Source organism: Solanum pennellii, chromosome 2, assembly GCF_001406875.1.
Source record: "Solanum pennellii chromosome 2, SPENNV200".
Taxonomy (NCBI): domain Eukaryota; kingdom Viridiplantae; phylum Streptophyta; class Magnoliopsida; order Solanales; family Solanaceae; genus Solanum; species Solanum pennellii.
In genome coordinates, this window is record NC_028638.1 from 54468607 (window position 1) to 54540695 (window position 72089).

At 30.3% G+C, this 72089-nt stretch overlaps 7 protein-coding genes, 1 long non-coding RNA gene and 1 pseudogene across 11 annotated transcripts in view; 5 read left to right on the forward strand and 4 right to left on the reverse strand.

Annotated features, from left to right (window-relative positions):
• Window positions 1-4433: 4433 nt before the first annotated feature.
• Window positions 4434-12890, reverse strand: LOC107011739 (polypyrimidine tract-binding protein homolog 1). 2 transcript variants are annotated; one of them, XM_027914720.1, is made up of 10 exons: window positions 12591-12890; window positions 11789-11998; window positions 11025-11087; window positions 10855-10928; window positions 9492-9587; window positions 8059-8116; window positions 7884-7988; window positions 7710-7791; window positions 5391-5456; window positions 4434-5163 (listed from the first exon to the last, which is right to left on the reverse strand). In XM_027914720.1, the coding sequence occupies exons 1-10, from the start codon at window positions 12771-12773 to the stop codon at window positions 5153-5155; spliced, it is 948 nt and encodes a 315-aa protein (XP_027770521.1). In that variant the 5' UTR covers window positions 12774-12890; the 3' UTR covers window positions 4434-5152. The 2 variants fall into 2 exon arrangements, with proteins under 2 accessions (XP_027770521.1, XP_015066837.1); XM_015211351.2 differs by having other exon boundaries at window positions 5344-5456.
• A 3474-nt stretch (window positions 12891-16364) lies between these two features.
• LOC107011737 lies at window positions 16365-21062 on the forward strand (annotated as a pseudogene).
• Window positions 21063-24229: 3167 nt separating this feature from the next.
• LOC107010473 lies at window positions 24230-24627 on the reverse strand. Its single transcript, XM_015209760.2, has one exon. The coding sequence runs from the start codon at window positions 24610-24612 to the stop codon at window positions 24373-24375; it is 240 nt and encodes a 79-aa protein (XP_015065246.1). The 5' UTR covers window positions 24613-24627; the 3' UTR covers window positions 24230-24372.
• Window positions 24628-26850: 2223 nt separating this feature from the next.
• LOC114076128 (pentatricopeptide repeat-containing protein At5g01110-like) lies at window positions 26851-28909 on the forward strand. Its single transcript, XM_027914787.1, has one exon. It carries the CDS (start codon window positions 26933-26935, stop codon window positions 27521-27523), a length of 591 nt encoding a protein of 196 aa, XP_027770588.1. The 5' UTR covers window positions 26851-26932; the 3' UTR covers window positions 27524-28909.
• Window positions 28910-29312: 403 nt separating this feature from the next.
• Window positions 29313-32391, forward strand: LOC107010169 (casparian strip membrane protein 3-like). Of its 2 annotated transcripts, none has more exons than XR_003576926.1 (2): window positions 29313-29449; window positions 31887-32022. XR_003576926.1 is itself a non-coding variant. In XM_027914788.1 (2 exons), exons 1-2 carry the CDS (start codon window positions 31463-31465, stop codon window positions 32215-32217), a joined length of 540 nt encoding a protein of 179 aa, XP_027770589.1. In that variant the 5' UTR covers window positions 31130-31462; the 3' UTR covers window positions 32218-32391. The 2 variants fall into 2 exon arrangements, 1 of the variants encoding a protein (XP_027770589.1); XM_027914788.1 differs by lacking the exon at window positions 29313-29449 and adding an exon at window positions 31130-31671 and having other exon boundaries at window positions 31887-32391.
• LOC107011981 (pentatricopeptide repeat-containing protein At5g15300) lies at window positions 32112-34406 on the reverse strand. 2 transcript variants are annotated; one of them, XM_027914785.1, is made up of 2 exons: window positions 32706-34406; window positions 32112-32240 (listed from the first exon to the last, which is right to left on the reverse strand). In XM_027914785.1, the coding sequence occupies exon 1, from the start codon at window positions 34352-34354 to the stop codon at window positions 32735-32737; it is 1620 nt and encodes a 539-aa protein (XP_027770586.1). In that variant the 5' UTR covers window positions 34355-34406; the 3' UTR covers window positions 32112-32240; window positions 32706-32734. The 2 variants fall into 2 exon arrangements, with proteins under 2 accessions (XP_027770586.1, XP_027770587.1); XM_027914786.1 differs by lacking the exon at window positions 32112-32240 and adding an exon at window positions 32439-32705 and having other exon boundaries at window positions 32751-34406.
• A 7679-nt stretch (window positions 34407-42085) lies between these two features.
• Window positions 42086-43659, forward strand: LOC107009369 (NAC domain-containing protein 92). Its single transcript, XM_015208692.2, has 3 exons — window positions 42086-42508; window positions 42605-42882; window positions 42983-43659. Exons 1-3 carry the CDS (start codon window positions 42322-42324, stop codon window positions 43475-43477), a joined length of 960 nt encoding a protein of 319 aa, XP_015064178.1. The 5' UTR covers window positions 42086-42321; the 3' UTR covers window positions 43478-43659.
• Window positions 43660-59427: 15768 nt separating this feature from the next.
• Window positions 59428-61731, forward strand: LOC107008652 (transcription factor MYB16). Its single transcript, XM_015207774.2, has 3 exons — window positions 59428-59710; window positions 59793-59922; window positions 60488-61731. The coding sequence occupies exons 1-3, from the start codon at window positions 59578-59580 to the stop codon at window positions 61476-61478; spliced, it is 1254 nt and encodes a 417-aa protein (XP_015063260.1). The 5' UTR covers window positions 59428-59577; the 3' UTR covers window positions 61479-61731.
• Window positions 61732-70317: 8586 nt separating this feature from the next.
• The window catches only part of LOC114076177, a 2642-nt gene continuing 870 nt past the window's right edge, over window positions 70318-72089 (reverse strand). The window contains exon 2 of the long non-coding RNA XR_003577053.1: window positions 70318-70450. This is a non-coding gene — a long non-coding RNA (uncharacterized LOC114076177). The remainder of the gene's footprint in view (window positions 70451-72089) is intronic.

Consider the following 72089-nt stretch of genomic DNA (forward strand, 5'->3'; position numbering starts at 1 on the left):
TCTCTTTTGATTGAATTTTACATAATATATATCTATATTTGTTTGGTATAATTAATATCAAGATACACACGTAACTGCAATCCTTCCACTAATGCCAGAATCGGATACTATCAATATCTCCTCAAGGTTGAAGTCCGAAGGCAATTAAAATTTTCACAAAATAGATCCATAGATATATAATTTATCATTTATATCTATATTAACTTGTTTTATTATTAATTTCCGATAAATTTTCAAATGGAGATAGAGTACAAGATTGTACGTTACAAAAATACTCGTAATTCAAATTCATGTACACGAATTACTATTATGTCTGTGAGGTGGTTGCGTTAAGTGAATATTGTTGACCAAAAAAAATATTACTATATTTTTTGAAAAAATAAAATTAAAAATTCAAACATGAGAAACCAGGCATTACTAACTCAGAGATTAGAGGTCTTATCCATCATTTTCCCAGAAAGAGTTGCACTGATTACGGATTTTTCAGTAAATAAATAAAATAAAAAGATTTTATCCAGACAATCAAATATCATAAAGTTTCAAGACAAATGAGAAACCTAAGACAATATAGGCTTCATCTGTTTATATTTTTCAATTTTGATGTAATAAAAGTGACTCCACGCATCTTATCAAAGTCTATAACAGCCCAAAAAGCATTTTGACGTTGAGGTTTCTTATTATAATTTAATTTCCATGTACACATTGGTAACCAGCTCAGACCATGTGTTGACTAAATAACATCACTGCTTTAAATATTGTTAGTGAAATTAAACTACTCCATGCATGTTTATCTAGTCATTTAGTCTTTGCAAATTTAGTGTGATTGTACAAAATTATGCCACATTATCCGCAACAAATTGCACCAAGACCTAGTCCACAATGCACCATATAATATACACTTCCATGCTGGAGCAGACAGCCAGAGACGGATTGAAAATTTGAAATTTATGTGTTTGATATTTTTAATTTTTCATACAAATATTTTTAAAAATATTTTCTTTAAGAATAAGAAAATAGTGAAAACAAGTTGAATAAGTGACATTCCAAGTTAACTGTCTCTTCTCCATCCATCCAACACCTCGGACCCGACCCCTGGCCATCCCACCATGCCACCCTTGAACCCCAACTCCCCACACCATCTCATCCTCATATTCATGTTTTGCTAGATTACATATAAATTATTTTGAAATAATATTTTTTTTGTTTACATTTCAAACACTAGAAATAAATAAGAACATCACTTGTTTTCCAAGAAAATATTTTCCGAAGAACATTTTCTTCCTACTTAACACACATCTTAAATATTTTAGGTAGATTTCTAAATACATATACAACATATCATGGATTCATGTAAACATCCAACTTACACTTTACCTCTGACTAGGAGTAGAGACATATTTGAAGTGAATTTTGTAGGTTCAACTGAACAAGTTATTATATACATATCCAAAAGGTTCAAAAATTATATAAGAAACCTAATTAGATCACATGAATGAATTTACCGACACTAAATCTTGAATTAGCTTAGAAAGCAAAGTGGCGCAATTTTCACCATATCGAACTAGACAAACGTACCCTGTCACACGTTTTGTTGTTTTGTTAGGTATTATCTTTTTATTTGTTCTGTTGTGGAACTCTTCGATGTTAACAGTTCTATGAAGCTGTTACTACTTACTACTACTAGGAAACACTAATTTGTTATTTTAAGAGTCTACAAAGTCCAAAATCTGGCATTTCGTAAAAGATTAGTATAACTTTCTATTTTGACACACGAGAGCCCAATTAGTTATTTGTTGATGAACCAATTTTACTTTAAACATGCATGTTAATCAAAATAAGTAGTAGATAAACAAAAGATAATGCTTAAATCCTAATCATAATTAAGAGTATTAGTGGATTAGTTCAAACAAAAATTAATGGCACATGATTGTGCCCTTTTGATGTGCACACCTGGGGTTTCAAAAGAAAGTGACATAAAGTCATTCATCACATGATCATTCACCGCTAATCCTTAATTTCTATAATAACAATAATGACAATAGAAGTTGCAATAGTCAAGAATTTAGGGATAATTTCATCCGTCATAACTAGAGGGGACTAATGTATAAGGGTGGTTTTATTTGAAACCCAACACTTTTGACGTGGAGTACGTATAAATTTACATGAAAATTTATTAAAATTACAATAAATAGATATGAACATGTAACTTTAAAAATAGACATAATATGTAAATATGTCTTTTAGCTTAATCTTGGTTGGTATCTATGTCTTCCAACTGTGGATGTACACAAGTAAACACTTAAATTTGTATAAAGTTGAATAAATATACATACACCGCCTACGTGACATAATATGAATTGGTTATACAGTAAGACGAGTATATCTCAGTGGAATAGTCATGTAGGATGCATGTATCGACTTATTCAATATCATATAAGTATACGTGTCTACTTGTGCACACCAGAACTGGTTGGTATCTATGTCTTCCCTGTATCTGTTTGGCGATAGTTTTTAAGGCTCCACAATTTAGAGTTGTAATCCATTATGTGTTACAACTATTTAATGTTGCCATTTAATATCACGCTGAATTCCAACCCCTTTTTACCATTTATGCTCAATTCTCTAACGCTACGCTTGAACCATGTTTAAAATATACCAATACCGTATAGTAATTATATCAACTTATCACCGGGTAAGAATATATAAGTATTAATTAATCATGATTGAGTGATAATAATCCTATATCAAACACATATCATGCATTTATTAGTGCAATATAAATACCGAATTTAGGTAAGATTTTGATCCTTTAATCAATTAAGTTCATGGTTAGATACCTCAACACTAAAAAAGAACAAACAAGAGGTCGTAACTCGTAAGTTCAAATTTCAATGCACCCTAAAGAACATTCAAGTTAAATACTACCATAGCTAATCTATTGCTTAATCTCTCATAGCTAATCTATTGCTTAATCTCTCATAGCTAACAATATAATATGATGGCTAATTAGAATTAGGAATGAATTTTGATATTTGGCATGTGTTTTTATATTTGAAGATGAAAAGAAAGAGAAAAATGTCGGCTGATAAAGCGATAGTGTAAGAATGAAAAAATGGGGAGAGGGGCCATAAATACTGAATGTGGTTAAGGTACCAACCAGCACGTAGATGAAGCAACGACATGTATAAGTAGTTGCAGAGTTATATCAACAAGTTGTACTAACAAAAAATAAAATTAATTTCATTGTTGAAACAAGAGTGTGGTCCATATTCACTGCTATTAAAATTGATAGACAGCTGCCTAAAGAGACACTCCCCCACATAGTTTACATACGCACATGACGAGTTAATGAGCCTTATATGACAACTGATCCAATGGTTGAAAAAATCTAAATATAGATTCACTTGTCCTAACACTAACTAAAGATGTTATCAGATATGACTACGATAGTAACATAAACACATCATTTCTATTATACACCATGGGTCAATTTCATGTATATGTAAGCCATTTGATGACAAAGGTTCCTTTTCTTTTTGTGTGTGTGTGTTTCTAAAATAAAATAAATAAAATCTGAATGAGTTGGTTGTGAGTCGTATATTTCTTTTTTGTGTGATTCTGGGTAGATTTTCCAAATGGAGATTATAAAATAGTAAACAAAATGGAGAAGCAAAATAAGACGTGAAAATTTAGAATTTGTTCTTTTTTGGATAGCACAAGAATCAAGATCATCTCTCATGTGCCACTAGGGGGAGATGTCCACTTCAGATGTAATATGTCCTGTTTGACATGATGTATCACGGGATATCATTCATTTTGAATTTTTCTTTCACTTATAAATATAGATAATAAATAAAATAAAATATTTGGTATTTTGGAGTAATATTTATTTACTTTTTCGAGTGTTGGCTCAATCACATAAATGATGCGGACAATGCTGCATGATGTACGATCATATGAAGAAAACAAACGACTCACTTTTCCATTTTCTTTCCGTCATCAGCTTTAAGAATTTCATAGATTCTTCTATAATATGAATCGACATGCCTACTTGTCCTTATTATATGTTAAGTAGACATCAAACGATCAAATAACACATTAAAACAAATAATGGTAATAACGGATCGGAGAGGTAATCTAATTAATAATAGACTGCAAAACATAGCGAATCAAATGAAGCATTACTGTCAATTCTGGAGAGTGTTGTGATGATCTGATTGTAGCAGCTAATATCCGCATATTCATCACTTTTGTTTCATGTAACTCGGCATAACTTGGCCATCTTAATACTGAAAACCAAAACCATGCACATATTACAGAACATGATGTATTCCACAAACACCTCCATTTGGCATTTATACACAATAAAAACCAAAAAGTCGCACCATTCTGAACCAATGCTCGTCCACTCTTTCAGACTCTATTGCGGCTTATGAACATCTCTATCCAATTTATAAAGACAGCAAAATACTTACAGAAGGAAGCATAATGAGAATAACAATACTAATGTCAATAAGAAAGACCGTTGTTACTAAGCAGCTCATTATACAGATGATTTTAATCCACACTCGGATTAAACATTAGCTCAGTTCATCAAGAAGGCCAAAAACTAAAATTCAAGAGTAAAGTTCAAGAAAGAAGAGAATGTGAAGGTATACAGATGACATCACAAGCCCACGACGACACTGAACAAGAACCTAAGCCAGCGTAAATTAATAACAGCTTCGATGTTCCCAAGGGAGCCTATTAACCATGATAAGGTGCATGCCCAGGAGGAGGAACACCTCCAGGCGGCATGGTTGATGGATGAAAAGGCTGACTTACAGTAAAAGGTTGACTACCAGTAGCAATGTGATTGGTCTGCTGTGACGATCCAATAGGATGTACTCCAGTTGCATAAGCTGGTGGAGCATATGAATGGCCTGGATATCCGGTAGGAGCCGATGGAAAGGTTGATCCTCCACCCTGCAAATTTGGATTCCATGCAGGTGGTGGTGCTTGGCCAGGAACAGCACCAGTAGCGGCATAGCCAGCTGATGACTGCACTGGACCAGACTGAGGATTATGCCAAACAGCTGGTGCGGCATGGACTGCAGATGCTTGTTGCATCGCAAGCAAACTTGATTCTGGAACTGTGTAGTCTCTACTTTTGTCACTGTATGCCTGATTAGACACAATTGAATAATTAATTCAAGCTAAGAGGTCAAATGAAAAAGATGCAGGAAGCAACAAGTGTCAAGAAGCATACTTTCAGTAATAGAATCTTAAAATATGGTGTCGACTCTTTATTTATTGGGACATCTTTTTTCCCTTCGAAACCAACTCAAAAGCACATATCTATACCTGTACATTCAGATCAGTATGACGAGAGTATGATAGATGAAGCTTACAATAGCCACCATCATATATGCAGTGCCCCTCTAAAGCGTCCTTTGCAGCAGCTGCAATTGTTACATCTGCAGTAAAACTGATCCATCAACACCTTATGTTCCAATAGGTTCAACTTCATTGAAAAGGATGACATGGAAAAAAAAGGAAAAACGATAGTGGAATGTGCACTTAAAGATATGTTTACAGACGCATCTGTTAATGCCTAATGTAAGATAGCAGAATGTGCACTACTCTTTTTTCTAACTATATAACTGATAACAGTAGTATTTGGGTCAGATTTCGCAGCTCGACTATTTCTAGAGGCGATCCAAGATTTACACTTACTAGGTTCAACCTTGCATTGAACTCATTGTACTATTAATAAAGTCATGGATTCAGGTTTAATATATGTTAATATTTTAGTAGATTTTTACATATATATATACTGTGTCAAAAATCATGGGTTCTGATTATATAAGATGCACCAATTACCTCCCAAATATACAATTATTGAGTAATATTGTCCACCAAGGCTTAGGCAGAACTCAGAAGAGAATAAATTATCTAGTGAAGCATTTTCTTTTTGTCTATATCATAATTTGAACTTTGGCCCCGATAGTTTTCACCCAGATTGACTGTTGTGCCACACCCTTGGGTGCATGGATAAAATTATCCATTAGAAGACTGTAACGACGACGCACAAATTTCCTTGGAAAATACTTGAACACATTTATAGAGACCATTTACTGGCAGTTCTGGCTGATTTTTAAGGCTTTAGAGTATCCTGACATCCAAAATCATATTCAGTATAAGTTGGCTGTTGTGCATTCTGCAGGAAACCTGATCTACTTAAACATGAGGTGATTGAAAATACGGTTACTCACATAAATGATTCTAATGCAAAATAGATCATGTACATCCATGCAGGACGATGAAGGTTTGCAGTGTATTTGTATATGGGAATGTTAATAGAATCATTCTCTGAAGCTAGCCAGTTGTTCAAGTATAACTCCTTACTGCCTCACGTATATTTCTCAAGACCAAGCCAATGGCCACAACCATCAAAGAGGATTTGATAGCATCCATGGTGGCATACTTCCATTAAAGATTGATGAACCTCAATGAAAATCAAGATGTTTATTATGGAAGAAGAGCACAAGAATGAGTCCAAGAATTGCGAAGAAGAATGGGCCAAGTGCTACACATATTCCATGATCTAGATCCAAGTCCAAGCCCAAGACGAGGAAGAATAGGGTCCATATGAGCCCAAAAAATTAAAACCAAGCCCACATAGGGCTGAAAATTCTGCCCAAAAGTGAGCTTAAATCCTTGTCAAAAATGGATGGAGAAGTCATGTCCATATGTTTAAAAGTTCGGCAACTTTTTCCTTATTTCGTTAGGAAAGAAGTTCGGCATCATTTTGCGTGCTTTCCGAGATCAAAGTTTTCTAGTTAGGTTTTAGTATTTATTATTTTTCATAAAAGTAGAATTTAGATCTCATATTATTTTGAATAGTATTCCCCTATATAAAAGAGTGGATTTGATACTTTTTGAGAATATTATTTGAGAGATGTTTCTTCTTTTTACACATTTGTGTGTTGTGAGGTAACTATGAATTAATCTTGCAACCTTATGGGAAACATCTTCTTGGATGTAAGATTAATTCTTAACTTGATACCTTCGGATTTTTATTAAAGTAAAGTAGAAAGGTAATTAGTTTTATACTAATTATTTATCTCTAATTCTTCGAAATTGAGATCTACTCTGTTATTTAAGTTCTTGAATTGACTATATTGGTATAAGAATTAACTTTAGTCAGCTATTTTTTGAATATTAAGATCAACTAGGGGTGATTCGGAATTTTGTATTAGAGAATTCAACACATGTATAGTGTATTTAATCATGATATTATTTAATCCTATGTTTGGTAGGATTTTTACCATATTCAATATTATAAGGTATATGACTAATACATAGCAAACCATAGTATTAGCAATACATGGCCTATAAACACATTGATAGGCATACCTCATAAAAAAACAAAAAAAGACATCGATAGGCATGGGTTAAGACAGCCTCGGGGTCCTTACTTCTTAGCACTTCATTTTGAAGTTTAGGAATTTTATTCTCAAATTTTGCAAATCTCTATCCTTCATATTTTTATTTCCACATTATTTTCTTGTTTTCTTTCAAGTAACTCAATTCTTATTGGGATGAGGAAAGAGTAAAAGAAGAGATGAAGAAATTAAAAAAGCCACAATAAACTTTAAAGGCTAGACCAAGTATGCACGGGTAGTTGATTAAACTACCAAAGAACAACATTCATAATCCATACATACCAGGATACTGAACTAATGCCTGGGTTTGACCATTCTTCTCAAATATAGCGATCTTCTGAACAGTACCAAATGCAGAAAAAACCTGTTTCCGGGCAGAATATAACAGAAGAGTAAAAATGAATAACTACACAACTATCATAATGGGCATCAATGAAATAACAAGAGAGAAAATACCGTGTTAAGGACATCAACGGTAACAGCATACTGCATATTTTCTAACGAGGCAAAAAGCACATTACTCTCGGGTTCCTTTTTCTTTCCATCTGGACCTACAACAGGCTGAATACAGACCTTGTGAGGACTCTCCTATACAAGGATGACAACAAATAAAATGAGGAAAGGAACATACCTGAAGAACCCCCTCCATTGCAGTAGGATTTACTGGGAGATAAGGGTTTGTGTAGTCCCTATACAATAAAAGAAGGAACTAAATGTGAATCAAACTGATGTAAGTTTCTAGAATATCAGATCGACTAAATTATATAATCCTGAAATTTGACAAACTCTGAAATACATATTTCCCCAAAAGGTTGAATTAGACACATTATATATCTTGAAGGCAATGATAAGTGCAAAAACACTGCTATTAAACAAAGATCACCATTATGGAATTACCACAGCAACTATACCACAAAATAACTACAAAAACAAAATGCTACCCCATAGCACACTCTAAAAGCTCAGTTCATATGACTATTCAGATGAAAAACTCGAAATCAATCGATCAATCAAGTATGCATCAACTCCAAATTAGTAGGTGCATCATCTATATTCAATCAGCTCTATTGGACTGGTTTCATTCCAGCACTAAATAACTCGTCCATGCCTTGTTATATGATGATGCTTGACTTGTAAAGAAAATTAAGATGTTAATTTGAATTCTATATAATATTGATGATAGTGAACTAAACTATTTTAGTGGTTGAAAAGTTAAGCCTTACAGACATAATATCACATCGAAGTTTAAAATTTGAATAGTTTATGATACTAGTTCTTGAAAGGTGGGAGAGTTATATAAAAAGGAATATCATCAAACCTTTAAGCCATCAAAGAATGGAATGAATGTCATGTAAAATGGACAAATAGATTACATTTTACAGAAATCAGGAATTCACTAAAAATATATTCTATAAACTCTCACTCTTGTCCCTATATCAACCTAATAGTTTTCCACGTCAGTTTTCATGCATACCTTCCAATGCACCGGTAAGTAGATGTGACACTGGAAGAGACACCGGGAACACAATTAACGTCACAGAGGTTCTTAACCAAAGGCAAATATACTCATCTAACTTATATCCCGTGTTTTTGTCTGCTAACTAGATCCCCACGATAAGTGATGCCAGATACAAATAAAAGTGAACATTCATCGATTCATATTTCTTTACCAAAGGCAATATACTCAACTAACGTATTTGAAATGAATACAGTAAGTGATTCTTACAAAAATAGACAAGCATTCTCCAAACCATGAACTCAGTATAAAACAAGGATCTTCACATGGTCATCTAAATGGGAAATGAGAAGAACGCTGTTAACCACTATTATGAGATAAAGAAAATTACTACGAGGCCATGACAAACACATCTGTGTTTTAGCTGCCGAGCTTCACTAAACCCTAGATGACAAGAAGCATAAAAAATTAGACACCTCAACTGTAAACCAAAAGCAGATAATGATAAAATTAGCAAAGAAAAATGCAAGCAAGTATAGCAATAACAATAAGAATATAAAGAAACAAAGTCATATATACAAAAAGCTGTCTAGGTAAATCTGTGTTACCTGCTTCGATGAGATTGAAACTTGATATTAAGATCCGTGTGTGCTGAATATGAGATGCGCAAGTGACAATGATTAACATGTTCTGGAAGCAGGTACCTGAGATAAAAATTAAAGTTAGGATTCTATCCCAAAATTCTATCTGTATAAAAAACTAGGTAACAAGGAGGTGATGTGGCACCTCGCCTATTGGTTTTTATCTTTTTTGTCAATTTTTTGACTTCTCTTATTTTACCCTCAAAATATTTGTTGAAAAATAAGATTCACTATCTCGATAAATCTATAATTGTGTACATTCATTCCTAAATTAAAAGAGAAAGGCATTTAACAACATTAACTCTTTCAGTTACTTTCTAGTTAGTTAAAGGTTTATTTTAAAAATGAAACAATTCTTTACTAAAATCCATTATTGCTTAAAGGCATCTCTCTATATATAGGAAGATAGCAGGTAAGCATGGTACCCACTTTTAATTTACTCAAAATAACCTTAAAGTACTCCTGACAGCTAACAAAAAGGGACTTCTTGGCCTTTTTAACTAAATTCCTAAAGTTGGGATGTTTCTTTTTATATGATATGTCTTCATTGTTTCTCTTTTAATCATTCCACTTATTATTATTATTTTATGGCCGTGGTTGTCCAAGCCAGCTTTCGTGCTCGACAAATTCCACGGGATACCCATCACCTCCTACCAGCAATAGTTACAAGGTAACTCTGTCCACCATGACCTATAGATGTAAAGAATCACCTAGTATTTTTTGTCTCTACTGGTATTCGAATCCGAGACCTTATGGCTCTCAACCACTACATTGACCACTAGGTCACATCCTTGGTAGCACATTCTTTTTTTTTTTTTTTGAGAAAACCATTGGCAGCACATTCTTATCACACAGGACACCGAATGTAAGCCTTTATTTCATCTACGATACTCTAATACAATGTGTAACCTCATCATGAATCACCCATTTCCTTGGATTATAGACACAAGGCATGCGAGCAAAACAAAAATAATATCAACTTTATGAAAATATAAGTGTCAATAATTCATATTGAAAGAAAAATACAAGCAATGCCTTAGAAGAAGGAAAGGCAAAAACATTCTAGGGTTACATCCTCCAGATTCTTAACTTGATATGTGTTCTCTTTTCTGTTATTCTTCTATTTATTATGTTTTGTTAAGTCACGTTCACATATACTGTTTAACTGAATTATTTCATATATTTAATCTGAAATGCTCTCCACATATGCTTTCTGTCATAAGATTCTACGACCGCGCTTTGCGCGGGCAAGTACACTAATTAATCAAACGTAAAGTGGAAAGCAAGTTGAATAAATCCAAGGTATGTTCAAACAATGGACTAGCCATACTTTGGTATACTTCTCCCATCCAATGCCTCTCTAGCAGCAGATGCTGTCCCAACGTCACTAAATTGAATCAATGCCTGTCAAGATGTAAGAGAAACTCATTAGCAATCTGCCATTTCATCCACCCAAAATTAAGAAAAAGCCAAAACTCATTGGTCCACAGACATACGGACCTGAAAACCTGCAGCCTTTTCAAAAGTAGCAATCTTTTGAACAAAACCAAAGGCTGAAAATACCTGAAATGGGTTTTGGCCCGTTAAAAGTAAATCAGACAGAGAAAGGTAATAAAGGACTATCAACGTGTACTATGTTTCCGAAAACACATTGAAGAAGAAACACAAAGGAACTAAATTGTGAGTGCAGAGTAACACCTGTATATGCAAGCCATAGAAAGGTTTATGACCGACATGATTACATATCCAGAATGTCTCCAACAAAAGATCTTAAATAATGACCATCTGTGATTCAATCAACTTTAGTTAACACTGCCATCATCTAATGTTGTTATATGCGATGAAAGTGAAACAATAAGTAAGATTTAGCTCTTCTAAAATCTGAACCATAGCTTAGGGTTTCAGGCTACTGAAAGCAGTAAAGGCTCCAAGAAACTAGAAGAATGTCCCAAGAACAAACTGCTATGCTAGAGAAAATATATTTTAAAACAAGAAAAGATAAGAGAATATATTTTAACACAAAGCAACATAACAATATTCTTCATTGAAGTCCACTAGTTGTGTTTTTTCCTTTTTTCAGGGGGACTTGTATCAAACTACAAAATTCTTCGGGAATCATGTTGTGTTCAAAATGTTATTAAGGATTATTGGATGAATACTTAACTCTTGATAAGGCACGACTTCTGAACAGTCCATAAGTCCTGAATTAGCTTAGTTGGAAATATTTTCTCCATAAAGAGGAGAGAAAGCAACAAGACACTCACCAAATGAATGACATCGATACTGACATCACCAGCTTCAACACCCTCGATAGTCACCAGCAAAACATTTCCTGGAACATCTCCCGGACTCTTATTATTGACAATTTCATTCCTGTTAGAATATTGAATGTACACCGTCTTGCCACGAACTTGAGCAGGCTCTGAAGATGAAGCATAATATGAAACCATATTGATTGCCTGATTAAGGTCAGCCTGCAGTTGACAAATATGCAGATTAGAGGGTAATAATGTCATGTTAACGCACTCATAAGGCAAAGGCGTATATACAAAAGAATTGCTTTAGAATGAAACCCACGAGTGTAACTGAACTATTTCAAGCAGTTAATTATTCTACAATTACAATTACAGTTCACAAATTCATTATGGAAGCTCCTAATACTCTAATTTACAAATTTATTATGACAGATCCAAACCATTCCAGAACCAGTTTGAGCACACCTCAACTAATTTGCTGGCTGGGGCAGGGTATTCCTATCAGTACAAACTCCGGGAAACTTGTCTGGCTATAGGATTGTCTACTCACACACAATGTTTTGGGGTTTGAACTGATATATCCTAACTTCAAGAACCCAGTCATCTCCTAATCATTCAAAATGAGTTACCCATGGAGCATAGCTTCCATGAAACGAACAATAAGAACTGAGAGAGCTTGAACAGTAGACACATTTAGTAACTGAACTCTAGCTACACACATTTAGCCGCAACAAAGAAATCTAAAAACGGAAGTCCATCGTTGCCCCTCTTAAGACAATCAATTGTGATAATCAAATAAAAAACAACTTACAAATTCGACAAACGCTTGGTTGCGATTGGCCCCGACGTTACACTTTGTATTGACAATTTTACCAAAGGGCTTGCAAAGCTCTACTAGCTCTTCATCGCTGCAATCCCATGGAAGATTCCGGAGGTGAAGAACTTTCGACGGTGTCTGCGTGTACCGGAACTGCTGTTGCCCGGATGTTGACATCGGCCGATTAGGGTTACGATTCCCACCGTCGGGCTATTTTTTAACGGACTTTGAGAACTGGTTCTTTTCTTTGGGACTCAACAAAAATTACCTGTTGTCGCGTGTATGTATATTGATTTTTGCAATACCTTCAACTTAAAAGGGTAATTATAACCATAAATCTTTTTTCTAAAAGAATTCCGTCAATTTCCTTCTCTTTTTTAAAAAAAAAATTTATCCATCTTTATTAAATTAATTTTATAAGAACATGTTTTTTACTCCTATCGTAAACTTTATTAAGGGTAAATCACATAAATATGCTATATTATAAAAATATTTACCATTTGTGTCAATATAATTTTTCTAACTAAATATAAGGTTTTTTTGGAATTAAGAAAGTTTTCGCCTCTGTCTCAACCTTTTTTCCTCTTCTTCTTGTTATTCTTTTGCTTCTTCGACTCTTTCTTTCTTTTTTTTTTTAACTCTTTTGCTTCTTTGTCTCTTTTGTCTTCTTTTTTTATTCTTTTACTTTTTTTCTCTCTCTGGTGTTATTTATCTTCATCCTCTTTTTTTTTCTTTTTTTTTTCTTTTTAATTCTTGTTCTTTTCTTTAAACTTTTCATCTAAATAATTACATTACTCCAATCAGTTTTTGTCCATGTCACTATTTTTTATTCAAAAACAAGATGAAAAGAGGGAAAGAAACCTGCAAGTTTGTATAAAATCACGTTTTTAAGCAGAAATTTCAAATCATTAAAATAACAGAAGCAAAAGTTCACCATTGCTGGTCATTATAAAGTTTCAAATTTTGAATTCATTATTTGAATTTTACGAATTTGTGATAAATTTGAATAGGTAGTTCCTACAAATAATTGAAAATGTCGTTTGGAGTTTATATCTCAATTTTAAGAGAGTTTGGTTAAGTTTACAATTGATATTAGGAGAATATTAGATTGAACAATTGTATTAAAGTTGAATTAGATAATACAATGTTAATGCACATTTAATTCATTTTGAAGTTTTTTGATTGATTTGTTACTATTGGATACTTGTTTAATTCATTATTGATATAACTTATCAGTTTATTGATCATCGTCATATCCTTCATTAGTTAGGTTTTACATTCATTCTTAATTCTCTTTTCTAATTCAACTTTAAATACGGTGTAATACAATTTTAATGCAAATTTAATTCATTTCACATCTTTTTGATTTATTTGTAACTATTGGATACTTATTTAATTCATTATTGATACAAGTTTAATTCACTCTACATATCATAGTCTTGTCAGTCATAGTTACGTTTTCCATCCATTCTTAATTCTCTCTTTTTATTCAAATTTAATACCATTCAATACAAGTTTAATTCAAATTTAATTCATTTTGCAGTTTTTAATCAGCCTAATTTATTTGTTCCTATTTGATACTTGTTTAATTCATTATTGATATAAGTTTAATTCACTCTATAAATCACTGTCTAATATTTTATTTGTTACATTTTTTTATTCATGCTTAATTTATCTTATGCTTCAACTTTAATACTTGTGTAATACACTTTTGTATTTTTAATTCATTTTGCAGTTAGTCTATTGATTTGTTATGATTGGTTACTTGTTTAATTCATTATTGATACAAGTTTTATTCAGTTTACATGCAGATCAAAGAATGCTCTTTTGTTTTCTACATTTTGCATTCATATTTAATTCTCTTCTATTAATGCAACTTTAATATGTTTGTAATATATTTATAACTCAAGTTTAATTTATTTTGCAGTTTCTTATGCCTCTTTATTTGTTACGATTATACTACTTCTCTTTTAATAATTCAACTTTAATGTGTTTGTAACACATTTTAATTAAAGTTTAATTTATTTTGCAATTTTTTATGCCTCTTCATTTGTTACGATTATATTACTTATTTAATGAACTATTGATACACGTTTTATACAATCTAGAATTATTGACTATTCTGTGAAAATAAAGGGAAAAAAAGCACGAAAGGGAGAAAGAGCAACAAAAAAAGCAAAAAAGAAAGAAAGAAAGAAAGGGAGAAAGAAAGAAACAAAGAAGAAGAAAAAGAGAGAGCGAGACACAGAAAAACAGAAAGAAAAGAAAGAAAGAGCAGACAGACACAAAGGAAAAATTAAAGAAGTTGATATAAATGGTAATAATTAAATAGTATATTTAAAATAAGTAATTAATTTTTAAAAGGAATCCATTCATGTAATTAATCCCTTTATTATTCAAACAAAAATAATCTCCTCCCTATATATTTAGACAAATTTGTGATTCATATTTTTCTCAATTACATTAGTCATTGTATTAGTAATGACTAATGACACAATGTAAAACAAAAAAAAAGAGCTTTCTTAAATTTTATGTTATCATATCATAGTTATTTTTAAAAAATAATTAATGCTTAATAATTAAAAAACATATATTTATAATCAATATATCAAATAATCTAAACGAATGTACTTTTAAAGAAATATAATTTTTAATTTTTAAATAATAGAACTTCGTAAATTATTAAATTTCTTATTGAAAAGCATTCTTAATATGTTTCAAATATATGCAATGACCAAACATTTTTTTAATGTCAATGAATACATTAGAAAGTGTATTGTCATGTTGAAATAATAAAAAGATAATATTTCTTAAATCCAAAAATCAAGGTTATTGAATTAAATTATCTAAACTTCAATCTTTAGCTTCAAAATAATTATCATAATCAATTATTTTTATTAATAATATTTAAATTTTGCTCGTTTTAAAATATATTAATCAAAAAATAATTTAATTTAATTCAATTGTGATTTTATATCATCACTTTACATCATTGTAGTAGTTTTGCGATATATGTATTGTATTATATAGTAGAAGTAAGTACAAGCACAAAACTCTTTATTAACATGTTATGCTTGAGTTTTGTACGACTAAGAGTGATTTTTAAAAATGTAAGTTTCTTACTATTGTCAAAAGCATGCAACTTTGTTATTCCTTTTACGTATATATATATATATATATATATATATATAATTTTGTTATAGATGTATATTTCATTTGTTATATTTTTTATTATGTTATATATTTAAAAATTGTGTTAAAAATAGTACAAATAATTAATAACGTAAAATATTTTGTTATATATTTTAAAATAATGTTAAAAATATTATTTCTATAAATTTCTTCTTTTAGCAACTCTTTAATTTTAATTTTCTATATGACATATTTATAAAATTAAAGAATATCATTAAATTTTGTGTTATGAATTAAAAATAAATCAAAATGAGGGAATATTTATTAATATTAAAAGATGTGTGATTATGAAAGAGATTTATTTTTATTTTTTTAGAAAAAAATAATAAATGGGTTATTTTTATTTTTTTTAGAAAAAAATAATAAATGGGTTTAACCAATTACATTTTAGTGGACAATTAAAAAGAAAGATTACAAATTATGAATTACTTTGACTTTAAAAATAATATAAAAAGTTAAATTATTTTTTTTAAAAAAAAATATCAAACAATTCAATTAATATAAAATGGAGGAGAGCAGGATATAAACAATATTTTTTGGAACTGTTAAAAATGAAAACTAGTGAGAGTAATAGTTTGGTTTCTACTGAAGCGGAAAAAACGTTTCTAAAAAAAACGAGTACTAATTTGGTTTCAAGAAGTGAAAGCGGAAAATAACGGCGATTTCCAGCAGGAGCAATGGAGCTCACTTTTGCACGACTTGATCGGTCAAAACTTTAATCAACAACTGCAGCAAAATTGCTGTGTTTGAAGGATTGGAATCGACAACTTGTGTAGATACATTACCATTAATCCGCAGGTAATTGAATCCACAATATTCATGTTTTGAATTTACAATTATACAGATAGTGCATTGAGAATTGACATTCATAGTATTGAATTTCAGATCTGTTGGAACCAGTATGTTGAATTTTGCAATTCTTATTCTATAAATTTATAGTGCATTTAATTGCAATAGACAATAATATCATATAGATTCAATTTTTGTCCTTGTGGACCTGAATTCCAATTTCAGGTCTGCCACGATTTGTTATCCGTGCATGCATGTTTCTTTGTTCATGGAATTGTAGTGATTCATGTATAGTCAGGATTATAACAGGAAATCCTGTTAATCTGGAATTGATAACTCGAGGTTGCTATTGCTAGCTACATGTTTAGCATGTGACAGATATCAATGTAATTCAAGATTGTTGAGTAGATATATCTTCAGATTCCGTCTCTGGCAATAAATTGTTGAAGATCAAATATTGTATAATTCTTCAGGGGCAACTTTGTAAACATAATCTTATAATTTTGTTGCAATCTTCGTATGATAAGCAGAGTATTTTGTAATGGCTGGTCAACGAAATAGCTATGGGAAACGCTCCCATTCTCAGTCTGATTATGTTGACAATGGGAGAAATAAAAGGAGAAATACTGGCTCTGATAAGGACTCTTTCTCTATCGGTCCTGACGACACAGTTTACCGGTACTTATGCGATGGAAAGAAGATTGGAAGTATTATCGGCAGGGGAGGTGAGATTGTTAAGCAATTAAGGGTGGACACTAAATCTAAAATCAGGATTGGTGAGACTGTCCTGACTGTGAGGAACGTGTTCTCACTATCTACAGCGCAACTGAGGAAACAAACAACTTTGATGGCTCTGAAAATTGTATTTGTCCTGCCCAGGATGCACTTTTTAAAGTCCATGAAAAAATTGTTAGCGAGACAGTTGATGAGGATTCTAATGATGCACCTCAGGTTACCGTTAGGCTTCTAGTACCTGCAGATCAGATTGGATGTGTTATTGGGAAAGGGGGTCAGGTAGTACAGAACATTCGTAGTGAAAGTGGTGCTCAGATTCGTATATTGAAAGATAACCATTTGCCTGCATGTGCATTGAGCTCGGATGAAGTTTTGCAGGTAACTGGAGGATCATCTCCTTTTTTATTTTCCCTTTCTCTGTCTGTATCACAGTGTTGTTCTTCCAGTTTGGTACTTCTTTACCATTAAAGTCCATTAGGCTATTTCATTTAGTTGTCTTGATAAGTAAATTTGATCAATTGCTGCTCTGCTGGTTGTTCATTTATGAAGTTGTCGCTCCTCGTTTTTTTCCCTTAATGGTAATTAGTAAAATGAAGTTGTACAATTTCTTAATCAGCTATTCATTTACTGTTCTTTTTGGTGGTCCCTTGTCTGATTTTTTATGTGAAGAGTTATCCAAATTGTACTCTACTTCTAAAAAAGAAATTCTTATGGCTCAAGCATCATTATCTATAAACATTTGGACCGTGTTACCGATAATTGTTGTGTGTTCACACTTAACGCTACGGTTTCGATTGCAATCTTACTTGCATTTGTATTGGGCAGCTGAAACTTGAATTTTTTCTCACGTCTGACTTCAGTACTCGGTGATTTAATTGGGTTTCAGATATCTGGTGAAGCCACCGCAGTGAAGAAGGCTCCTTATGAAATAGCAAAGCGTCTTCATAAGAATCCATCCCGTTCTCAACACTTGCTTGCTTCTGCTGCACCAAATATCTACTCTTCAAGTTCACTTGTCGGTCATACTGCTGGTGCTCCAATTGTAGGCATAGCTCCATTAATGGGGTCCTATAGGGGATACAAAGGAGAGAGTGGGGACTTATCAAGGTCTTTGTACTCTGCTCCAAGGATTGAGTCATCTTCAAAGGAATTTTCTATCTGTTTGCTGTGTCCTACTGCAAATATTGGGGGTGTTATTGGTAAAGGTGGTGTCATAATCAATCAAATTAGACAAGAATCTGGTGCAGCAATTAAAGTTGATAGTTCTGCTGCTGAAGGTGATGATTGCATGATTTCAATTTCTGCAGAAAAGGTATTTTCTGTTTCGTCTGATGTTTTGCACTGGAGTGTACAAGTTGAGGATTCTTTTCCAAGATAGAGACTTATTTTCATGCTGTTTTTCAGTTTTTTGAGGACACAATTCTCCTACTGTTGAAGCAGCATTGCGCTTGCAACCTAGGTGCAGTGAGAAAGTTGATAGAGATCCTGGTCTTACATCATTAACCACAAGATTGCTGGTCCCAACATCTCGAATAGGATGTCTTATTGGAAAAGGAGGCACCATAATCAATGAGATGAGGAAAATTACGAAAGCTAACATTCGTATATTATCGAAAGAAGGCCTCCCAAAGGTTGCAGCTGAAGATGATGAGATGGTGCAGGTAAGCATGCTATAGGAGTTTTAAAGCTTAAATGCACCAAAAGTTATCTCCTACTCTCTCTTTGAAAGAAAAAAAAGTTGCTGGTTTCTTCCCGTACTCAGCTTTTGGATTATGAGTATGAGATAGGATTGTGGGTTCTTAAATTTTGGATATAGACATATTGAGGAGCCATATATATCTGTTCTCTTTAGATCGATATGAATTGAATTAAGATGTCTTCGATTAAGTTTTTAGGAAGGATCTGGGGTGAATGTAACCTGTGCTCCATAGGCTGCATCATTCAATTATATTTTTTTATTATTTTGTTTTTATGTTCTTCTGCCATACTCCTCTATTTGTGAAAGCAACCTCCCAGGAAGGAGAAAAGAAACAGGGGAACATCAATAAAACAATATGAAAAAAGATGGGGTTTGCCTATTTAAGATTCTTAGCATTTTTTTTTCATCGTAGGTCTTATTAGCATTTCCTTATGCTTCTTATTTATGCAGTAGTATCCTGTTAAATCCTCTGGTTGCTTATGATATGCTTGTTTTTTGCTCAACTGACCACATCTATATGCTTCCAAACATATCAGATCTCAGGAGAACTTGCTGTTGTAAAGGATGCACTCATACAAGTAACTTCACGTTTGAGGGCAAACCTTTTTGAAAGAGAGGGTGCTGAATCTGCCTTTGTGCCAGTTCCTCCCTACCTCCCCATGACTACAGATTCAGATACCTTGAAACACAAAAGTAGGGACTCTAGAAGACATGGACATTCTTACTCAGCTGGGCATGGTGGTACGACTGATCTTCCACGTGCTGATGGTTATGGAAGTTACAGTGGTATCCAGGTAACATAGGGTTTCATTGCTTGAGGAGCAGAATTTATGAAAATTTTGTGTGAATTCATTAACTTCTTTTGCTATGTATAATTTCTCGAATATACGTACATCATTTCTTGTTAATTTCTAATTCCATCAGCAGAGTAGCAGCATAGAATATGGAGCTTATGAAGGATATTCCCTTGGGCGTTCTGGTGGTTCTTGGTAAGTTGTTCTGGGCTTTCCACCTTGTCCTGAATTTGTTTGTTATGTCTTGGTGTGGGTGTACCACCAGCATGTTGTCTTTTAAATATAGAACTAGGCCTCAATACCAAGCAAGTTTGGATTGGCTATAGGAATCCTCGTTGTCCATCTCGCTCCATTTAAGTTCATTGCAGTCCAATATTATATAAAATAAAATGTTTTCTAAAGAAAAACCATCATGAGCTGTTCGTTCGGTTAAACTTTTGTTTCTTTTAATTCTGATTTTAGCTGCTAACTGTTTTGATCACGTGTTTGTATCTTGAATGTTTATGTCTGACCTTCAGACATTAATTAGCACTTATCGTTTTGTCATTTCCATCTGCTGCCCATGACTTTTTGTGTAGCTTATCTGATTATAGTTGCTCCAAATTTAGAAACTAGAGTTACAATTTCTTGTTCTTATTATTCATATGTTAAGCTACTGCTGCCAGGTCATCGAGGCAAGACCCTGCTTCACGGAGAAAAAGTTATGGTTACTAGAGTGTGTAACTGGACCTGCAGGTAGCTCGTGGATCCCCACTTTGCATGCATTGCTTCTTTCTTTTGATTCATAGCTAGCTCAGCTTGTACTAAAGTAGTAAAGTTCACATTTTGGTTGATGACCTAGCCTCTCTCCTGATATGGAAACTAATGCTGTTATTTTCCTTTTGCTTCCTTCCCTCCCAACAAAACAGCTGTGATATATGAAGCCTGAAGCCAGCCTATTGCCTCCCTTGCGCCTAAACCAGAAAACCAGATAATTGAGGATTTGGGAACTTTGGCCTACCTTGATGCTTTTCCTTTGGAGGACCATAACTGAAGATTTTACCTAGAATTGAAATTATTGTGGGATTTGCTTGTTTAATCAAGTAGATGTTAGACCTGTTGTCCTCGTACAGTTCTATCTAGTTTTGATGGTTCCTTAGAATGGGCAATTTAATTTGTATCCTGGTATTAGAACATAGTCATTGTACCATATCTTGAAATTTAAATTTTATTTCATCTTCTCTTGTTTGTTTATGATAACCCTGGATGTTTGCTCAAGATGTGTTCATATTCTGTTATAATTTGCGTACCTGATCAATTCATTGTTCAAAGCATCTTCCGAACTTTTCGATGATTGTTTTGAATAGGATGTCATGGATACCCAAACAGGCATGCAGCTTTAGTTAAAAGGTCTGTTTGCATTTTTCTATAGAGATATATTTTGAATGTAATTGAATAATGCATAATATTTATACCAGTAAGTGTAAATTATCTCATCTGATGTTCATTGCCAGTCACTGTGGACCTGACAGTCTCTAGGGAGGAATTAGTTACCGTACGTAAGCGTTAAATCTGGCGGTAAGTTTTTAGTATGCTTACAGTCATGTGCTTATCCTTACTATTTACTGGTTTGTGTACAAGCTAAGCTCTAATTTCCTTAATCATCCGGTATAACAGATGTTGCTCATATATACACTCTATAGGTCTCTCGCTTTCTCTACATTTATTTGACAAGAATGTTTTTTTCAATTTCAAAAAGCATTTGCTTTCATTTACCCCTTTTTTGAGGGGTTGATTTATTTCCGATGTGAATGTTGCAATGTCAATTACCTGTTCTTGTTGATAGTTCAATAGTGTGCCAATTTAGATCTAAATTTCAGCTTGCACTTCTTTCTTTCATCTTATCTACTATTCTAAAGCGAGGTTGGTAGTTCTCTTCTCGTGCATTTGCCATTGCAACCTTTTTGGGAGTAATGTTCAATATAATGAATCATGTGAAGAACAATAATTGTTACAAGGTTAGGGAATAATTTTTGACAAACACAATCAATGACGTAGAAGAATCCGAAGCTGAGCTGAGATGTTGCTCGGCTAAGTATATAGGAGATGGCTCTATCCCATAACTAGGTGAGCGAAGTAAATTGCTTTTTTGTGTGTGGGTACGTATGTATGTATACTGTGAACTGTGGATATTGCGATTGACTTAACCAATTTTTTCTCTCAGATCTGGAGGCAGTGGGATCTGTAAATTAAATAGGCAGCTGGTGGATTCATTGGTGAACAGCTCATCTTCTTCTATTTTTTGTCAAAAGATATCTAGAATTGCTTAGATTACATTCCCTAATTTATTAATGCAATCATCTGGTTGTTCATATGGAACTAAGAGGAGGTATTTGTCGTCCTTGGTGACCAAACAATTGCATGCCAAGTTGTCTGGTAAATAAACATGGATATTTAGTGTGGTATATCTACGTCTTTCTGTTAATCTAGTCTGGTGGAAGTGCAACAAAATTGCATCAATTTAAAGGGTTACAAATCTAAAAATAACTTCGCCAGTAATTTTGAACATGGCCTGGCATAATTAACTCCTGATTTGAACAGATATAATTCTCATGCATAATTTAATTTGTATGATGCGATGAAAATATAAATGAGTTGGGAGTTTAATTTGTGAAAAAGTAATATATAATAGTAAGACTAGGATATGTAAGGTGGCAATGCAGTTTCATAGCTGGGTCAAATAGACACCAGACTGCAAAAGCTGAATCAGTGAAATTCATGAAAGAGAGGGTGGGCACTGGGCAGCAGTAAATTTGTGCACCTAACTCCACGCCGAAAGGTACAACTAGGGAGCCTGATCCGCAGACTGCGTTTATTGCCTTGTATTACATCTTTTGGACTCAAGTGTTGGTACAACTTTTTTTGGGAAGGTGCTTTTAGATTCACTCTCTCTTTATATCAAGTTATGGGGGTGATAGGGACAGTAGCTAGTCACATCTCTAAGCCCTAAGAGCCCCTCCAAACTAACTTTGCCTTTTTCCCCTTTTCTCCATTGGGCATTACATAGAAATTGACTGTTCATTAATGTATTGCTAGATTTCCTTTCCCATACAAGAATCCATTATTTATCTACAACTCCTAGAGGCTGTATAAACCTCATTCGTTTCATGCACTGACTTTCAAAGTTACTTCTTTTTTCTTCTTTCTATTCCATCCAATGAGCTTCTCACAAGTTGTGTTTTGTTAGATGAAGTAGGAAACTGCTAATTCTATTTGCAATAGGGAATGTTGGATTTTCTTCTTCGGGAAACTACACTTCCCTATAAATCAATAGACTGCTGGTTATATGTCTTTATTCATGTTAAAGTCTTGCATGAGGGAATAAGGTTATTGAATTGCAGCCAAGGATGACTTGCCGGCAAGCTCGATCAATTCTGCTTCATGTCTGGCAAGTCATTTTTGGCTACATATCTGCCTCATTTTCTCATGCCAGATTTTTTATGAAATAGCTGTTGTTGTAGGTGTCAAATCAGGAATCGTGGACAACACTATATGAGACAACGGGTAGATTATATCCTTTGCTTGCATTTTGATTTGTGAAGTTCATGGATGCACGTCTGAAGTTATTACTAATATGTTAGCATTAGTTTATCTAAATTAATATGCAGGAAGAAAGTACATGCTATAGCGGATGCTGCTAGGTTTGCAACAAACCTGATCTGATATCTAATTTGACATGACTCAAAATCCTAACATCCAACATTACGGATACTGATGTTTCGTTGGATAATGATGGGAAACAGAAATTTGACAAAAGATGTGAATTTTTTTTTCTCAATAGTATTAATTGTGTGTAACATTGGTACAATCTCATAAAAATCATATGTATAGCTTAAAAATTAGTGTTTATACACATAAAAATTCAAACACTAAACTGGAATTCTTGGTTTCTCAACCGGACACAATCACGGTAACATATACATCACAATAACTAGTGGAAAAAAGAGGGGAAGTACTAAAAACAAGTATCCGGTGGGTTACTTTTGTGTTTTGACAGTAAAATAAGGTATGTGGAAGTAGCTTAGGTAGGTCATGGAGCATGAAACGTTGTTGACTAATAAATGCGATGTGAGATAAATAATTGCGGCAGTACAAACTACAAACTATTAAGTAGTAAGTAACAAAAAAGAAACGAACTTGTATGTTTGTGCCTTTGTAAAATTTTAAAGATATAAATTGGCCCATTCTCCCAAAGTTTCATTTTAGCATTTCCATGGGTGTTGTTTGGTTAAGATTTGATTTGATTTGATGTGGATAAATTAATTAAAGGTGAAGTTGTGTCTGGTCATGAAAATATAATAATAATTAGAACAAATTAATCTATGCTAAAGGGATCGTAAGTAACCATTTGAACGGGGAAAAAAAAGAAAGAAAGAAAGCCGATAAATCTACCAAAAACCTTTATACTTAAAGCATTTATAAATACCACAATCAGAGTGCAAATAATAAAATTAGTTATGGATCAGCCACATATAGCTCTGTAAAATGATTTATTACAGACCCCAAAACATAGAAAAAAAAGTAAAGTCTAAAGGGAGATGAAACCTTCACGGACGAGAAGACCAAACATGAGAGTAACAAGACCTGTTGTTATGCTTTGTGTTGGAGTCATCCATGTCTGCGAATATGCTCCAAGCGTAAATGCCGCTCCAACTATTCCGATCAAGAACGACACCATGTTCTGATTCATTTTCTCTTTGTTTTGTATTCTTAGCAAAAAATTAGCATTGTTTGGTTGAATATAAATAAAGAGACAACTAATAACCATCCAGCTCTCTCAAGGGCCAAAGTCAACTTCACCTTGGGAAAACCAAAATCTTTTTCTTTTACATTTAACTCCTTCAACATTGATCATTTTCTATTTATTCGATGATTAATTTTATTATTTTACCTTTTACTCATATTAATTAGTAAGTGATTAGGTAATAAGAGATAAATATTTTGAATAAAATTAGACGGATGGACTAGTTGATTCATCAGTTTATTTTTACCTTTTCAGACTTTAGAAACAATTCTTAATAAAAAAATTTATTTGGGATTTATTCTACTAAACTAATTATTTTATCGGTGGAACTCTAATTGGACTGTTACTATTTTACCTATATATATTTGGGGGTCGAAAGGAAAAAATATCTATAGTGATATTCTCTTGATTTTTTTAAATTAGACAAGTAAAAGAGTATTTATTTTGATGTAAGAGTCAACTAAAATGAAATGAACAAAATATTGATGTGGCTATCTATAACTGTCTTGTTTTTATTTAAATTAAACCAAAACAATGATGCTATCTATATTTGTCATTTCACTTATTCTTACATTTTCTTTTGATATTTTATTTGAGTTAGGTACGCAAATGTACAGAATTTCTAAGCGTTTACTTTTCTTTTTTTTTTTAAATATATATATTCTATCAAGTTGTCTAATTACGTTTGTTGAAAAAATGACCTAATCATGGAAATCAATCAACTTGTATGCACTCGATACGGAGGTTTTACCAAACTAAGCCATTATATAAAGTCATTCACCAAAATAATATGTTTTTCTAAAATTTTAAAAAACTAGTATAAACGTATTCCACAGTAACGTTTTAGGATATATTTTATTTTTTAAAAGTTGATGGCGTCAGATTGATATACGTTACTTACAGTAACGTATATCAACCTAATGCTGTTAGTTTTTTTTAAAAAATATATATCCTAAAACGTTACCGTGAAATACGTTTATACTAGTTTTGTAAAATTTTAAAAAAATGTATTACTTTGGTAAATTGTTTTATATAATGGCTTAGTTTGGTTAAAAATTCCTCGATACGTTACCAAATCATCTAAACATTAATTATAGGAAACATCACATGATAAGTGAAGTTAATAACTCATAACAGAAGGCATAATACCTCTTATAAGTGGTTAAAATAAACTGACATTTTTTTCTTAAAAAACGCAGAATTATATATAAGCTAGGCTATATTGCAAATTGCAATTAACCTAATGCAACAAAAATATTATACAGAATAATTAAAAAAACTTGATGTTAATTTTTCCTTGTTTATCCTCAAAACTTCTCTGTTGACTTAATTTTTGAAGAATTTGATATTATCGAAATAAGAACAGGCTCAACTATATATATTTCTGATTAAAGTAGACTATTACGAAATTAAGGCCCAATAGACTAGCCCCAGTGCTCAAACTGGGCTCTATTATGAACTCGCAACCCATTAAAGATTGGGTTTGTGGATGCTGTGGAGATGCCCATTAAAGAGTTAGTAAGAAAAGCCCATAAATGAAAAAAAGAGGGTTGAATTGATCTCCAGAAAGTGTCGAGTCGAATTCACTGATACCATATCTACAATAGATATGGTATCAATGAATTCGACTGTAATAGACACTTTTTGGACACCAAATACCGAAAGATCCTCTCTTAAAACACAGATTGAAGTAGACACTTTGCTCATAATTATGTTAGATTTTATTTGTTCTGATTTCTTATTATAAGTATATTTTCCTTTTCGGAAATAGTTTTGGATTGACTAATCTTTTTTCTTATAGGAAAATGTTTAGAATTCTATAAATATAAATTAATAAGGATTCACAAAGTAGTCTTTAATGGCTTTGACAATTTTGGTTAGGGAGAAAATTTGTGGGTCACAAGCTTGATATGTTATCACTTGTGTGAGTCTCCCATGTATTTCGAGTGATTTGATTGAGGTTGTTTCTCTCAGTATTTTGTACTCTCATATTTCTAGTGGATTGCTTTTCTTTGTGGATGTAGATGAATTGACCGAATCACGCTAAATCTTTGTGTCTTTTGATATATTTTTCGTTTGTCTTCTTACTTGGTCTTTCGAGATTTGTTTTGTTAGCTTCCGCATCACAGATCCTAACAAAATTCACAAACTTTTTCATATTTTAGTAGAAAGAATATTTTTAGCCAAAAAAGAAATCCTATTTTAAATAATTCGATGCAAATAAATATTCATCCTATTAATTAATCACTCTGCAAAAATCAAACAAGTCCTCCTTTCATTTTCCGCCAATTTTCTCTTGGGCATGGGAAAACTAGGAGCCACATATATATAGTTCCACACTTGAATGGCAGTCCCAAAAAGCCAATTTCCCATGGCAGCAGCACGACACCTAGATGTTCACAAATCCACCGTTAGAGGCATAACAACTTGTGCTTCACTTGTAAACACGACCCACTTAGAAAATTCGCCTATTTCTGAACCACAACACTTTGCAAATGGCTCTTCAACCCCACCATCTGAAGACACATTACTAGTCCAGAAAATCTTGTGGAATCTTAAACAATGTAAGTCAATAACCAATTCTTTACATGGTTTAAACCCGTCTACTTTTCTTGAAGTTCTTGGTAATTGTCGTGATAATTTGCATTTAGCACAGAAATTCATTAACTTTGTTTCTGTAAATTGTCCTAATTTCAAACATTGCTCGAGTTCATTGACTGCTACTGTACATGTGTTAATTAGGTTTAAGAGGGTAGCTGATGTACAGGGTTTTATCTTAAGGATGATCAGAAGAACTGGGGTTTCAAGAATTGAGATTGTGGAATCTGTGGTGTCAACTTATGGGGTATTTGGGTCGAATCCATATGCTTTTGATTTGCTGATTAGGACTTGTGTACAAGCTAGGAAGATTAGGGAGGCTGTAGAAGTATTTTAGGTTGTTGCAAAGGAGGAATCTTTGTGTTCTGATAAATGCGTGTAATGGTCTTCTAGGAGGGCTTGTGAAGATTGGTTGGGTTGACTTGGCATGGGAAGTGTATAATGAGATGACAGGGAGTAGCATTCAGCCAAATGTGTATACCCTCAACATAATGGTGAATGCTTTATGTAAAGATGGGAAAATTGAAAGTATAATGGTGAATGTTTTACCGGATAAGTGCATATTGTCACGAGGGGCTTCATTTTCAGACGCCCCACTTGTTGCCATCTGTCGTGCTTGATTTGTCAAAGAGAGAACTAGTGAGGGCCAAAATGGAGTATCATATATAGTGTTGAATCCAATCTGAAGCTCTTTTGAACAAGAGAGATACGAGTGACCACAAGCTTCGCTTAAGCGCAGTGCAAGGCGAGGTTTGGAACCCTACCATCTATTCTCTATGCATCTCAATTGCTTCACACCTCTGCTTGGAAACTTTCATACAACGCCCCTTGTTTCGTTCTATCCCTATTCTATTACCATACATAATTGGGAGAAGCTCATCCATAACTAGAGCTAGAAATGGTTGATTTTGTTTCATTTCATTCCCGCTCTCTAAGGAACTGTCTGTTAGTGAGACATTATCCAGACACAAAGTGGTGCTTCATTTTCAGGAATGTGCTTTTGGCTGTGGTGACAAACTTAAGAGGGCCCTTTTGATAGTAAGATTGCCATCGAGATTGAATATGCAGAAGTTCCTCTTTCATCTGTCAGTTTGATAGTTCACCCTGTGGACTCACAATTTGTCAAAGAGCATAATATGTACTGTGTTTTGACCTTAGATTCATGGTTTCCCTCTTGTTGCCACCAGATTGTGTATTCTGTGGACAGGGTCTGGAATCTTTCACACATCTATATTTTGGAATGTCATATTACAAGGGGTTTGTGGAGTCTGAGTATGTGCTTGCCGGGATATAAACGACAGATTCAAGACTGGAATGTTGAGGTTACATGGGCATGCAAGCTAGCAAAGAGCAAACGTGGAGTAGATGAGATTACTAGTTGTGCATTTGCCATGGTGGTTTACCTGATATGGCAAGCAAGGAACTCAAGCAGATTTCAACAAAAGTCTATTCATGTTGATGCACTGATCAAAGAAATGGTGTTACACTTGCACATCAGAGGGCGGAATTCAGGAAAATGGCGAGATAAGTGCAAGACATTTCTCGTTTTCCTTAGATGGTTACTGATAGTATTGTTTTTCTTAAGGTGTATATTTCCTAGGCTTAATATATGTATTGTTGTTGTGAAGCTATAGCATAGGTGCAGGAGAGACTGTTTGTCCATAACTATCAGAACTATATTGTAAATATTTGGTTGTCAATGAAAATGTCGCTTAACCAAAAATAAAATAAAATAATTATATATATATATATATATTGCCCACATAGGTTACAACTTGTGCAAACAATACATAATGTTACAACTAGCTAATGACTCTCTTATATTGGATGTGTATGGTATGGTGGCTAAACCTATGTTGTTTTGAATCTTCAAAAATGTCATCATGTGCATATGGGATCCTCCAAAATTAGTGCATTTTTTAAGGATCGGGTGCAACAATATTTTTGGATAGTCCGAGCAACATAGGTCCAAACCATGTTAGGACAATACTCTTGTGTAGTTTCCATGGTTTCTGTGAGGTTTCCCTATCGTTATGTAATGGTTTTAAAATGCTTTACTCAGTGACGTACTATTTTTCTTCTTTTTATGGTTTACTTGGTGATATACACTTTGTTTCCTTGTGCTTCTGAGTTATGTTGTCTTTGTGGAAAGCTGAAGATTTAAACCAAATGCTTTTGCTTCAGGGACAATGATGGTGAGACGAGTGAATCAGAAAAGTTATCCATGCCTGTCTGTTGTCTGCTGTGAACTTTGACATCCAAGGTATGTTGATGACACATGGGCTGGGCTGCCGTTACTTTCTCCTGATTTGCTGGTTGATCGTTCTGTTCATGGTTACATGTTACATCAGTGAACATGAAATGCTAGTAGTAGTTTGTATCAGAGATCTAGTTGCTCTTATGTTATCAAACCAAATGAGCTTCCAAGTCCTACTCAATTGACCATAAAACTACAACCCTTGACTATATTTATGTCGGGGGCTTTTTGGAGAAGTGATCATGAAATGGTCAGACTTCAAGATCTGTTCCATAGATAGATTGAGGACATTAGCTTTGCCTGAGTTAGAAACCCCAGGTTACAGATGTTGGGACAACTTCTCTCCTCGAGTTACAGTGGAGAATCATGCAATATATGGATCGATGAAGACAGAGAGTTAATTATGCAATTAATGTTTGGGTAAAATAGGGTGGCAAAAGGCGGAGACGTAGGTCAGGTCGCAGATTTAAGCCCCACATCATGCAAAGGGAAGTCCGGAATTTAAGTGGAGAAGGGTAGAGGGGTGGACCCATTATCCATCGAGTTTAGAAGGCTGTAATTGGTTCAAAGGGCGGGTCACACACGAATTTCTCGATAATCGTTTTTTGGGTTACTTCATAACTCTCTCTTAAAATGGTCCCTTTTTTTAATTGATTCCTTTTTAAATTCCCTGTCATTTCTTTTTTACTATTATTTGTATTTCAATTTGTTCCTCGATCTTTTTTTAAAAAAATATTAGTTGTTTTACAAGAAAATAGGATGCAAATCATAAAAGGAAAGTAAAAAATGTGCAAATCACAAAAGAGGACAAGGACTTTGATGGTGTTAACCTTTTGTAGCTTTGAAACCTAAAAATAATGTATATACTTTCCAAATTAGATGTAGGTACAATCTCACTTCAAGTCCTTTGCAAGTTTAGCACCTAACGTATTTTGACTATTGATCACATAGTCAAAAGCTCTTATGACTATTTCTGCTTAACTTTCTTTAAAAATTTAAATACGATGCTACATTATATTGTCACACCGAAATTGACTCTTCTCTTTGTGCTTATTCATCTGCTAATATACCCGATGCCTTTTCTCCTAATTATTCAATTTGCTCTCCTACACTACTGAATTAAAATGTAAAAATATTAGTACCCAAAAGTGTGGCTTAGTAGTCAATATTGTAGATTGAGCACCATAACATCTCAAGTTCAATTTTTTGGGTGTGGCTAAGTAGTCAATACTGTAGATTGAGCACCATAAGATCTCAAGTTCAATTTTCGGAAAAAACACACTTGGTGATTTCTTCCGATCTGTTCTCGCTTACTTAATTTTCCCAATATCTAGGAAAACATAAATGCAAGTAAGAGAAGTCGATAAAGTTAATTTAGTACTCCCCTGTCTAACAATAATTGTCCAGTATTGATTTTGCACACTTGTTAAGAAACTATAAATAGAAGGATAGTTTACTATATTACCGTTTGAATATAGTAATAAATACAATATTTTGAAAAATATAATAGGGAAATGAGTATAATTAATGATAGAGTAAATTATGAACTAAGTGTAAAATTATTTCATAAAGTGGACAAATATTGTTGGAAGGAGGGAGATATAGTTAACACCTTAATAGTCCCAACTCTACTCTTTATTAATACTTATTATTTCTAAGAGCCAAAACCATGGACAAATTAAATCCATATTAATTGGAAATGATTAAAAAAAAGGTTTAAGAAGAAAACCTAGCATATTGGCTTTAACTTAATTAATAACAGTAATGTATAGTTACCTACCAATGGGACGAATTAGATAATTAGGATTTTCAAAACCAACCATTCTACTTATTGACTTACGTTAGTCTTTATAGTGGATTCCTGATTGTACAGTTAGAAATTAACAGAATTTTTTCCTAGTATAAATAACATGTTAGTATTGCGCTAAGTGTACCACAACAAAAGTTCATAAAAACATAGAAATTAATTCGAAATCGTTGAAGAGTATATAGCAAAGTTATAAATAAATCAAGGAGAAAATGGGTGGTAGTGAAGCTGGAGATGATTCAAAAGATTCAAAGCCAAAGGGGAACAGAGGAATTTCTTTTCTTGATTTTATTATGAGAATTGTTGCCATTTTAGGTACCTTAGGAAGTGCAATTGCCATGGGAACAACTAATGAAACCCTTCCCTCCTTCGAGCAGTTCATTAGGTTTAAGGCTGAGTACAAGGACCTTCCTACTTTTACGTAAGATAAAGCACTATTACTACTATATTTTTGTTTGCGATATAACTCATATACACCGATAGTATAAATATATTACTTATTACTGTACGCAGGTTGTCTGTCTTACTTATTACTGTACTTTAGCATAGATGGGTGTAGTTTAACATATGATAGCAAGTATATTACAGTTTTAATTTTTGACCAGGTTACTCATTATTGTTTATAAAAATTGACAGGTTCTTTGTGGTAGCTAATGGCATAGTTAGCGCGTACCTCGCTGTATCTCTTGTCCTATCCATTTTGCACATTGTGATGAGTGGTGCAAGAATAACAAGGGTAGTGTTGATCTTCTTTGATACGGTGATGATGGCATTTTTAACATCTGGAGCATCAGCTGCGGCAGCCATAGTGTATTTGGCACACAAGGGAAATGCTCGTGCTAATTGGATTGCTATTTGCCAGCACTACAACTCTTTCTGCGATCGTGCATCTGGCTCTTTGGTTGGATCCTTCATTGGAGTTCTTGTGTTTTTGCTGCTCATCATATTGTCAGCTCTGGCCCTTTGAAGAAACTGATCATCGATCACTTCCTGCGTGAAGAAAGAACGCATTTTATCATTTGATATTCCAAGAATTTTTGAATGATTCTTGCCATTTATTCCTTCAAGCTGTTATTAAATCTGTTTGTTTTAGTGATTCTTCCTCGTAATCAATAAAATTGATGTTGCATTTGTTCTGTTATTACTTTGACAACTGTCTTCCTGCTGAAACTCAACAAGTACACCAAGTTTCTAAATAAAGCTTAGGACCATATATCAAGCTATAAATTTTATTTGGTGCTGCAAATATAAATTAATGTTGTGTGCACCAAGGAAGACTACAACAAAATGTCTAAATGAGGCATACAATGACCACAAATCCGAATTGCAATTTACACGTCTAATGAACTACAGTGGTTCATGATGTGAATATACGGAAGAGTTGGATCAAAGACGTCGTCTTTGTACCCTCCCACAGAGGATGGACAAAGTTTGGCATTAAGCTTGGTTGCTCACTTCTCTGCTTGTGCCTGCTAGCTTTATTCTCAAGGGTGTTTACACTTGGAATCGAAACAAAAATTCTTGACATCATAATCATCAGCCTCAATTAAAGTACAACCAGGTTCTTTCCAAACCCCATTGTCATCCATCAACTTCCTCACCCTTTCAACACCATCCCATTCATCCCTCGACGCATAGATATTAGACAGCAAGACATAGTCCCCACTGTCTTCCCTTCCCAATTCAAGCAACTGCTCATTAGCATACCTTCCCAGCTCGACATTGGAATGAACTTTACAAGCTCCTAGCAGTGTTCTCCATATAATAGCATTTGGTTTAATCTCCATCGTGTTTATGAATTCAAACGCTTCATTCAATAGTCCTGCACGCGCTAGCATATCCACCATACAACCATAGTGCCTTATGTTTGTCTCAATATTGTAGTCAGTTCTCATCATGCTGAAATATTCTCGGCCATCATCAACTTTACCAGCGTGACTACAAGCAACTAATACACCAACAAAAGTAATTTCATTAGGGATATACTTCATTCTCCTCATATCTTCAAAAAGAGAGATACATTCTTCAGAATGACCATGGAAAGCTAATCCTAATATAATTATGTTCCAAGACGACACGTCCTTCTCTCTCATGCCTTGAAACACTTCAAGTGCCTTCCTAATGCTGCCACACCTAGCATACATGTCTACAAGTGCATTACCGAGAAATATGCTTAACTCGCCTGCACCCATCTCAATAATTGATCGATGTATCTGCTCGCCAACATCCAAGAATGCTGAATCCGTGCAAGCGGATAAAAGGTGCAACATGGTGACTTCATCAGGGTATTCCCCTGCACCTCTCATCTCTTCATACATTTTCAAAGCCTTCTCATTTTCTCCACAAAGCACATATCCAGAAATCATGGCATTCCAAGTCACAACATCCCTCTTTGGCACAATATCAAACAACTCCCTCGCATTATCCATCTTCCCTTGCTTCACATACCCAGTGATCATTACATTCCAAGAAACCAAGTCTTTAACCGGCATATCATCAAAAAGCCTCCTTGCCGCATCCAATTCCCCTCTTCTCGCATATCCAGCCGTCAAAGCAGACCAAGCAACAACGTCCCTCTTAGCAGAACCATCAAAAAGTTGGCCTGCTATTCTTATATCTCCAACATTAGCGTGAAAATATATAAGGGTATTCCTCGCAAATTTATTAGATTCAAACCCATGTTTAACAATTTTTCCATGTACGGTAAGGCCAGAAACAAGCCAAGAAAGCTTGGTACATGCCTTGAGTAGAAACGGAAAAGTATAACTATCCGGACGTATGGAATCTTTTTCCATGTGGGTATAAACGGAAACAGCAAGAGAAGGCCTGTGACTCTGAGCTGAGCCTCTAAGCACAGTGTTCCACATGAAGAGATCTGGTTGAGTAATTTGAGCAAACAGCTTGTGGGCATAGTGTATAGATGCAGAGAAAGTAACAGCAGAAGCATATATTAGCTCCCTGAGAGCAATGCGATTGGAGTTGAAGCCATTGATGATCATCAAAGCATGAATTTGCTTTAGGGATTGGAGATCTTTGCATTTGCTCCATAGTGATGATTGTCGGTGAAGATTTGAACTCCTGCTTGCTATTGTCTTTTTGATCATTTATCTCCCACACATAGATGTGCTCCTACCGATTCATCAACTAATATTGGGCCTGGCCTGTTCTTTCTCATGGGCTTTATCTTTATTTTAGGTTCAGATATTCACTACAAGAAACATTGGCCCACTACTCCTGCCATATCAATTATTTGTCATTTAAAAAAAAAAAAACTTAAGTACGTTACATAGAAATTGTTGTTCTTGTTTTCTTGGTGATTTTTAAATTCTAATTTATCATATGATATGTTTATAACTATAAGATTGAAAGACATTCTAATGAACATATCTTTATTTTAAATTATAAAATTTAAAAGATTTTTAGTTTTTTAAATTATAAATTAAATTAAAATTAGACAGACGAATTGAAACGAAAGAAATATTAATTTTAATATAGAACTTGAGCGGTTTAGGTCGACTTTCTATGTAACAGACCGCTATTTGTGCACTTGCCTGGAAATTTCACCATATGTCAATATTTTGTGCAAAAGTCACATGCTGATGAGAATTTATTGTACTTCCATTAAAGATTTGTAATAACGACTACGCATTAGTTGGATCAAGTAACATGGAATTAGAGTTGAGATGTTAAAAGGAAAAAATCATTTTATTGCTGTTGATAAAAGATGTATTTTCTGGAAATGTTTTCTAATAACCAAAAAAAAAAAAAAAAAGGCTTCACCATGAAAAATATATATACTCCTATTTTAAAATATCAAACACATTTTTGTTTCACTCCTCAACACAACTCGTACCCTATAATCTATCGGTCAATATTGTCTATAATTAACCATTTGAGTAAGCCTTATTTGTTGTGCGAACATGTATGGTTAGGCTTACTTTTTCTGATTATTTACCTTTTTTTATAGATGATATTTATAAATGAAATCATAATTAATTATTTTTGGTGAACGAAAAATTAAATACGTAGATATAAATTTATTTAGACTTTTGAACAAGGAGTTGCACGAGCACCGTGTTTTCCGTGAGGTCAAAGTGAATTGTATTAAAATGTTTCCTGATTTTAGACTTTTTGGATTTGAAAAGAAAAAGACTTTTTTTTTCCAGAACAACTAGTGCCAAGTGCATATGTAAAACGAATGAGGTTCATTTTGTATCAGGTGCAGTTAATTTTCTAAACCGCAACGTTTTTTTTATGTCTTCGGTGTACCTTAACAATTAAAACTAAACTCTAATGTTATACACCAGAAAATAACCCGTATTTAACTCTAACTATTTTATTTTTTTTGCTTAAGATAAACTCTAATGTTATACACCAGTCTTTCCCTTTTATACTTGTCTTTTTTTTTTTTTGCAAAAAGCAATTTTAATATAATCTTTGGAATTTTTTCTCATATAATATGATGAAAAGATATAGGTTAAAATACTGATAACAAGACATATACTTTGACTTTCGAAAAAATGAAATATAAGAACTAAAAGAAAACGAAGAATATATAACAGATGAAATATCAAAAAAATTTATCGTTATTTCGCTCGTAGGATATTAATTTAAGGTGATCGATAAGAGTCTTTTACATGGTACATGGTAGAGTTCTTTGTTCTTCCTATTTCTTTTCTCGTTTCCTCCACCCTAGGTAATTAAAACAAATTTTTACGGAAAATAAAAATAAAATATCACAATTAGGATTATTTCTATTCAAAAATTCCATTGCATGACCAGGAAATTAACCAAGTTTTGGCATAGTATTGTGTTCACAAATATTATATTTCTAAAGGAGAGGACATTAAATTGGAAGCAGATTATTAATTAAGAATTATTACAAACGGGCTGATCTATGTTTGGAAAAGTAAACGAACCAAATATAGGAGGCGGTTTGTTCCAAGAAAATATTTTCTTCCATAGCTAATGCATCAGTTTTACGATAAATTGTGATATATTGGAGGATGATTTTTTTTTTATTACGAAAAGAATCATAATAAGAAACTCCGCAAGATTGAGCATATTAAAAAAAAATCGTTTTGAAATACATTCATAATTACAAGCTCTTTGATTGAATCCAAGCTTCTTCTATTCAATGTGAATCAATGCAAGATGAACTTTGATTTTGTCAAATTAATTAAGTTTATGTTACCACATTTAGTCAAATATTATTGGTAAATATTATCTTCAAGCCACCATTTTTAAATAGTTGGACTAATTTCCATAGCATTATTTATCAAACGTTGGTATAACTAATTAAATACTTTGGCATGGCTAGTATATATATAGCTTAGCCTAGCTACTAAACAAATTAGACAAACGTAATTATCTTTTCTTTTTTCTCTTCTCCTTTTATTTTTCTTTATTAATTTTGGAAAGTAGCTGTGGTTGCTTCATAGTATAGGAAACTGCTAAATAGTAGGCTGTGGTTCATGCATACATTGTTTGGACATTATAAGCCCAGCTTGTCGTGCATATGATGTTCCTTCTTACCTAACTGAACTAACATTAGTCCCAAATATTGGGACTTCTAAAAATCCTCTTTTTTTAATTAACTAATCTTTTACATCAATAATAACATATTCAACGTAAAAGCAAAGTCTACAGTGAAGTCTTAGGAGGATAGATGTACGTAACTTTTACACATATCCAAGAGATAAAGAATTTGTTTCTAATAGATCTTCAATGTTTTTCTTTTGATTTTACGTATAAGTGATATAGTATTTTATATATTTTATACCAAAGTTTTGGCATGTTATTGTATCATATGCATTCAATGTGAGATAACAATCTAAAGATAAATATCCTTGGTAAAAAATAATTCTTTCCAATATTATTTATAAGAAAGGTTCAATGATAATTTTATTCAATTTAAAGTTACTCGCATGTATTCGATTGCAAGTCATATATCACAGTTTTAATGTAATTAATCAAAACTAAAATAAATAAAGAGTAAATAATTCAAGACTTAATTATTAATTTCAACATGATAAATAATCCTTTCTATACATTATTTAATTATAAAATGAATAATCATCAGATTTACATATTTAATTTCAAAGGGGCCTCATAATCTTTTACTTTTTTTTTCAATATGATTCGTTATACTATAGATAATAGTTTATACTATAGATTTAGGATACTAGAGATTTTTCTGAAGAAGTCTTCGATAGCAGGACCTCATCGATCACTAGTATTAACTAAAGTAATGTAGAACTAATATTTATATATAAATAAATTTATGCAATAAATAAAATGAATAATAAGTGAAACACTTTTTGTATTCTGGAATTTTACACGACTCAATAAGAGAGATTGACCTATTTCATACTTCTTTCTACAACTAATATTGGACAATGTACTAGAAAATAATATCAAATAAAAAATAAATTAAAATAAATAGAACTAATTTAATAGATTAGGATCATAGCATTGCATTTTGGTTGGTGTTAGGATTAACCAACCACAATCTACCATATCTAAATTTGTAGCCTTTTCTTATTCAATTTTCCTTTGGGGAATAAAAGTCTTGTCATAGTAGTGATTAACTATATTATCCTTGCGAAATCAGCTCATTGACTTTCAAAATCTTTAAATCAGTACTCTATCAATTAGTTTAATTTTGTTAAATCATATTATTTTCCAATATTTTGGTACAAGTATTTCATATGACTAGTCATAGTTTCGGTCTAAGGGAATAATTCTATAATAAATTTGTACTAGCTAGGCACGCAAAGGATGGCTCGGTAGTCAATGAAATCAATGAGAATCCTAAGGTCTCAGGTTTTAAATTCAGCGAAAATAAAAAACATACTTAATGATTCTTTTTATCTATTCTAACCTTGATCAACAGAGTTACGTGAGTGTGATTCTCTTTCTTGCTCTTCCCTAGCCTACTAAAAGATCAAATTTTTGTGAAGTGAAAAAAGGAAGTTCTTTCTAATGGATGAAGGATAGTACTATCTTCTTAGATGCCTACTAGTTTCATCCAACAGGGAGTGTATCTGTACCAGGGCCACTTGATTTAGCTTCAACTTTAAGAGGAATATGACATGCCAAAGGCAAAAAAAAAGGAAAGTTTCTAAATTTAGATGGACATTTCATTCTTAGCTTTGCCTCTTTTTTGTTTGTTGCTCTTAATTAGTTTAGAGGACCTAATCCATACCGATTCTTTGAATTTACTATCCTTTCATATAATATCATTCATTTCCATACAATGAATCATATTTCAATCTTTATCCATTACCTAATGTTATACGACTGAATTCCCAAGTATTAATTAATTAAGTACATCTTAATCAACCCCTCAAAAAATTGACATTAATTATAAAATTAGTTAACACACCTTGTGCCATAACTAATTACTAATATTTAATCCTAAATTAAGTTGAATTGTTATGATCAGAATACGAGAAACAAAGAATTCACCTTCAACTTTTGCTGCTTAGTCTGATCTAATCTAATTAATTAAGTACTTAATTAGTCATCTAAACCTAATATTATTATTTTTTTGAGAAGATAATGTTGTTACCGTCAATAATTTGGACATTCTTTGGAAGCAAAAGATGACACGTGAGTGTTTCCCCTAGTGGCTACTTGTCGGTATGGATGAAACATGGCCCACATATTTTTCCATCTTAGCAGAAAGAAAATCTATAGTCAAATTTGTGTTATTATTAGTTTAACAAATTAAAGTTAGGCTTAGTTTTACGATTTGGAGAAAGGCACTAATAACAAACAATCTCCTAAAATGGAAGCTGTGGTTATGTAGTAGTTTCTCCGTTGCTATTGGCTGCATAGACTTTTTAGATAATATATAATAACATGTCTTTAAATTATACAAAAGTTAGATTTTCATCGCTAGCAAATAAAATTATAAATTAATTGAATGAAAAACGTAACATATAGAGGTAGAAGACACTAAGTAAATAGAAACATAAAGAGTGATATATATTTTAGAATTAGGATGTAGAAGTCTAACATTTATAGTTTATATATTTGTAATAGATTAATTTGATATATTTATAGGAGTAATAATTAGGATGTAAAACTACTTGTGTGCATCAACCAGATGAGAAGAGAAAATATAAATAGTTGTAATTTTTGCTCTCAAAATTGTTTTATACATATTTTTAAATGTGTATTAACTTAAATTTTTAGATGAATGATTATACACTTTAATATTACCATCTTAAATTCTTAGATTAGATGATTATGCACCTTACCAACTTTAATTAAAACAGGGGATTACTATATTCACGAAGCTCTCTAAGTAGTATCTTATAGATTAATGATTTAACAAATAAAATACACTGTATAGTAGCTAGATGACGAAAGAGGTTGGCTTAAGTGATTAAGCTTTTTTAACTTCAATTTTTACCTTTAAAGTTCGAGTCATGTGACATGATAAGTGAAGGACCAGTGGACCAATACTTTTGATTATCCATATTTATTGAAGAAAGTTAAAAGGAATTTTTTTTTTGAGTGGAACTCATTATAAAATGTACTTACAAACGATAAAAATAGAATAACAATAATTGTCCTCATTGAAGGTGACTTTACTAGACGAAGAAAAGGACAATCCAGTCCACATGAACAATTTTTTTCATTCGTAATGAAGCATAAGTTTATAAAATTAATTTTCCAACTAATAATAATAAATTCGATGATGTAAAAATTACTTAATTGTAAAAGGTGAAACGAAATGTCAGAATAAGTTTGATAAGCAAGTAAAACAATTCGTTATGTGGAGGTGGGGGACGGTGTGACTATGGAAGTAGCTAGGTCATTTATGTATTTTAATTCGCACGCTTATGTGATTACGTGAAGAGGATTAGACACTAATTTAGGGATAATTATCTGTTAAGAAGTACTAATTAAGAAACATTAGTAATGGATAATAAGGAATCTTGAATATACTGCAGTATATATTGTATTAATTTATACACCATCAGTACTAATGAAACGTGATTACACGTGAATGAATATAATTGACGGCTCTCTCCAACTATTTATCCTTTTTATTATATTTTTTGGGTTTCAAATACGCTTTTTACAATTCGTAGCATTCGGACAAAAGTTCTTACCAAACCGCACACCAAAAAGAAGAGAAAGAGGTGATAAAGGAAAGAAAAAAAATAATAATCAAACCACTGGTTTGAAGATAAAATTAGGGTGTGTTTGGCATGAAAGGAAAATAATTTTCAAATTTTCACATTGATTTAGTCAAAATGTTTTAAAATTATTTTTATCAAAAAAATAAATTATTTAAAAATTAGGAAAATAAAACATGTTAGTAGAGTATGCATAAAATAGTTTATATAGCTATGATAAAGCACTTACTATCATGTCAAAAGTTATAGCTGATAACAAATGGATAACTTTATTTCTTAACTAAGTTCATCAAACAAACGTCATGTTTAATCATAACTCTGGCCCGAACTACATAGGATATTTACATTACCCAACACATAATAACGTTTAAAGCTCACCATTTCTCCCTACCCCCTAACGTCCACCCCTTTGATCAATAACTCCATATATACTATTGTCGATAATACTTTTACTCACTTGTCAAATATCAGAACATAGGCAAAAAAAATTTAAAAAAAAATTCAAGAAAATGTTAATATTGAAACGAAAACATTTTTCCTCCGTACAAAACGCACTTCCAAGGGGATCGAATTTAGAAGGTTTTTATTCAAATACGAAACCGCCCACAAAGACTTTTTAAATTATAATATTATTTTATCAAAATATAAATAAAGAGAAAAAGAATCAATGGAAACTGGTAAGAGCATACGTGAGTATTATGAACTATAGGTTTATGTTGTCATAATAAAGTAAATAAAAGAGTACAAGGGTGTGAGACAGATGTAAGCCATGTGCATAGTACAGCATAATATGATTGAATTTAATTTTTTGGTCTTAAAGATAAAATTTCCATAATATCAAATATATAGCACAACAAGCTAATTACAGAAAATATTTATTTAAACCTGGTAAAGGACCAAACTACGTTTTTTTTTTTTACTTATATGATAATTGATTGGTCTTGTAAAATTTATACGCTGTACCTAAACATGTAGTATAATTAATTGCACCTTTTATGCGACTGTGTCAGCAGTAATATCACAGTTGACATTAATGAAATTTCTTGACAATTTCCTAAAGAAGAACTGTTTTGTTTTATTTACCATAAATCATTTTGTATAGTAATATTTTATTTATTCCATCAAGAAGATACACTTCTATATCATTAGAGGAAAAATTATAAAGTAGATTTTATTGGTTTAACAAATGACAACTAACTGAACAATTTTCCAATCCGTTTGAATTTGCCAATGTTACCTAATAGCATACACATATGATTACGCGATTTTTATCATTTTAATTAATCATTAAAATTGAAGTTGAAATATGAAAGCAGAGAATAGAGATAAGGAGGTGCTTTTGGTCAACTTCAAAATGAAAGCGACCAATTCTTTGATATATTTCTCGATTCATTTTTACTTGTCCACAATTCAAAAAATAAATTTACACAAATCATTTAACATTAGTTACATATGTAATTATCTTTATTATTAATTACATATTTCTCAAAAATCGTTTTTCAAAATTTAATACTAAATGTGAAATTATGATAAAATATTAGTATCAATTATTATTCAGAAATCTATAAAATTCGAAATAAGTAAAAATGAACAAAAAGAAATATATTTAAACCCAAAAACTGCCGAACTCAAGTTGATTTTAGAAATAATCTGTGCGCTAACAGACTAGTATATAGAGACCTGGTGTTCCTCCTTAGCTACACTTTTATCTGAATACCAATAATCTTTCTACTATAAACTTTTCTTCTTTTTCTTCCCTTTGCCCCACTCTCCTTTTGTGCATATTTTTTTCACTTCTTCATATAATTGTCCTCTTCAATTGTTTTCAATAATCAAATTAATTGTAGAAATCCAAAAAAGGTTCTTCTTCTTTTATTCACTTAATTATTAGAATTTGGTGAAAATTAAACAAAGTAATGGAAACTGTGTGTGGATTTGGTGGTCAAGAAGAAGAAATGGAATTACCTCCAGGTTTTCGATTTCATCCGACTGATGAAGAGCTTATAACACACTATTTAGCCCCAAAGGTTCTTGACTGTAGCTTTTGTGCTATAGCTATTGGTGAGGTAGATTTGAACAAAGTTGAACCATGGGATTTGCCATGTAAGTTTTTTTTTTTTGCACTATAATTTTTTTAATTTAATTCAATTAAGTTTAATAATTGTGTTTTTTTTTTTGAATAAATAAAAAATTGTTCAGGGAAGGCAAAAATGGGTGAAAAAGAATGGTACTTCTTTTGTATGAGAGACAAGAAATATCCAACAGGACAGAGGACAAACAGAGCAACAGAAGCAGGGTATTGGAAGGCAACAGGCAAAGATAAGGAAATATTCAAGTCAAAAACACTTGTTGGTATGAAGAAAACTCTTGTTTTCTATAAAGGAAGAGCACCTAGAGGTGAAAAAACTAATTGGGTCATGCATGAATATAGATTAGATGGCAAATATTCTATCCATAATCTCCCAAAAACTGCTAAGGTATAAATAACTAAGCGCGCAATTCCCTGTTTGTTTTTTTCTTTTTTGGGAGGGAGTCGCGGATTCAGGATTTAATGTCTATGTACTATTTTTGTTGCAGAACGAATGTGTGATTTGTAGAATTTTCAAGAAGAATTCAGGAGGGAAAAAGATAGCAATCTCAAATCTTACGAGAAGCGACAGTATAACAGATAATTCAAGGTCTTCAAATTTGCCACCATTAATGGACATGTCACCATACAACAAGATTACAACAACAGCGAGAAGTAGTGGAGAGACATGTAATTCACATGTGACGTGTTTCTCCGATTCAATGGAGGATCAAAAACCTCAAACTTATGATCATCATCATCCTCTATCAAGTTCCCCTGTTTCAGTCGATTTCCCCCAAAACGTACCAAACGAATCGATGACCTACATGGGAAATTTCCAGTATGGAGATTCTGGATTGATGCAAGATAATTCGATTATGAGGCTTTTGATAGATAACAATTATGGGTCAGAATCAAAACAAAGTTTGAGAGGTTACGAAGATCATGACATCAATATCAGTTCAACTGGCCCAGTGGACATCGATTGTCTATGGAATTATTGATATAAACATTTAGTGAGGGACTTGAAAAAATGCATTAGAAATAGAAATGGGAAGAATTGAATGTGGGACAGAGGAATTCTGTTAATTATTCTCAGATATGCAGTAGTACTACATATCTGTTTGTGTATAAATTTGTCTCCACTCAAAATAATACATAAGTTAATTGGTTTGTTTAATCTAAACCATCTATTATGCTAATTTTGTTTTTCCATTTTACTAATTTCTTTCTCGCATCCAATACTAACTTGTGGTTTTGATTTTCATAAGAGATAAACGATTTTTTATCGAAAAGTTTCTTCATTTTCATAGCTGAAATTCGAGATATGTTTAATTTTGTTTTATACTAGATCAAAAGTGTCTATATTAGAAAAATATTATAATGATGCTTTCGAAATCTTAGTTAGTTAGGAGTATTCATATTTTATTACGTATTAGTTAGATAAAGTTGGTTTGTAATTGCATCATTTGTTGAAGTTTAGGGTTACACCATCTAACAGTCTTTGCTCATCATCGCATCACTTTACAAAGGAGGATTCGTATATGAACTCTTTCTAATTCCAACTGTTAGGCTACCAACCCAATTTTATGACTTATCTACAAATTAATTAGAGTCTTTTTTTCTAGTAGAAATTCGTGAATAGATTTTTTTTTTTACGATTGCTACTTGGAAATAAAATAATATTTGAATAAAGATATTCGAACTTTAACAAAGGATAAACTCCCCTTCCATCTATTAAACTCCAGTACAATGGTCTAGAGTTCGAAAATAGTCATTTTAGATAATGACCTTTTAATTTTTTGATTTATCGATTATACAAAAGTCATATTTCATATTTGACATTCTTTTGTTTTTATTATATCATTTATGTCTATATTATGCATAGGATAAGAAAATTTACAAAAAGATTTTAATATTTGTGCACTAAGAATGTGTAATTTTATATAATTTAGCTTATAAACATATCAAAGTATGCAAACCAATTGAAATATTATATTCTAATTAGTTACCTAAAAGTACATAAATAATAACCTACTGTATATAGCGTGAAAAACACCTGTAAAAATTCAAACTAATTAAATGACTTTTAATTGAAGAAGAAAAACACAAATTACCGTACTTCTCATTAATTAAATCCTGAATATCTATTTTCAAGAAAAAATTATCCAATAGGGACTAGTCGACCCATCATTAGCCAAAAAATACTAATAAATTAGGAAGATAAGGCCAAAGGATGAACTCGTGATAGTAACATGATAGCTTTCTTCGTTATTTCAAGTATATTTAAAATTTTGAATTCAATATAGTTGTAAAAATAAATAAATTATGAGTTCAAGAGGATAATATATTAAAGTTTATTATACTTCATGTTCATATATTATCGATCAATTCTTGATAAGGAGCGAGGACATACTCTCCCTTACAGGAGCCTAATAGAAAAAAGTTTATGCCCAACAGGAGAAAACTATGATAAAAGAAATATTTATTTATTGATGATTAATTTATAGATGCAAATATCGATTTCGAGTGTTATTTAAAATATTTGAATCGTTTGTACATGTAGCACTAAGCTATAATTTTTCCGTCACGGACTCCACACGTACAACACGTCACACCTTTTAAGCAGTGTTGATATGATTTTTCATGATTCAAGTTGTTAAGTACTTAAATCACATTGATTAAACTAGGATATATTAGGAGTCTAGGACCTAAGCTTGAAAATTCAACTATTTTTTGCTTATAGGGCAATAAAAAATTCAAAACCAAATAGTTTTTTTTAAAAAAAAATATCAGTTGGAGGAATATTTATTGCGATCCCGATGCAAACGGTCTTCTGCAAATATTATATTCTTGATCATTGAGTTTTTTTTTTTATTTCAAATTTTTCAATAATTGTAAAATATATAATTTTGAGTCCTTTAGAATATGTTGGTGAAATTTATGTGTACTAGTTGAAAGTTTCGTATAACTAAATTTAACAGAAATATATGTGTTCTACTTCATATCTTTTAGTTACTCAAAAAATTGCCTTAAATATTTTTTGTTTAAATGGTCAAGAGTCTTTCATAATATTATATCCTCTATATGAGAGAGTTGAAAGTCTACCATCCATTCAAAATTAATATTTCTTAAAGGCCAAATAGAACGATAACATATAAATCTTTCAATAATGAATTGTTTTGGAAAGACGAAGAACTTTCGATTTTCAGTATTTATTAATTACATGGAAGAATGCTACTTGGTTTATTTAATTCTTTGATTCGAACTTAATATATATTATTTGTAACTTTCAAAAAATTTAAACGCATAATTGATTAATTAATTTGTAAGTGAGATACGCATTTTCAGAATAATCATATTTTTTCGATTAGATTTATCAGACATCATTAAGTTATGAATTATGTGTCATTAAATAGTAAATTTACCAAAATATACCATATATATTTATTTTTTAGTTCTCACTCTGTCACTCAATAATTTGGTCAAATTCCTAGTTTTATTATTTATATTCCTCAATTCAATATTTTTGTTTCTCAATTATCAACATTTTGAATCTTTGTCCTCTTTGGAAAAGAAAATATATATGTGGGTTGAATATTAAGTACTTGATAAAATATGTGATAATGTTTGAGTTTTTACCCAAAAAAAAAAAAAGTATGATCAAAAGTTGATAATTTCAATCTTCCTTGATATATTTAATTCTAAAATATTTTGTTAAATTTTTTCCACATGTTAATTATTTGAATTGGTTGATTCTTGTTGTCCCAATATGACTAATTTTTTTAATTTTTTTTGTAAATGTCAGAGAAGGGAACATGGAAACAAGAATACATAAGTTTCCATAATATACGATTTTTGCTCCATTTTGAATGGAAGGAAAAGACAACAGAAGACAGACAAAGCAGCACTATATTCTGCGAATTTACGTCATTTGTCTTTGGTATTTTTTAATTTTATTTTGTTTTGGGTAAATTTGACTTTTGTTTACAACAACTGATATCAAAACATTCGATAAAACAAAACAATGTTCGACCAATGTCATGGTTTCTCCTGTTAGTGAATCAACGATTTGAAGGTCATGTATTTTGATTAGGAATAAAATTGATTTTTTATTGTGCGAACAAAATTATTAATTCTATGTAAAACCTCAAATATTTCAATTGAGACTGATATGTATAATTAAAGGAGATGACATATTTTATATGATTAACTTAAATACCTAACAGACGTTTAATAAAATATAGTTAAAAGAAATTGATTTCTCATATCGTCACTCAAATCTTAAATACAACTAGAATCAAGAAAGAAAGATTACTTTTTTAAATAAATAACTATTAGTTGAATAATTAAACGATACAAAATTGGAAAGAAAAAAAACAAAATATATATAAAAAAAATGAGGGAAGTGATAATGTTGAGTAACAAACCCTGAGACGACAGCATTGGGCTGTCCTGCAGGCCCACAGAACAATGAGCCCACCTTCCTTCTTTGTTGGATTCCTTAACAGCTCAACGGAAAACGTCACAAGTAGGCCCAATATCTACTAATAAATTGACACGTATATCGTCATTTGTGGGGCCCACTCTGGTTTCTTTGTGACACGTCATTTCAGTTTTCAACCAATTATTGTGTATTACCTGATTGGCCCACGTGTCCATTTCACATTTCTAGTTAAAGAAATAATTTAAAATATCAACTTGTAGTTGAAGTTCAATCCCTTCAAACTCCTGTCTGATTAGACTGTGGTTGTACATTTTTATTGGTAAGATTTTGAGTTTTTTAAGCTTATTTTTTGTAACGTGGTGTGAAAAGTTCATAAATTAATTTTTTGAAAAAAATAAAGGAGATTTAATTTTACTAAATAATTGTCCAAAAAAACAAAAAATAACTCTAGTCTTCTTATTTCAGCACATATAAAATTTGAGCAAACAATACAAGAAAAAAGTAGCTATTTAAAACACAAGGAGTTGTTATGTTACAAGTTGATAGTTCATGCTGAACTCATCTTGGATTTATTCGGAAAAAAATGAGCGATGGAAAAGCATGGGCCGTTTCTACATGTTATTATTAAATGGGCCCACATGCTTACATTTTGTGGCCCATAATATTGGCTGCCTAGGTTTCTATATTTAAAATGTCACATTATCGTTTGCTTGTTTGTTTCTTCAATATTCCTTTTAAAAAAAGAAGATCCCATTTTTTAATATAGTCACGTGTTTAGTTTATTAGCGTTAAATAAGATTGAATATTCACTTTGCAAAATGACAAGAAAACATTGGTAGTATACGTCTTTCATAGTTCTTATGTTATTTATTTTACTATTATTTCAAGCTGCTTATATTATACTACAATTAAATAATTCAATCAAACATAAAATAAACTAATTAGGATTTAACTCCAAAGTTATTGTCTTTATCTGTAGCACAAAATAGAGCAACTTTCATGCGCTCCATGACAAATTTTATGTTTGCTATAACTAATAATATGTATATTTCGTTATATATACAAAAAAAATAATTGTATAATCTGTTTTTGTATACATATACAAAAATAAATTGATTGTACAATCTGTGTTTGAATGAAGCGAGAAAAGAGAGAAAGACAAAAGAAAATTGGGTATGAAAAGATTCTTATTTGTATAATCATAAGTGTATAGATCGAAAATATATGTATTTCTATTTGTATATACAAGTTTCTCTCGCTTTATACACACACATACATAATGTATACACATGTGCTTGTATAAAGTGAGAGAGGCGAGCGAGTGGAACAAAAATATATGTATATATACAATTTTATTTCGCTTTATACAGACACAAACATATTTTATACATTTGTGTTTGTATAAAAGCGAGAGAGGCGTAGGAGAGACTGGCGGGAGTGTTGAGCGAGAAATCTAGGGAGAGAGGCGAATGGCTATAGTTTGTTGTGAATTACAATTAAATCAAACTATGATTATGACATTTAATTTAAATTAATAGTTTGCTATTATATACAATTTTCCCGAGAAAAGAATCTTTTTAAGTTTTCTGAAATTTAGTAATGGATTCTTCATATTCATAGGCAAAGTTAGAAGAAGTGATATCAAATTTGGAGTAAGTAGAAGGTTTTTTTTGTTGCTGTATTGGAAACAAAGTGTCTAGCTTATAAAAATATTAGTAAGATCTGTGTAGACGTAGACCTCTTCCTTCCCGATCCTACTAATTTGGAAAAATTACATAAAAAATAATTACTGATTTTAGCGATATTTTTTATTTATTACCATTTATAGCAATGCTTTGTTAAATCTGTAATCTGTATTAAAAGTGAATTATGGATGCAATATATATGAATTATAATTTTTTTTTGGAATATATCATGTTTGTTTGGTAAAAAATTGTCACATTGTAATATGTATTAAACTTGTATTATAAATGAATTAAAAGTGATCAAGTGAAAACAAAATATTATTACTATAAATGATAAATATTTTTTTATTATAGTATATTTATGTAAGTTTCCCTAGTAATTTATTATGGGAAAATTGTATATAATAGCAAACTAATAACCTAAAATAAATGTAGTAGCTAGGGTTTGATTTAATTGTGCTCCATAGCAAACGTTAGCCAAAATTTGCCAGGCGTCTCTCTCCCAAAAATCTCGCTCGCCACTCTCTGCTCGCCTTTCTCACTTTATACACAGAAGTGTATAATTCTGTTTCTGGTTTATATAAAGCGAGAGAAAATTGTATATACACATGCAAAAACATATATCTTCGTGTTATACACTTAATTATACAATTTACAAACATTTTACTTCAATTAAATTGTAGAAAAATGCAAATTTTGTACAAATATTGCAGAGAAAAAGGCCAACGAATTATACAATTGCGAATTATACAATTGTAGTGAAATACAATTTTCTCTAGCTTTATACAACAGAAGTGTATATATTGTGTTTCTGTTTTTGTATAAAGCGAGAGAAAAAATATATCTTCTTGCTATACACTTATAATTATGTAATATACATACGATTGTGCATTATACAATTGCAGTGAAATAAGATAGCGAATTATACAATTGCAGCGAAATAGACCAGCGAATTATACAATTTAGGCCAGCGAATTATACAATTGTATATGTATAGCGAATTATACAGTTTTATGTTTGCTATGGAGCGCAATTATGCAAAGTTTGCTATAGCATACAAATATGAATTTTTTGTTTGCTATATGTGAAAGTTGCCCATTTATTATCTACAAGACGGATTGGGCTCAACTGACATTTAAAGCCCAATATCGAGTAGACAACCCACGCTCACGTTTCTTCAATGAAAAACTCTTTAAAAAGTGGGCTGCAATACTGGATTAAGAACTTAATGAACGAACATAAATTGTAAGCCCATGACTTACTACCTCTCAGTGCAGGTTCAATGCCTGCCTTCTTTTTTTAAAAAAAAATTAAATAAAATTGTGCATTATAACAAACTATTAATTCAAATTAAATGATATAGCTGTAGTTTTATATAGTTCCAATTCACAGCAAACTTTCTATCAGTGGCCTCTCTCGCTCCTCTCTCTGGAATTTCGTTCCCCACTCTCCTCTTTTTTAGTCATTTCTCCGTCGCCTCTCACACTTTATACAAACACAATCATTAGTATATATATATACATAGTAGTTACATATATACAATTATCTAACCGGTATACATGTATAATTCAGGTCTCTCCATTATTTGCCCTCTTTTGCTTGTCTCTCTCACCTCTCTCCCAATCTTGATTGACACTCTAATCTAACGTTAGATAACATATACACACACAATTTTCATAAATACAGACGAATTATTGCTCGATTTATACAAATTATCGCGATTTATACAAATCAAATGCTCAACAACAAACATAAGTTGACTATGGAGTGCAATAGAAAAATTGTAACAGTAGAGCACTGATATAATTTTTATCCTTGCTGCTAAAATTTACTCTTTTTTTCAATTGTTTCCCTAGGGTAAGTTATACATTCTGCCGGTTAACTAAAAATAATTACACTTTCTAATAAATATACAAAAATTATACATTATTTTACATCATTAGTATATATTTATACAATCATATATTAATATACAAAAATATATATAATTGTGGTCTATTATATTGTTGGGATGGGATTAATATCAATATCATCTAAAAAGAATGATTGAAATATACATTGTAATTATTTATATGCATGTTATCCAATACCTACTGCATAATTTCAAGTTTCAAGTTTATTAGAAGCTCTCTCACAACCTTAATTTTCTTAAACCACGTTGGAGTTAAACGCCATCATAAATAATAAATTAAGTGGACTAAGTACTCTCTCACTTCACATTCATTTTTCCACGAAATGAACTTTGTACTCTTGTTAATAAATAATAAATTAAGTGGAACTTTCGTATAGTATAATATAATTTGTCGGTATATAATTTTGATGGGATTAAGAAATAATTTGGTGAATAAATAAATAATATTAAGAACAAAATAAGATTTTTCTGTATGCTAAAATAGACAAATAAAAATAAATTTATTTTAATATAATTTTCTACTAATAAAAGTTTTAATGAATTGAATATAAAAGAAGCTAGGTGCATAGCTACTTATTTACTATCCACTTTTAGTACACCAAAATTAAATTTTACATTTTATTGTATATTAACTTCCTGTCTTACACAAATTGGTAGACCACCCCCACACTTGTGGTTTACTAGACATATATTTTAATTTGTAGTGCTCTAAAATTACTACTGATCGAACACCTAGGGAAAAATTAAATATAAAAGGAGTTTTTTTTTCTTGCAGGCACTTGAAGCCATTTAATTTGAACTGACACAAAAATAATTGTTATTAAAGATTATTTGTTCATAAAAAACATGACTTTTATGAAGTTATCTTAATTTTTTTATATATATATATATGTTAAACAGTAGAAAAATATGACTAGAATTTTACCAAAAACGTATAAAGAATATACAACCTTTTAATTTAAATAAAGGGAAAAATGCATTAAAGGAATAATTTGGTTATACAAAAATTCATTGCAATTCCCAGTACAATTTCAGATTTTTGTAACTTTATCCTCCTAAATAAATAGGGAATATTGAATTACTTATAAAGCGGCAAAAATTACATGTGTTTTGAATAAAATATACAAAATGTTATAAAATGGCAAAAATAGTAATATAAAAATTTAGGTACTATGAAAATTCTTTTTCTTTTTACTTTCATATTCTTCTTTCTGATTTTATTATTTGATTCCATAGTATAAATTGAGAACATTTGCGTAAAGAATAAAGGCGTCTAATCACTTTTTATCTCTTATATTATGTCGATTTAATAAATTGTAAATCATTATTCATATTTTTTTATTAAAATGACTTAATATTAATGTCATCATATAACTCAAACATTTATTTTAATTATAAATAATTTAACGTCAATATTTTCCTCTTGAATATAATTTAACGTCAATATTATTCTTAATTATTTCCTCTTGAAATAAATGTTCAGTTTTTTTTGGAAATAATAGCTTGTATAACTAGGGATATCACTTAATTATTTAAAGATGTAGTTTAATTTTTTGAAACATAATAATTAGCAAATATGCAAAACTACAACATTATGTGTAACTATCTTTGATTGTTAAATAGGATCGTCATTTATGAACCATATGATTTTAAGTATTTCAACAATGTTTATATCTATTAATTCTAAATTGTTTTGAGTTTTGATTGTCGTTATTGAAATATTTCAAATTATATTTTTAATTTTATGCATAGCTTAATTTTTTTAAACATAATAATTACAATTACCTAATTAGAGCTCATCAAATTAACATAAGACAGGAGCACAAGACTACAATATTAGTGCTTGGCTCTTTAATTTGTTATCTAGGGTTGATATATATGAACTAGAGTGTTTTGAGTTTTGACTGTTATTGTTAAACTAGTTTATATTATATTTAAAAAATTATGTGAAATGAAATTTAAATTTATTTATATAATAACTACAACAAAATTAATTAATTTTAAAAATTCATAATTAGTTTCAAAAAATACTAATTTGAGCAAAAGAAAATATTAATACTATGACTATAACTATGTAAACTTAATATATTTTAACAAATTATTTTATAAAAATTAATTTTTTAATAAAACAACAAATAATACTCTAAAGAAAAATATATATGTTATAAAACTTTAACAGTTCATGCTTTAACATACGTGTGTTCTCATTATTATCAAAGAACTATATGAAGATGTTTTTCTTTTATTTATTTTTTTTATAAAAGTTTCTTTTGAAATCTTAAAGAACTTTTTATATTCGTCCGGTATTATTATAATTTTTCAATGAAGCGACATCAACATTTCTATCCAAAAAATAACTTTTTAAGTTTCTTATATTTAAATTAAAAAAATATTAATTTAAATGAGTCTTTATTGGTGTATGATATGATTCATATAAATCGAGGATAAGAAGACAACTACATAATAGAATAAACATTATTGTAGTTTCAGTTTTCTTCATTTTACTCACATACATTCTAAGTATAATCAAGATAGAATATATTTTTATTATTTAACTTCTTTTTAGAAATTCGATGCATAGCAACAACTCCCTTAAATAAATAGGAGTAATTGTTTTGCATGCTGGTTAATTTCACATTTTTAATTTTGAATATTATAAATATCATATTTTAATATTTAAATTTTTCTTTTTTCATTAAAAAATAAGAAATGAAAAATAAATAAATAAAAAATAAGTAAAAAGGAGGAATATTGAAACGAAAAAAGAGATATAGTTTTTTTACTATTTTTTATTAAGTTTTTTACTACCATGCATATTTTCTATTTAGATCTTGAAAATTTCAAAAGAAAAGAGTGGTGAAACTTATATATTTTGTTTGGTGGATTTTGTGGTTCATTTTTAATATTTAACTATGAAATCATAAATAATTAATCTCATTAATCATTTCAATGCATTGAAAATATATTTGAAAACTACATTCAATATTTGAGTTAAAAGGTAAAAATGTTCAAAAACAAACTAGTTATAGTGTTAACATGTATTTTTACCATTCTAACCAAATTTTTAAGGCTAAAAGGATTTTTCCTATATACATATATATACATATAAAGACACTATAGAAATAGCCTAAGAAAAATATATACAAGGGCTTTGTTGTATCCTTCAAAAGAATTATTTGTATTTACCCAATATGTATATGGATACTATCTCTTTAATGAAAGTAATTACACGCTTCAAAGTCATCTTCTGGTTTAATTAAATTTTCTATTAGTATTATTTCTTCTAACACTATGAAGCAGAGCAAAAGTCATTTTCGATATTTGCTAAGCTCAAAAGAATGTCATTTTTCAGACAGTGAAAGTGTTACAACCATAGATAGATATATATAAAGGACTCCAACCAAGAAGAATAATTGGAAAGTTTTTCTCTTGTTTACCAAAAGAGTGGGAAAATAAATGTTTGACACTGAATTCTTGAAATAAAAAAAAACTAGCAGCCATTTAATGATCAAGGTTATGGTTTGTTTCTCTGTCAGGAAAAAACAAATCTTATTAATGGTAAAGTATAAGTTATTTCACATAAAGTTATGAAACTATATATCATATTCAATTGAGCTACAATAAAAAATAATTTAGTCGTAGCAAGCTAAGAAGAATCTGAGGATTCAAAAAATTGAATAATATGTATCACTTATTTAAATTATCATGTATTCCAAAAGTTTTACTTTTATATCGAGTCACACATTTTCACAATGAAGAAAATATTCATTTATGATAATCTTTGAGGACCACATACGATGGAGTTTTAAGTTTATTGTAAGCTTCCCCTACCCCATGTGGAAGTTAAACGGCCTATATGACGATTAAAGAGAGACACTGTTTAGGTCGTAAATATGAAAGAAGGTATATATTTCTATGTACACCAATTAATTTTCAACTCCAAGAATTAAAGTGCCTGTTGATGCAGACCAGTGGATCAACCAGTACTCCATGACTTGCCTACCGTCAACCTTATGGATTTATTTGCCCTGATTTCTTATCATAAATACATTTTTTTCTTAAGAAAAAATTTTAATATTTTGACTAGTATTTTTTTTTGTAGAAAAGATTTTAAGACTTCATGAGAGTCCGTTTGAATGGGCTTAAAAAAAATAACTTTTAAAAATTACTTTTGAAAGTGCTGAAACTTATTTTAAAAATAAGTAATTACGTGTTTGGATAGAAGTGCTTCAGTTGAAGAAAAAGTTATTGATGTGTTTGGCAAATAAGTACTGAAAAACACTTTTTTTTATCAAAATATTTGAAATACCCTTAAAACTGTTAACATGATAAAAAGTTAATTAATTTAAAATTTTTATACTTAAAAAAATTAAAACAAAACTAATTTATATTTTACATCTATAATTAATAATATTTCCTATCATTCACATATTTCTTTATCATCACAAATTTTTTATAATAATAATAATAATAATAATAAATAAATAAATAATAATAATAATAATAAAAATAATTATAATTATAAAAGTAATAATAATAATAATAATAATAATAAATAAAAATAATAATAATAATAAAATAAAAAAAATAATAATAATAAAAGAATTAAGGGCAAAAAGGTAATATACTTGGTCAACATAAAATGACTTTTAAGTTGAAAAACAAAAGCACCCCTCACCTAATTTTTAGCTTTTGGCTTAAAATAAATCATTTTTGACATAAAATAAATCACTTTGATTGTTGTCAAACACTCTAATAAGTCAAAAACTAACTTTTAAGTTAGTTTGACAATCTTTTAAGCCCATCCAAACCGGCTCTAAATATATGTTTGTTTGTTTTAACTTGATTAACATTCAATATATAGTTTTAAGGGCTTTGAGTATTTTGGTTGTGGGTCACAAGTTTGATACGTATCACTTGTGTGAACCTCTCATGTATTTCGAGTGAATTGGTTAAGGTTGTTTCTCTCTATATTTTGTACTCTCATATTTATATAGTGGATTGTTCATCTCCTTTGTGGACGTAGATGATTGACTGTATCACGTTGAATTTTTGTATCTTTTGATATATTTCTCGTTTGTCTTTTTACTTATCGTCTTTTAAAATTACTTTACTAGCTTTTATATTATACGTGCTTATTTTCGATCCTAACATATGCAATGAATATCAATAAAATAGCAAGAAACAACGAATCTATTGACAATATGAAAGTAGTTAAATAGATTAAACTTGTCATTCGATGAGATATTGTCCAACTAAGTAAGTAAAAAAGCAAGCTTGAGAGATGTTGGTTTAGAGAACTTGAGATTAGGAGTATAATAGAGCCAAAAAGGCTATTTTCGTACTTATATTTTGGGTCAAAGAGAGCCAAAAGGCTATTTTCGTACTACAGTATTCTTTTTTGTCAAAATAAAATAATTATAGGCACGTAGAATAAATTAATAATGGATAGAATATCGAAAGGGACATATTTGCAAATCACTTGATAACTTTGCAGGACGACATTCCTAGGACGAGATTTCCAATTATATTTCTCTCGGTTTTGGAGTTACAATTTATTTTTCATTTTATCAAAGTAAAATATCGATCAAAATACTTTCTCTAAAAAAATAAGTCACACAAATAATTAAAATAGAAAAAATAAGTTATACAAGTAACAATACAAATTCATCATTTGTTCTTGGCTATCCTTCTTGTTGAGATAATATTTATTTACTTGTCCAATAAAAATATGAATATTAAATAAAAAATCCATTTGTTTTTCGATAAAGTATTTTCCTTTTTAAAAAACAGACCCTAAATAAAAAAAATAAAAAATAAAAAAATTGATTGGACCACGGTGAAGCAGAAGAAGCTGGGCCGGGCAGCAGTAAAGGAGAATTAAAGGCTTATGACCCACACCTTTGGGTCTGGGCTAGCTCCTCGTGGCCCCTCTTTTTGTCCTTTCTTCTATTAATAAGCCCTTTTTATCCTTCAACAAGTGTCCAGGCCCGTCACCACCAATTTTTCCTAATACTTTTGCCACTCATCTTCCGATATACGATAATGAAATTCATGATTTTATTATTTAGGTATCATATATGTACATAAATTAATTTAAAGTATTTCAGTAGAGTAACGTCATCAACTTCTTAGCAAAAAAAAAAAATACTATATGATTTGAGCTTTTAAAATTATGATTCAATAAAAGTTAAAATTGAAAAACAAATTAATATTTAAAATCATACTTATTTGACGTCATTCATTTGGAATGTGCAAATAAATAACAATTTTATAAAAAATTAAAGGCATAATATATAAATATGCTCTTTAATTTGATTTTAAATTATTTTTATACCCTTTAATTTTGGGTGTACACAACTAAACACTTAAACTTGTATAAAATTGAACAAAATAGACACATATGTCATGTCATTTTTTGTCCTACTTTGTGTCTTACGTTTATTTTGCCATGTAAAACTCATATGTTTATTTATTTAAAAGTAAATTGAAAATTAAAATTAAAATTTAAAATCAAATTTAAAATCTAATATATGCATTAATGTCCAAATTAAATAACCAATACTTGGAGTTAATAATAATTAAAGGAAACTTTCTAAAATACAATGTAGAAATTACTCTATATTTTCTTCCTTTCGGTCACAATAATGATTACATATTAAATGCGAGGCGTTGCCAGAAAATGAAAATAAAAATAAAAACAAAAACGCAGCGATTGGCGGCACCAAGGCCTGCACTGTCAGTCTATTATATAAGCTGCTCTTTGTATTATTTATATATATATATTTTTTCAAGCATATAATTACTCCACTTCAATTTTTTTGTAGGTAATAAATACGAGTACTTCACATTATTGAATTTCTTTTATTAAAGCTTCCAAAATAAGTAACAAAGGTATTCTATTGCCTATAATATTTGCCTTTTTAATTTTCCTGTGCAAAAAATAGATTTAACACTACAAATTAATCGATCGTATAAATGTATCTGTTTCTTAAATTTCACTTGGTAATTATATTACTAAATGAATATTAATAAATTTAATAGATCGCTTAGTCCCAAATAAAAAATTCAGCATTAAAGTTTTTGATCAATGAGTTATTACACACTTGTCCAATGATGATTGTTTATAGTTAGGGAAGGTCAATGAAAATATAAATAAATGACTTCTTAAAAAAAATTAATACGCACAAATTCAATAATTATCAAAACATCTAGTATTTTGTTCTAGAGGTTATATATGAAATATTTTAATTGTTTCCGACCTTAATTCTGGTTACATTAAATAGTATTTTATCATATTACATGAGATCTCTAAGGGTTTTTGAAAGCAAATATTAATTGCTACTACTATATATATATATATATATATATATATATGAAAATATTTGTATTTAAAGTATGTGGAAATATTTAATAACGATCACCTAGCTTTAGTAAACATGTTTTATTTTATAATTGCACAAGGCTTAAGTACTCAATTTTGTTAATTGATTGAATTTTGATTTTGAAATAATATTTTAACATGTATTTATGATAATATTGAATAAAATAATTTAAACATAAAATTGAATAGGGAGGTGGACTAAGATTAGCTAATGTTGTTTGTTAGGCTAACATTCGGTAAGACCCTACTTTATAAATGAATACTATTAATTATTTAGCACGTTGCTGTTGTTAAGGATCTTAGGTTCTTCTTGTCAATATATTCATGCAAGTGCCAAGCTTATTTATATAAATTCCAAACATATCCTAACAGTTTCTTCAAGTGAGAGACTACATTAAATAAAAAAAAGATTTTTTTAAAACACAATAAAATAATAGAAATCATTGGTAATAAGTTCATAATATTGCCAAAAAAATACAATAATGTAATGTATTAAAATAAAAAAGAGGAAGTTAGCTAAGGGAAAAGGCAAAAGGAAATCCTAAAGGGACCCACCAAATATTGTGATAGGATAATAAAGAATCCTTTCATTTTCTATTAATCGTATACTTTTTGAGTTTTCTGAACTCTAAAATAGAGTAAGAGAAACGCTTTATCCTGAAGTAGGATTTCATAGCAATAATAAAAATATATTTAATGTAATTAAAAAAATAAATTGAAAAAGTTAAATATATTATTTATTATGATTTAATTGATTTATATATATAGATTTATGATTCACATTAATATTTTGGGTTCAGTTTAAATATTACACGTGCCAGTGATAAAGGAACATTGGAAGGGTAGTGTCCGTGCAATCTTGTAAAAGTAGAGAATTTGCTTATAAAAAAAGCCTTGACTCAAATAAAGCATATCAAATCAAGTATGCAAAAAAATAAAAAGAGAAGAGCAAATAGTACAACAAATAAAGCAATACCAAAAGTAAAGAAAACAACAAATAATAATACAATCAAAGAATAAAAATAACAATAATGATATATTGGATCGAAAAATAAAAATAACAATAATGATATATTAGACTATGTACTAGCCTTATTCCTTGATTTTTAACTTCATATCCTCTTATTTTGGATCATGATGTTGTTAAGCTGCAGGTGATTAGTGTTCTCTTATCACCTCCAGTCGAAACTTCTTCGTCTGTCTTTACCTCTCCTCATATCCACTATATCTAACTTCTCAAACTTCCTGAGGTTTCTATGCCTCAAATTCCTTTTTTTTTATGTTTAAATTATCTCATTCTCGCTTCATAAATCTGAATTATGTGAATCCAAAGTAGTTACTGTAGTTAAAAAATTAAAAAGAAAAAAAAAAGGAATCCTATTGGGTACTAGTAGATTTGCACATGATTTCATACTATATGATGTGCTGTTATGAAATTAATATCTTTATCCCGTCCCTGTCGCTGACCTTTCTATCCTCTTGCTGTCTCTCTCCTTATTTACTCCTTCTTTCTCTCATTATTATTATTATTTCAGTACTATCAACTATTACTACTCTCCAATCTCTATTAGTTGAAGCACCATCAATTTTCTTTACATAATATAAGGTACCACAACTCCTACAAATTAAACTACTTTGTTCATCATTTTCTCTCCAGACTAGTCGCCATTTCGTCGATGGGTCGATCTCCGTGTTGTGACAAAGTTGGCCTGAAAAAAGGACCTTGGACACCTGAAGAAGATCAAAAACTCTTAGCTTATATCGAAGAACATGGTCATGGTAGCTGGCGCGCATTACCTACCAAAGCTGGTATGCGTTCACTTCAATACTGATGGTGTAAAAATTCTTTAATACTAAAATTTTATCTTATTTAATTTCGGTTAATTTGCAGGACTTCAAAGATGTGGTAAGAGTTGCAGGCTCAGGTGGACTAATTACCTTAGGCCTGATATCAAGAGAGGAAAATTCACTTTACAAGAAGAACAAACCATCATTCAACTTCATGCTCTCTTAGGGAATAGGTATTTTCAATTTTCTTCTCTCTTTAGTCGGTTCAACTGAATGAAATTCATTTCAAACTCACTGAATCTAGATCTTGAATTTATTTTAGCGATAATCAGAATTCTTTTAGTTTTAGTAGAGAACTAATGGGAAATTGGACCAAAAAATTATCAATAAAATGTTTATGCTTATTATTGTACCCTCTTCTTCTAATAATAACTACAAAATATTTGCAGAACCACTTGTTTTAGCATGATTTGTTTTCACTAGCTGACATTCAGTTACGTCCAATTAAATTTGACATTTTTATAATCAGATCTGCACAAATACTATTGCACGTTGATATACCTGGCCTAGTATTTTTCTTCAGTGAAAGTGAGGGGTATTTTTGTAGTATTGTCCTTTTGTCTCAAGTATCTAAAATCAATTGAAATTTTTATTTATTTCCTAATTCAAAATTAATAAATCTCTAATAATCCATGGATGAAAACAAAGTTTTCCTTTTTTGTTTGGTTGTTGTAAAGAGGCTTGTCTTTACATATTCTTTTTAAAATTTAACATATTCTTTTGTTGTCTTGTTCTTAGGTGGTCGGCCATAGCCACTCATTTACCCAAACGAACAGATAATGAGATCAAGAATTATTGGAATACTCATCTCAAGAAACGGCTAGTGAAAATGGGGATCGACCCAGTGACCCACAAGCCGAAGAACGATGCCTTGTTGTCCAATGACGGTCAGTCTAAAAACGCAGCTAACCTTAGCCACATGGCTCAGTGGGAAAGTGCCCGGCTAGAAGCCGAAGCTAGACTCGCTAGACAATCTAAACTCCGGTCCAATAGTTACCAAAATTCACTCGCATCTCAAGAATTTACCGCTCCTTCACCTTCTAGTCCTCTTAGTAAACCCGTTGTGGCCTCAGCACGTTGTCTCAACGTGCTGAAAGCCTGGAACGGTGTTTGGACCAAACCAATGAATGAAGGTTCGGTCGCGAGTGCTAATGCTGGTATTTCAGTTACGGGAGCACTCGCGAGGGATTTGGAATCTCCTACTTCTACACTAGGCTATTTCGAAAATGCGCAACATATTACATCATCAGGAATTGGAGGAAGTTCTAATACAGTTTTGTATGAATTTGTTGGAAATTCATCAGGGTCTAGTGAAGGTGGAATTATGAATAATGATGAAAGTGAAGAAGATTGGAAGGAATTTGGGAACTCATCAACTGGACATTTGCCTCAATACAGTAAAGATGTTATTAATGAAAATTCAATTTCATTCACGTCAGGACTACAAGATTTAACTCTACCAATGGACACAACATGGACAACAGAATCCTCAAGGTCAAATACAGAGCAAATTTCCCCTGCCAATTTTGTGGAAACATTTACAGATCTATTGCTTAGCAATTCCGGCGACGGCGATTTATCGGAAGGCGGTGGCACGGAATCCGATAACGGAGGGGAAGGTAGTGGCAGTGGAAATCCAAATGAGAACTGTGAAGATAACAAGAATTACTGGAATAGCATTTTTAACTTAGTGAATAATCCTTCTCCATCTGATTCATCTATGTTCTAATTAGAGTAGTTTTTTTTGTTTTTTTTTTAATTTTTACTAGTGATTTTGAGTCAATAATTCTTAGTTATTGTGTTCATGTGTGTGTCCGTTACAGCAAATGACTAGTGTGGTGTGAAATTTACAAGTGTGGAGAAAAGAACACCATGTGTAGATTTGACTCTTTATTTTCTCTGACCTCATGTTGATTGTCTTCATGTCCATAAGCTATGATCAAGTGTGTTGGTTCAATTAATTCAACACCCAACTGTTCCAATTTGTCTTTCTTATTTCAAATTTATGATTAAATTTACGCATTTCTAATGTAAATTATCTTTCTTATTTGAACTAAAAGAAAAAAATATACACAGAAATTATTTTCAAAAAATCAGAAAAAATTGATAATGAATGAAAAATAACTAATAAAAAATTAATAAAAAGCATTCTCCCCGATACTTGTTAGGTCTACCTCAATTTTCTGCTCCTTGTGCCCATTATATCAAACTTTCAAACCTCCTGCCTAGCCCCTAGGGCAACTGCACATCTTATCTTTGAATATACTGCATCAATTTATTCGATCACCAAATATATAGAAACGGTCTAAACAAATCAATCAGTATCACCGCACATTTCAATTCTGATTTTTTTAAATAAATTTTATACACACTAAATTTAATCATGACTTTAGTGCTGTTCGTTTCACGTCACATTCTTGCTATCATGCAAGGATATCTACAGTTTGCTCTTCACCACAAATTTATTCAAATTAACCCTCGTAGAACTAGTGTTAGATTTTAAAAATTCTGTTATTATATTTTTTTCCGATCTAAAAGTTTCCTTATAATAAATACTAATAATATATTGCTATCAGCTTTCTAAAAGTCACATTACAATTTTCGTATTCTTTTAATAGCTACGTACAACCTTTTAGTCCTTATATATGTGAGTCCGGAGTCTAAAGGGTGAAAAATGTTAACAAAATTTTCAAAATGGTATATAAAAATATTTTTTTATCAAAACGGTAAAATCGCTGAGGAAGCAGCGATTCTATCCGCCGGAGTTTTGAAAAATCACTGCTATAGCAGCGATTTGTACATTTGCATTTTTTTAAAAAAAAATATTTAAAAACAAATCGCTGCACGAACAACGATTTACATAATATTTTTAATTTTTTTTAAGGAAATCACCTAAATTTGTTTATTTGAGCACTTAAAATGCCAAAACAAAATCAATAAATCAAATAATTTGTTTTCTTTAATTTGTTTAAAAATCAAATGTTATGTTATAACAGCATTATAGGAGCCCATTTGGACTAATTAAAGTCAACAAGAGCACCTCTAACTGGCTGTTGTGGGTTTGGCAATGAGCCAGTGACACATCAATATTTTATGTTATGTAAATCGCTGCAACTTGCTTAATAATTAAAAAAAAAGTTATTTATTGTAAATCGCTACGAGTGCAGCGATTTACTTAAAAATTAAATTTTTTTTAGGTAAATAGCTGTTTTTGCAGCGATATTTATTTAATATTTAAAAAAATATATATTATATAAATCGCTGCAAGTGCAGCGATTTGTATTGATTTTTTTTTTAAAAAAAATGCAAATATACAAATCGCTGTTATAGCAGTGATATTCCAAAACTCCAGCAGACAAAATCGCTGCTTCCTTAGTGATTTTACCGTTTTGATAAAAAAATATTTTCATATACCGTTTTAAAAAGTTTGTTAATATTTTTCACCTTTTAGACTCTGAATTCTTATATATGTGCACCTATAAGGTAGGGAATTCCGATGTAGATAAAGACATTTAATTCCTACGTTCTATTGATCACCTTGAATTCCATTTAATCAAACAATAAGCAGCCTAAATGTCACTTTAAAATTTTATATTATCTCAAGACTAATGAATATACTATATAAAAACAATAGCAAGTAATAGTTTAATTGCCGCTAGATATATTTTATGGAGATAATCATTATATTCGTAAACGTTTATAAAGCATATAGCAACAGCAAATCTAATATATACAAACATAGTGTTAACCTTATCTTTAACGGAAATGTAGTTTGGATCAAGTGCTAGCAGTACATTTATATCATGTTTTAAATAGCAAACTCACTATATTAGTCTTTGATAATTAAAGAACACCTAAATAACCGGCTACATATGTTTATGCCTCTTTAATTTGAGTTGAATATTTCAAAAGATCAATTAATATGCACTTCATTACTATTTAACACAGCATGCTTATATTATACAGTTAATATAAACAAATAACGCCAGTAAAGCAATCCGTACCATATTAATTTCCAAATGAACAAGAGTAAAACCAAGGCAAACAAAAATATGAAGATGGAAAAGTTTTTGTTGTTTTTTCCACCCTCAGATCCCATCTTTTATTTTCAATGGAAAATAATGGAATTCCAGGGAATATTTTTCAGTATTAAAAAGGTATGTGATAAATTAGAAAGAGACCCTCGTCATGGGTAGCATCTTTTAAATTAGATTAATTTTTAGGACCATTATATAAAGGTCACTTTAAATTTTGCCCTAGCAAGTTTGCCAAGTCGAGACAATAACTTTTAATATTTGTCAATCTTGACATGGTATGGTCCCTTTTTAATTAGTATGTTTGACTTGTTGAAAATATTTTCTCAATAAATAATAGTTTTTTTTTCATGTCTCATATTAGTTTATTATTTTTTATACGCATATTAAGATAATAAATAAAAAAATTATTTACTAATTTCACTCCTTCAAATTTTTTTAGATTTTAATTACCAATACTTTTTTTGATTTAGTGAGGTAATAACTAATATGGAATAATTATTTTTAGTTAGATAATAAACTAATATGGAATACAAAGAATATTATACTTCATCTGTTAACTTTAGTTGTCAATTACTTTCTTTTACAGTGAAACGATAAGAACTCTGACTAATATTTTATAATACATTTTTATTATATTAATATTAGAAATTTACAATTTATAATACTTTTCATATATTTTTTTAATATCTAATAAAATATTAAATTAATATAATTTTTTTAAATATCTAATAAAATATTAAATTAATATAATATTTTTAAATATTTAATAAAATATTAAGTTACTATAATTCAATTTATTTTAATAATTTAATTTAATTAATTTTTAAAAAACACAACACAAACCATTAAAAATGAAGAAAGGGGTACAAATTATAAGATCAAGGATGAAAAATAAAAAGGTGACGTGGAAGAAAGAATATCTTGCACTTTGTTTGGTTCTCAATTGGATTTTCGATTAGCGACAGAAATCTTGTAAAAGTCATTTTTTCTCGAAAAATCTGCTGTCACTATTGAGTCTCTTTCGAATTGAATTAATACTACTAATTGAGTTGCTTATCAATCTTAATTATTGTCGAAAATAAAGACACAATAAGACGATATTTAATACAACTTCTTTCTACTAACTTATTACTCCTATTATTTAATCACGAGTAATATTGTTAAGAGGTAAACATTGAAGGGACATTTTTTCTATCACCTCAACATATACTCTATTGATTTCTATTTATATGTTATTATTTTAAATTTTATATTTTTATTTAATAATTTTTTAAAATCAAATTTTAAATAAATGAATTTAAGTTAACTTATTTTGATTAATTAAATAATAAGTAATAAATATTATCAATCATTTAATTTTTCTATATTGGTAAAATTCTTACATTCAAGGCTAATGACTTTTATGAGTTAAGTAGGAAGAATAATGTAATCTATGTATTAATTTTATCAAATGATAAATATTAAAATTTATCTATTTTTTTTATAATGATGTCACACGAATAGAAATGAAGCAAGAAGTAGTAAATGTTGGGTTTTAGCAAGTGTGAATGGAAAAAAAAAAGGAAAGAGAGAATATGAAAAGTGAGGGAACTACTTTGGAGGGAAAATGAAAAGGCATTTGCAAAGTGCAAATGAAAGTCATTTCTCCCATATCGGCAAAAGAATTGGAAATTGTTGTCCTTATAGAAGGAAACACTTCCATTACTTCTTAAAGAGCTAAGAAGAAGATGCCCCCTCGCGCCGTCGTCGTCGCTCGCTCGGCTTTGGCTTTGGCTTCCATTAATCAGTTTTTTTTTTAAATCAAATAAATCCTGTTAATATTATCTCTTATAAATTTGCGGGTAACGGTAACATTCCGAAAAGTCGTTACTTTTCCGAAAAGTCGTTACTTTCCAAAAAGTAGTTATTTTCCTAACAGACACATTTTTTCGAAAAGTTGTTAATTTTTCCAAAAGACACAACTTTCTGGAATAAACAGGTCTGAACAGATTTCTCTGAACAGACACGTTTCTTGCTGAAAATGGCAATAAAAGGAAGTCAATTTTTGATTTTTCAAACACTGAAAATTTTTCTTTCTCTGCATTTATTTTTCTCTCAAATAAAATCAAAGTGTCGATCGACTGAGTCTGTGTGACTTGTTGCTGTTCTTAAGTTCGTTGAAGTTAAAGAAGTTTGAGGTACCGCTATTTCTTTAACAGGTTTAATCCGTTTTATCTTGGGAGAAATTAATCCATAACCTTGGGTACAGTGAGGGGATTAAATTTCTTAAGGACACACAGTAGTTTCTGTGGACTCGGATTAATTCTTGTATTTTATATTTTTCTGCTTCATCTTATTTCTGTTTCTGTTTATTAACCTTATAAATACAGGTTATTGTAAGAATAACAGTAAATAGTAACGGTAATAATCATAAATAGAAATAAGAGTCAAGTTATTACCATTCCTATATTATTATCATTCCAAACTCAATAATAAGTATTTTTTTCAGAAACGAAAATTAAAAGAAATTATAGAATTAAATCCTGTCTCAATGATTCTCTTATATTATAAAAATTAAAAAAAAGATATGAACTAAACCTTTAAAATATAGAAAGCAATAAGGTATGAATAAAATAATTGTGACATGGAGTGGTGTCCCATGCCCAATGTTATAACAAAAAAAACATGGTTAACGTGCTTTACTTCTACTTCCTAATTTAGGTAGAAACTTAACAATATCTAAAATATGATCTTATATTTAAAGCTAGTAGTGCCCATCTTCAACAATTACATTTCCTCTACTTTAATTATTCCTCTATGTTAAACGAAAAAAATGCAAACTATTATTAGTAATGGCAAATTATTATTTTTGTAATGCTACATCATATCAGTTTTATTTTATTTTCAAAAAATACATGTAGAAAAAGAACCCACACCTTAACAATGTATGTATGTTATACAATTTGCTTCATTTACCAAACAAGGTACATGGGTGGATCTAGTGAACGAAATATGAGTCATTCGAACTCAATCACTATGGCTTAATTAGCTGTATGTATATTTCTAAGAAACTTCCCTAAATAAGTATAAATGATAGATTTTAATTAGTTAATTAAACAAGATTCTAAAAAAATTCCCCAACAAATTTATAAAGTTCAAATTTTAAATTTATCTATAATAAGGTATACTATTTTCAATAATAAATATCTTAAGGTATATATGTAATGGAAGAGCAGAAGGCTTTGAATACACTAGAAGGTTGGAAGAGAAACAGCAGCGTCAAAATTATTAAATAGATTTTTTGTTTGTTTATATATCACTATTTAAATTCGTGCATTATAATTCATTTTTAAAGATAACGTTCTTAATATAAATTTTATTTGTTCCTAAGAATTTCAATTAAACCCAATACCACTAAAAAATACAGAAAACATTTCAACCATCTCATCATAATCCGTATTCATAAAATTATATAGGTGCAACAACACATGCATTGCAGCATTGATCTGTGGTAGAATATAACTACACGAATGTAGGAATTGAACGACATGATGAGTCCCCATCTTCATCTATTATTATATTAGCTAGAAATATGCATGGCCTTCCAAATCACATGCATTTATTGTACATCATCATTGAAGATTTATATCTTCCTATATAGGTCAAAATATATAAACATCATCTTTTAACTTGGCTTCGACAGATAATTATACCCTCTAATTTTGAATGTATACAAATAAACATTTAATCTTGTATAAAATTAAACAAGTAGACACATTTGTCCTACATGACATAATACACATAGGACACCATATATGATAAAAAAATTTCATATAGGGACACATTCATTCAATTTTATATAACTTTAAATGTCTACTTGTACATATCCAAAATTAAAGATGATTAAGGGTCATGTTTATATATTGTGTCTAGTATTATCTTTGATATATATATATATATTATTAGTCTTTTAAATAATTTTTGTAATTAATTCTTAAAATATATTATAATATCTCTTAATCATAATAATATTTTTCAGCATTATTATTCGTCAAACCTTTAAATACATCATTGTACTATCGTTCCAATTTCCAACAAATTTAATGACGCGTACATCATACATGAAACAAGAAAATTGTACTCATTATATAAATTCTTCTGATATCCGTAACTTCCAACCATAAAAAGATACTAGCAACTAAAATGATTTGATTATTCAGTAAGATTATATAGATATAATATAATAAATAATTTATATATACTAATGGTATAAACAAGGCATTTCTTCATACGCACGTTTTTTTACTACTTGACAATGTAAATTTTTTTTCACTTTAATATTTAACAGCTAATTTATAGTTTATTCTTTATGATAAAAACATCAAACAGGAATAAATACATTTTGTTTATTGTTTGGTCGTGAGTGAAGAAATATTTGTTGAGAACACATAGTATCGCTTAAATTCCTCGACAAAAGAAAAGATACATCAATGAGAAAAGGATAGCAATGAGTTAGCCCCAAATATACTTTGAGTAATTTTTCGATTTATTTTTATTTGTCACATTTATACATAAAAGTTCATTTAAATAATTTTTAAAATTAAATTATAAAAAAGATACTATAAATTACATTTTTTCATATTAAAGTAAGGGAAAATGGTCTGATATGCCCTTCAACTTTGTCATTTAGAGCTGATATACCCCTTGTTATAAAAGTGGCTCATATATACCCATACTTGTAAACAAATGACTCACATATACCCTTTTCCTCTAACGGAAATGAAAAAAAAATAATTTTAATCTAAATTTTTATTAATTTTTTCTAAAAAATATAATCCCATATGAGTAAATTTAATCCTCGTCAAACATATTTTTTTTGACTTTTTTTTGTTTCAATGACTAATTTGTAATTATTATTTTGATAATCAAATTTATTTATGTTTCACTAATATTTTTGTAAAACTTATTGTAGATGACCAAATTTTTTCTTCGAATACGAAATTAAATTACATTACACACATAAAAAAACAGTTTAATTTTTTTTTCTTTAAACTAAGGAATGAAAGAAAAAAACAAAATAAGAACAAGAAACTCAAATAATTATAATAAAAGAAGTCAAAAAATAATTTATGCATGAAAAAAATTAAAATATACCTTGAACTTTGATAGAAGAATCATATATACCCCTAATTTTTTTTTTTTAAAGAAAATTAGAAGTAATAAATATAAATTCAAAACTAATTTTTAACTTCCGTTAAATGAAGGGTATATGTGAGCCATTTTGTAACGACAGGGGTATATGTGAGCCGTTTGTATAACAGTAAGGGCATATATGAGCCACTTTTATAACGAAGGATATATCAGCTCCAAATGACAAAGTTGAGGAATATATCTGACCCTTTTCCCTTAAGGTAATGAAATTATATATTTTAAAATATTAATCAAAATATATATAAATTAACTTTTAAAAAACATAATACGATAAATAAAAATATATAAGCCAAATAATTAGAAGAATTAAAAGAGCCAGGCTGTGAGGAAAGAAGACTGTGGGGGAAGTATTGAGCAAGAGTCCAACATTGAATTTATTAACGATGTTACATTTGATTGTACAAACCGCATTTATTTCTTCTCTAATTAATTACTATCACATGGCTCTCTTCTATTTATCCCTTCCCGGTCCGCTACTTCCTATATATTTTACACGTAATAAAGTCTGATTAATTAAAATTTTTATTGCATTTTTATTTAAAAGTAAGTGTTTTTTATTATTTTTTTTTTGTTTCAAAATTTTTGATAGAAAAAAAAATATCCTTATATAATATACTAGGTGGTGTAAGCAATACCTTCTATATCTTTTATTATTTTATTTAATCACACATGCATTTCTCCTTTAATTTCACAATATGGTAATACCTAATTAATATCAATGAATCGATGGAACGAACTTCCCAAACGTGCAACCATATTTCGTATAGTTTTACAACACATATTTGTACTCAATTGGAATAAAAGTTTGGGAACCTAACCTCTCCAAAAGGCATCTTGAACTTCATAATATTATTTGACATTTAATCATTACTCCTCTCCGGTCAAAAATAATTGATGTTTTAAAAAAGCAAGATAAGATATTTAGTACTCTTGATAATTTGCCCTCTGACTCATTTCAATCAAATTTAATGATAATTATATCACCTATAAAGAAAAGAAAATGGTACTTTCTTTGTTCACTTTTATTTGTAAGTTATTCTGAAAATAGATTATCAGTTTTATCTATTATTTTTAAAATATCAAGAAAAGATAATAATTTATTTTATGTAATACCCTCAACATTAAATGTTTATTTTTCAAGGCATAGTTTGATAAAATACTTATATCAATATAATTTTCTTAATAGGTATATCATGTCAAAGTGTAACAAGTAAAAGAAGTCAAAATGTGATAAGAAAAAGTAAACGGTATTCTGTAGGAGTAATTTATCATTTTATGAGTAAGCGAATTCCTAAACTCATGTATCCAAGCCTAAAACTTTTTGGTATGGAGGGATTGATATTAAATATAACATGTTGGACACATAACTTAATAATTTATGATTATTTCGAATACACATAAGTATTTTTTAACTCTACATTGTGTTTCAAAGATGGTAAAAGATAATAAATAGATCTCTTCCCTTGCTCATCTCCTAGAAAAAGAAATGGAAATTGTTAGTCTCATAGGTACTTCACAATCAAAATCATGTCATAAAAGGGGACATTAATTATTGATACTAGAAATTTTGAAATGATAGTAAGTCAAAAAGGTATTAATTGAATAGTTTATCTCACCACCCACAGGACTAATTAAATATATTTGGTTTGTTGTAGCAAATTATTTGTTTAAATTTCTACTAACCTATTTTCACTATGAAACAGTAACACACATATTTCATCATAATATTCATGTTAATCAATATATAATTTTAAATTTTGAATAACGGTTTGAGGAATAATTAAGTAATAATTATTGGTGGTAAAACAAAAAATAAACAATTTTTATATAGTAAAAGGGAAAAAAAACAAAGAAAATAGCTTGTAAGTGATAATGTGATATAAATTGAGGAAAACTCTTTTACGATAGCATTGTATAGAGTTAAAACTCAAAAGAAAAATAGAAGTGATAATTAACTCTGTTGTAATGATAAAGAAATAAAGAAAGAGTACATTACTATTTTAATATTAGCCGCTTTTACAGATGGAATACTTATTAAGATGGCCTAAGAGGGGAATTTAAAGAGAAGCTACACATATCCTTACACTATTTCTATTTAGACAAAAATAAATGAGTATCTAATGTGATAAGACCTTCCTTTTGAATAATATTAATTATTGTACCTTAAATTAAATGTATGCATATAATAATGCACCTATATCACACCTCAAAATCATGAACCTAAATGGGTATACTATATGGATTCTCTCTATTTTAATTTGTTTATTCAGTTTTAATATAAAATTTCAAAAAAAAAATACAAACGATCTTTTATAAATAAAATACATGTAGGACATATCAAAATAGAATGTAATCTAGATGAAATAGAGAAGCTAAAGAATTGTGAAAAAAATTAAAAATTTAATGAACAAAAAAGAAAAGTTCATAACATTTTTGAATTTTGTTCAATAAAGGGCCATTGGGCTTCTAGTGTTTGGGACAAATGGGCCTAACAAGCCCACGACCCGTTTCTTGGAGGCCTCTTATATTTGCCATCTCAGCAGATGAGAGGTAGGAGCGAGCATGGTATAGTATGATATTTATAGAATATTATGTAAAAATTGTAACTTTTTACTTCAAAGATTTTGGTAATTGGCATGTATTTTTAAAATTTTTGTATTAGGTGTGACATAAGAAGGATATAGAAATAACTAAAGTAAATAATTACATATATAAATCATAAACATTCCTATAATAATTACAAATATTTAAAATATTATTAGTATAAAAAAACCAATTACTAAACACCTTCATACTTTAATTATCCTACCTCAATTGAAACGTTCTATGTGTATACTTGATTAATTAAGGGAATTGCATGCTTGTATTTTCTTTTTCCCCTTCATTTTTTTACACATATAAAATGTTAGAATAATATAATTGAGACATTTTTTTTATGTACCAAACTTGGATAATTAGTTTATAATACTTACAAAATATCAAAAACGAATTTTAAAATACTAAATCTTATTGAATCGATTTAAAATGATGATAACACAATATTTATAAAAATTTTGAAACTAAAGTTATCAAAAAGTTTCCAATACTTATTTCACCATGTATATGAAATAACT

What these genes read in the sequence shown, in the direction of transcription:
- LOC107011739 (XM_015211351.2), bottom strand. Translation starts at nt 12,773, where the DNA reads ATGTCAACATCCGGGCAACAGCAGTTCCGGTACACGCAGACACCGTCG. An exon ending in AAAAGGCTGCAGGTTTTCAG is followed by an intron (nt 10,929 to 11,024) that starts GTCCGTATGTCT and finishes ACATCTTGACAG; the next exon opens with GCATTGATTCAATTTAGTGA. An exon ending in ATACTGATCTGAATGTACAG is followed by an intron (nt 5,164 to 5,343) that starts GTATAGATATGT and finishes GTGTCTAATCAG; the next exon opens with GCATACAGTGACAAAAGTAG.
- LOC107010473 (XM_015209760.2), bottom strand. Translation starts at nt 24,612, where the DNA reads ATGGTTATTAGTTGTCTCTTTATTTATATTCAACCAAACAATGCTAAT.
- LOC114076128 (XM_027914787.1), top strand. Translation starts at nt 26,933, where the DNA reads ATGGCAGTCCCAAAAAGCCAATTTCCCATGGCAGCAGCACGACACCTA.
- LOC107010169 (XM_027914788.1), top strand. Translation starts at nt 31,463, where the DNA reads ATGGGTGGTAGTGAAGCTGGAGATGATTCAAAAGATTCAAAGCCAAAG. An exon ending in AAGGACCTTCCTACTTTTAC is followed by an intron (nt 31,672 to 31,886) that starts GTAAGATAAAGC and finishes AAAAATTGACAG; the next exon opens with GTTCTTTGTGGTAGCTAATG.
- LOC107011981 (XM_027914785.1), bottom strand. Translation starts at nt 34,354, where the DNA reads ATGATCAAAAAGACAATAGCAAGCAGGAGTTCAAATCTTCACCGACAA.
- LOC107009369 (XM_015208692.2), top strand. Translation starts at nt 42,322, where the DNA reads ATGGAAACTGTGTGTGGATTTGGTGGTCAAGAAGAAGAAATGGAATTA. An exon ending in TGAACCATGGGATTTGCCAT is followed by an intron (nt 42,509 to 42,604) that starts GTAAGTTTTTTT and finishes AAAATTGTTCAG; the next exon opens with GGAAGGCAAAAATGGGTGAA. An exon ending in ATCTCCCAAAAACTGCTAAG is followed by an intron (nt 42,883 to 42,982) that starts GTATAAATAACT and finishes TTTTTGTTGCAG; the next exon opens with AACGAATGTGTGATTTGTAG.
- LOC107008652 (XM_015207774.2), top strand. Translation starts at nt 59,578, where the DNA reads ATGGGTCGATCTCCGTGTTGTGACAAAGTTGGCCTGAAAAAAGGACCT. An exon ending in CGCATTACCTACCAAAGCTG is followed by an intron (nt 59,711 to 59,792) that starts GTATGCGTTCAC and finishes GTTAATTTGCAG; the next exon opens with GACTTCAAAGATGTGGTAAG. An exon ending in CATGCTCTCTTAGGGAATAG is followed by an intron (nt 59,923 to 60,487) that starts GTATTTTCAATT and finishes TCTTGTTCTTAG; the next exon opens with GTGGTCGGCCATAGCCACTC.